The sequence below is a fragment of the Heterocephalus glaber genome, unplaced genomic scaffold (assembly GCF_053883595.1).
Source record: "Heterocephalus glaber isolate CG9 unplaced genomic scaffold, H.glaber_assembly_v1.0 deba00001463, whole genome shotgun sequence".
Taxonomy (NCBI): Eukaryota; Metazoa; Chordata; class Mammalia; order Rodentia; family Bathyergidae; genus Heterocephalus; species Heterocephalus glaber.
The window spans coordinates 3491599-3563687 of NW_028258310.1; the positions used below are offsets into that span (position 1 = coordinate 3491599).

Genomic DNA, 72089 nt, shown 5'->3' on the forward strand with positions numbered 1-72089 from the left:
TTCAATTAAAACTTATATTTTTAGACTTAAAGATGTTTGAGAACCAAAGCATTAACACTTGGCATTTCATGTCAGCAGAGCCATGGGTGTTATTATTCTCATTGAAATGCTGACAGACCCTTCTCTCCAGTGACACCAGCTAATTCAGGTTATAATTACCCTTGTTACATCACTGCTTTTTCTGCTATGGTCACAGCAAGAGAGCTCTTGCTTGGGAGACAGATTTGTGTTTATAGCCAAAGAGTCATTCCTTTTTATTTCAAACCAGGTTTGCAAAGAGCTGGGAGGAGGCAGGGAAGAAAAACTGTTATAATTAGAGTATCATGAGGAGAAACAATAAACACTTAAAGATGAGGAGGTGATGATCATCCAGTCTGAAACAGAAGATCAGGGTTTAAGCCAGGCATTTCTGACAAGGATATCAGTATGGGGTTCATTAACTGCCCTTGCTGCTTTCAGAATATTTTAAATGTGGCAATTTACATTAAAATGGATTTAGTGACACCATTTTCTCATTACTGTCAGTTTACATTTGGGTTCATAAACTATAATTGTAAATAAAATATGCTTTTCATTACAATGTCTATTTAGTGGAATATGGTGGGAAATTAGAGGCATAATCATGGTTTAAATTATTAATTCAGTGATATTTTTCAGGTGCCATATGTAGACACTTCACTGTGCATAACGAATCCGCATGCACTGGTTGAATCAGGTCTGGGTCTCTGTGCTTGGCCTCCCATCCTCTGTCCTCTCCTTGCTTTGTGTTTTGCTTCTTGACCTCTTCCTGGGGTACATGTGAGGAGGAGGTTTCTCATGTGGTAGGCTTGCTGTTATCTATGCTGTTATTTTCATCTCATTTCTCCACTGAGTTTCCCAGGGGCCCTGATAAATGGCTTCCCTTTTCCCTTTCCATGTTTTGAATGTGCTGAAAAATAAGGAGTCACAGAGATCAAAATATCAGCCTCATTATGGACAGAGATTAAGTTGGAAGATAAAATATGGTCCGTCCTGCAAATGGAGTACAATTTTGGAGATTCCTGATTTATCATGCTCACAGAAGAACAGACTCTCCCCTGCTCAGTAATGACCATACGTCCTGATCTCTGGAACATGTGGGTATTATTTAATCTGCTTAAGTCTTTGCAAATGTAATTGAGCCAAAGACATTGAAATAGGATATTTTCCTGGATTAGAAAAGTGGACCTTAAATACTTTCAGAAGCATTCTTAGACAGAGGAGGCAAATGGAAACTAGTCAGACAGAAGAGAAGACAATGTGAGGCAGAAATTTAAGTGATGAAGCCCCACAAGCCAAGGAATGACAGCTGCCACCAGAAGCTGGAAGGAGCAAGGAGCAGCTTCTCTTCTGGAACCCCCTGAGGGAGTATGACCCTGGTGACAATTTGATTTCATCTCATTAAAAGGACTTTGAATGTCAGGCCTCTAGGACTATGACAGTGTATGCTTCTGTTGTTTTAAGTTACTAAATTTGAGAGAATTTCTTTCAACAGCCTCCAGAAACTAATGTGCTCCCTAACCATCTCTATTTTTTTTTGTATTAAATTCTTTTATTGGTACATTGTAGGTATACAATACAATTACATTTCTCATTGGGAATTGTACCTTTACATAACACATCTTGGTTCTTATTTGTTCCCCATTCCTAGCCCTCCCTTCACGCCCTCTACCCTTCCCTATTTACAAAGACTTTATTTACATTTTTTCCATTTCTCATCATTTTTTCCTTTCCCTTCTTTCCTTTCCCCTGCCCCTCCCACTACCCCTACCCCTTTGGACCTTTTCTTCCTATTTTACATTATCGATTATTCATTGTAATCATTGGTACGTTTTAGGTATACAATATAATGACATTCATCATTGGAAATTTGCACCTTTACATATTCTCTCTTGGTGCTTATCTTTCCCCCTTGCCCAGCCCTCCCTTCAACCCCTCCATTCCTCCCTATTTACAAAGATTTTGTTCCTATTTTTCCATTTTCTCATATTAATCCCATTCCCTTCTATCCTTTCCCCTAGCCCTCCCACTTCCTTCCCCTTTGCCCCTTTTCTTCCTATTTCACATTACCTATTATACATTTTAGTCCTTATTTACACTTTCAGTTTCTCACACCAGAGAAACTATTCGTTATTTACACATTTGTGTCCTATTTATTTCACTTAAGAGTATTGCCTCAATGTGCATCCACTTAGCTATAAATGTCTCTACTTTCTCATTTTTTATGGCTGAGTAGTACTCCATTTTATAAAAAAAACACATTTTCTTTATCCATTCTCCAGTTGATGGGCATTTGGGCTGTTTCCAAGTTTTAGCTATTACAAACTATGCTGCTATGAACATGGGTGCACATATATCACTGTGGTATGATTCCTTTAACTAGGACTGGAAGTCCCATTTGACCCCGCTATTCCACTGCTGGGGATCTTCCCCAAAGAATTAAAAGAATCATAACCATCTCTATTTGACAGCCCCAGGAAGGGTGGAGGTGAAGGCTCTCAATAGGGAGACGAGCTTGGAGGAATGCTTAGCTCAGTTCTTATGTCCAGATGTGCTACTCAGGAAGGTCTCTCCATTTTTTGATGAGGCAGAATGATTAAAGGGCAGGGAGGAGCCAGGAATGTGTCTGGGTAAATCTCCCTTTACAAAGCTCTTTCTTTTCCTTTGTTGAAATTCTAATAGTTTCAACACTGAAATAATTTTGGCCAGTTAAATATCATGACCGTTGTTAAATCAGAACGAAGGTTGAGGTTGATATTAACTCTTACCTCAGAGCATGTTGAAGGCCAAAGTCAATATTATATGTTAGCACAAGGACAGTGGTCATCCATGAAGTTGAAATTTACTCACCCACAACCACCTTCCATGCTGCATGCTGACAATGAAGGAGTCCCATCTTTTGTTCCATTTAAAGGCAAAAGTTAATGTATATCAACATTGCTTATTTTTACCTGATAGATTTATACTGTTTGATATTATAAATATTGAAGTTTGTTGTGTTTAAAGAAGCATTTGCTTTTTACTGTAATTGCAGAAACTCAGGGGGCTGAGGCAGGAAGATTGCCAGGTGCAAGCTCAGCCCAAGGAACTAAATGGTGTGCTGACTCAAAATTAAAAAATGAAACAAAAACTCACTGGAGATGTAGTTCAATGAGAAGATTTTTGGTTCAATCCTCAGAACACAATAAATAAATTCCTCAATTTATTTGTGGGGTAATATGTGAAGACATTGTTTTTTATATAGATTAAAATATTTCTTTTTTCCAGTATTGGGGATCAAACTCAAGACCTTGAGCCTGTGAGGTAGGCATGATGCTGCTGAGCTAAATCCCTGGCCCTAGATTAAAATATTTTAACGACTTAAAAACAGACAAATCTGGGAAATATTTGTCAAATATCGAAAAACACATACAACAAACAAAGAATTCACCTACTGACCTTGCATGATTCACGTGGCATAAACACTTAAAAATTTAACTCAAATGGAAGAACGTTTTAGCTAAATGTGGGCATGTATTAGCAACAACTGACATGCAAGGTAGAGCTCAGATGTGACATCCAGACCTCAAAAGTAATGGAGAAGGATTATTTTTCTTCTTGCAAATGCAAGCTAAATTTTAGATAAATTGTTGGAATTAGTGGCTCTCACTGAAAGAGGGATAAGAAGAGGTGACTATGTTCTACTGAATCCTCTACTCCATTATATAAGCATTGGACTTCATGAAGATTGGAATATATTCTCCTTTCTATTTCTCTGAATTTGCATTTCATAGAATTCTGTGGGTGGATCTAAGGTTTCATTTTTTTGTTTTGTTTTTCATCAGATGAGTGCAATTATATTTTGGAGCTTGTAATCTAAGTAATGAATATTTGCTCTGTAACTATTCCATATTGACAGTTCTATCTTACATGAAAATATTTCAAGTTCTCTTGGCAGGGGAGGTGATTATGTCTTATAGTATTCCTCTGTGCCCTGGAAACTTAGCATAGTGCTGTTAAATGTTGAGTGGTAGGCATTTTAAGAATATTTGTTAATTATATGAGGAGTAAGAGAAAGTGAGAATGAGAATGGTTGGGGGGGCCGATGGGAATGTCATAAAGCAGGCATGACCAGTAGAATTGTAGGGATTAAGAAAAATTGTGTTATTTAATCATTGTTGAGACACACACGAACACATACAGACTTCTTATAAGGCCTTCTTTTCATTGTTTACTGTGATATCACATGCAAATTTGGAATGTGAACATTTTTACAAAAGAAATACATTAGTAGGACAATTGTTCATGATTTTTGAGTGGTGCTGAAGAGGAAATAATTTCTTTTAATCAACAGATTATGCCATGTGTTTCTAAAAGTTAAAAATTCAACAAGTAAAAAATACAGTATTTTCAATGTTTTACTCCCTTGAACAATTATCACTGCTCTTTTACAGACCTTTAAAGCCATATTCCTCTTTGAGTAGTTGAACTGCTTTTTCCTTTCAAATGTACATTTGACCTCTTTTCAATTGGCTGTTGGCAATTTATTCTTTTAAAGCTTCTTTACTTGTGAGTAAACCAAGCAGTTCTTGGAAATGAGTTTGGTGAATGGATAAAAGTTCTTAGGTATATGAAGATATATAAAGAAAAGCTATCTTTTTAAAAAGTTAAGAAACTGGCTGATAAGCACTCCCTTCCTTCCCAGAATTCAGTTCTTATAAATTTTGAATGTGCTGTATTTTTCTACAACTCTGTCCAGCGTTGTTTAACTTTCTACACAGAAGAAAAAAGTAGTTAAGAAATGAAAAGTCTTCTATAACTAAAAACATTTTTCACAAGGGATACTTTGGAAGTTACATATAATATTATAAAACATTGCAGAAAATTATAAAAGTCTTAATGAATGAATTGCTATGCCATGTTCATGAAAAGGAATAAATAATATATTCATAATTTTTTATTCCTGTTACACTGAAACATATGTAATTATAAATTTTCTTTAATAATTTTTATAATGAGAAAAATTTTTCTGAAATTTTATTTAAGTACAAAGATCCCTAAATAGTTAAGACATTTCTGAAAAAGATTGTGATGAAGGAACTTTGCCTATTGGATATAAAGACTTATTATGAAGTGATACCAGTAGTAATTACAACATTGTATCACTTGTTCATGAATAGACAAAAAGACCAGTGGAACTGAAAGCCCAGAAACAACCCAATTCACATAAGAGAATTTATTATTATAACAGCTGAAGCATTGCAAATCAGTGGGATGTAAAAGATCTTTTAAGCAAATGACTCTTGAATACGTGGCTGTCTAGCTGAAGGTGGGGGCAATAAAGGATTTTAAGCTCACACAGTTGGGGGACTTGTTTCTGTTTGCAATTATTCATAAGTAATTTTGAATGAGGGAAGCATCTACCTATTTATTTTATTAATAATATTTTTTAAGCCATGGAGCCCCTATTCATATTTCTTGTCATTCTCTCATTGGATCATTTCTCTTTAATTTGTTTTTTTTTTTTGGTACTGGGCTGGGGATCGAACTCAGGACCTTGCACTTGCAAGGTAGGAACTGGAACCACTGAGCTAAATCCCCGGCCCCTAATTCTCTTTTATTAATGCATGAAGCTTTTAGAAATTAAGGAAGTTCTATCACAACAATTATAATGTGTCTTTTTGCTTAACTTACAGTAATTGTCTTATTATATAGTTTTAAAAATTTTATTTAGTTAAACATCTTTTATAAATTCTTGGTTTTGTATACTGTTAGAAAAAAATTATCTTCTATGATAAGAAACAATTTTCCATTTTTTTAAATTTTCATGTGGTTCAACTGTTTTTTTGTCATCTGTCCATCTGAAATTTATTTAGTGTAAGAACTAAATGTACTTTTATTTTCTTTCTGAAATTCCCTCACAGTTCTCATGTATTTATTTTTCCAGGTTGATTTCCCATGTAGTACAATTTTGCTGAATATACTACCAAGTATTTCAAAAATATTTGCAATTTTGATTAATCTCTTATAAAAATCATGGAAGAGTTCAAAGAGAGGAATAATGAGAACCAGTTATGTTGATTACTAAAACTTGTACCTTCAAAAATGAATACCTAGGGCATGGGGATGTAGCTCAGGGGTAGAGAACTTGCCTAGCACACGTGAGGCCCTAGGCTTGGTCTCCAGCACTGCATAAATAAAAACAAACAAAAACCTACTTCTGCTAATAGAATGAATTTTATGTCTTTTGAATTTGGAACAATGCATTTCCATATTCTTACTAGATTTTGTGGATTGTGCAGTATGAACTTTCAACTGATTTCTCTGATCTAATGTATTTCTATTGTTCCTTGGAAAAATCAGGAAAGATGAATTGGGAAGAAAGGAAATAGGTGTGGATCATGTATTTTTATATTTGAGTCAGTCCTAAATGCTTTTCCACCTCTATTTTTCTAAGAAATCTCACAATATCATTGCAGAATATTAATTCAAAAATTTCTGCTTATTATTTATTAATTAATTAGTTCTTGTTCTTTGTTTTACTGGCCCTCAAATATACTCAAACAATATTTTTTTCTGGAAACTGAAGAATTATTGTCATAAACTAGTAGATGATCCTACAAAATGTTCTATTTTTATTCTTCCTGTTCCAGGGACTTCAATGTATTTTTGTTCTTTCAACATCTATAATTTTGTTTGTTAGAATTCAAAATTAGGTTTTCACTTCTTGGCAGTGCTGTAGTGTCTCTGAAGTCATACAACTTAGAAGTAAATGGTAGGATGAGGCCCTACAGAGCTCTTCCTTTCTTCCCTTTATGGCCATCTAGATAGTGCAAATCTCATTTCCTGCTCCCAGTTTCTCATCCTCTATTCATTCTCAACCCACTGCAATTTAGCCATCAACCAACACTCTACAAAAAATTTTCTCTTTTCTCATGTTGACCTATTGTGTTCTGTGTTAGGCTGTATTTTCTATATGAGCAGGAATTTTTGTACATCTTGTTCTCTGCTATATCCCAATGTCAAACAGAGAAGACCCTGTAGAAGTGTTTGCTGTAGAGAGATAACGTGTGCCCAAACCTTCTTTGAAATCCCACTTTTAGACCTCACTGATGAAGCTTCTGACTTTGTCATTCTTTTGCACGTTCTTTCTTTACCTGTCTCTTAGAGATCAGGTCTCCCTGGTGGGTGTGTTCTACTTTCCTCCTCCACACCTCCTCAGGCAGTTGCATCCATGCCCAGGGTGTGTGTGTATATATATATATATATATATTACTGACTGCTAAGCCCCTGTCTCCAGTCTTACACTGTTTCTCAAATTTAGGATAAGTGCTACTACATTAAGCAAGGTTGATAAGCCACCATAATCTGAATTACCCAGAATATTTGTTGTAAAATGTAGACTTCTTTTTCTTACTGGAAAAAGATATTTAGGGTTGAGTTCAGGAATTTGCATTCTCAAGAAAAGTCAAATTCTTTTTAAAAAATTTAAATGTGCTTTACACAGAATTGGCTAGAAGTAGATTTAAGATGATATTGTTAATAGCCAATTGACTGTCACTATAGGTGTTTTGAGGAGGAAATGATTGCTTCAGGAACAATTTTGTGGAGGACTTGTGACAGTCTGGGCCCAAAAGATGAGTAGGAACCCTAAGCCTTTCACAAATCTATCCACTTTCCTTTATCTCCAGCACTAACCTCTTAGTTCAAGCCATCATGACCTCCTAGGTGAAATAGAGAAACAGTTACAACAGTTAGGATGATCACCAAAAAAAAAGGAGAAAAGAAGACAAGGTAGAAGACAAGTTATGCTAATGTCTGAAATGTATTAAATATTGAAAATATGTAAGGTCCTTCTGTGTGCTTCATAATTATCACATGAGGAAGATAACAGCTTTCCAACAACGTTACTATTTCTCCTTGCAATCCTTCTTCCATATAGTAGCCTGTTTTGAAAATGTAAGTCAGGTGATAACTCTCTGTGCCGTGTAGATTAATCCTTGCCTGCTCATCCGGGCACTTAGATAAAATCCAAGATTTCTGTTGCAGCTCACATTTTTCTCTGGCTTCTCTTTCCATTCTACATCTTAGTGACATCACTGGGCCTTCATCCTTATATCCCTCATTTGGGGTTACTTTTGGAGCTCAATCTTTGTATTCTTTCTTTCCATGTGACTTGCTGATCTCTCTTTACTTGTTAAGGTCCTTGAATTGCACCTCCTCAGCATAGCCTTCCCTCATTTCCCAATCTAAAGTAATGCTCCAGGTTTATCACATCACCACACACACACACACACACACACACACACACACTGCATTCCTCACTGTCTGAAAGTATCTTCTTTACTCATTTATTTACTATTTTTTATTGGTCTTTCCTGATCCATAAGAATGATGACTTCTTGTACACTGCTGTCTCCTTTATTGCTTTACAGGGTACTTATCCATAGTAAACAAGTCATTGGATGCTTGTTGAATGCATGATTAGTGAGTGACGATTTACACACATGGGGAGTGTATATGATCATCGGCAATATTGACACAGGATGTACAGAGAGCTACTATGTGAAGGTACAAAGAAATTATTCCTTCCTCAAGAGTATACTAAACATAGGAAATAAGGACAATACAAAGTGTATACAGTTTCTTTTATTTTCTTTAAAAGTAAGCAACTAAAAAATTCTAAAAGCAAATGTAAGTATGTGTTTAAACTAGGTCTAAAATCTACCTATATAAGCCTTACTCATTACTGTATTCAAGAAATTGTGGACATTTCTAAATTAAAGGTATAACTTAATAGATACCTACTTCATGCCACAGGTGCACAAGTAAACTACTATTCTACTGAATCATACATTTGCATATGCATGTATATAACATGTTAAAAATTTTTGGGAGGGATTTGAGACAGGGTCTCATTATGTAATTCGGGCTGGCCTTGAACTCACTATGTAGCCTAGGCTGGCCTTGAGCTGGTTTGGTGGTGATTCTCTGCCTCAGACTTCCAAGTGCTGGGATTACAGGCATGCACCACTGTGCCCAGCAACATTTTAAAACTTTTTTTTTTTTGGTACCAGAGATCAAACTCGGGTCCTTGCGCTTACGCAGCAGGTGGCAAAATCACTGAGCTAAATCCCCGGCCCTACATTTTAAAACTTAACTGATAATATTTATGTAGCATAAATTTTAACGTAAATTTTTTATTAGAAAAATTATTTGTAACTACAATGCCCAGAAATAAACCCTTGTTGGAGACAAACTCTTAGTCAATGGCAGTTTCAAAATGATTTGTAAAATAAAGTATGCTTCACTTTCCTCATTCTCTTATGAATGGCCATAAAACCACATGTAAGAAGACAGGCATTACTAAGTGTGGTATGGATCAGCCAATGGAGTAGAAATTCTGCATGACTGCAAAAGTGCTTAAAAAACACTAGTCTACATCTCTGGAAGTGCCTGATTATGATTCCACAATGGGAGGAGAGACTGACACAGATTTTAGATTAGAAAGCTGTGGGTCTCATTTTAGTGCAAGTGAGACTAAAGAGTAAATTGTGTATACATGTCTGTCATCCTCAGTCAGTCAAACAGGCAACTGACACCTCTAGGGGTCATGAATCTAACAGGACTGCAGTTGATGGGCAAGCTGACAGTCCAGGGCCTGTCACCTAGATCACAGGTTGTGTGAAGCAAGCCATTTCTTGCTTGGGCAGATGGCACAGAGGCACCTTAACTCCTGGTTATTCCTGATGTGAGAGCTACAGCTGACTTCTTGAAAGCAGCAAAGACATCTCTCATGCTCTCGTTATTTCTCTTAGCACCTGCCTCTCCATTTCACCCAGTATCTGGGTGTGAATGGGGTCACATATGCTGAGGGCAAAAGGGATCTCATGGCTCATGCACACCAACTGCACACTTAACCCAGGCAGAGCAGCGGACCTTAGGTCAGTGGCACAGCTGTGTTTAGAACCCACATTCTGGACTCGTAATCCCATCGTTTGTTTACTAGTGTGTACTTCTATATCAAAAATTTATACACCTGCTTTATAATTAATCGGATTGAGAAGTCAAGTTTTGCCAACTAAAATAAACCCTGCAATCAAAATTTTAGTGTGAAACTTAATGGAGTTGATATTTAAAATGTTTTACCCATGGGGGAAATATAAATATATATATATATATATATATATACATATATATATATATATATATATATCATAGCATTTAATTGGCTTTACAGGTTTCTTTTATAAATGGTCTGTAGGAAAATAACTAAGAAAAATTTAAAAATCAATGTGATACAGTATTTAAAAAGTACATCTTTATCCCATTGGTGTTCACCCAGCATTCTAGTTTGGAATTACATGGAAAATTTTAACAGCATACATGCTTGATCCCTGTCACACACTATTGCATCAGAATCTTGAGGTTTGGATACCACACATGTTTTGAAACAGATCTCCACATGATTTCAATACACAATTTATATCAACAATGTGGAAAATCCTTTTTTTTACAAACACTGGACAGAAAAATAAAAATTATGACATCTATAGTTTAGACAAGTATCAAACCCTCCTTTTCTACCAGATGTTCCTCTACTCTACACCTCTATACATCCATATTGTATAAATAGACAGTGTTGTGTCCAGATGCTAGTACAAAAAGCAATTACATTTCGGTTAGAAGTTTGGATTGGAAATGATGAGAGTAGAGAAAAAAAAAATCCATGACAAATTCTGAAACCTTTTTTCAGCCAGGAATTTTCAGTAATTCCTTAGCCATCAATTCCTTTGCCAAACATATTTCTAAGGAGCCATGCTGGCTGGTCTTAGTCTTGTATCCTTGACCCCCATTTGGCACAGTGGATAATGAGGTCAAGATAATAAAGTAGGAGAGAAAAGAAAGCACAGAAAGGTCCAGGAAATTTACAAAGTGAGTAATTAATCTTTAAAGATGCCAGGGTGAGAAAATGAAAAAAAAATGACTGTCAAAAAATTGAAATGGCAGCTGAAAAGGTGGTGAATGATACCTTTCTACATTGTTGGTAAGGGAGATAGTTCAAAATTTCTTTTTTAAAAGTATAAGAATAGGATAACAACACAAGTTACTATTTCAAAATAGGTGAGACTATAAGGAAGCTGCTGGTAATTTTTAAACAGAGACCTCTATGTGCCTAACAAGAGGAACTGCTGTCATTTTAGTTTGAGGTCAGAGTCAGCCAACTACCACACAGTCTGACCTAATTTGGAAATTTAAACTAATTCTTGACACCATCTTTCCTCTGTTTTGTCCTCTGCCTCAAAGTTTTGTTTACATGGATTAAATTCTCTTGCTCAGGGCAACTGAACAAAAGGATAGGAAACACAACCACTCCATGACATGCTTGTTTTTATGCTGCAGATTGGTTTCCTGGTGGCTATCGACACCTTTTGTTCCAGCGTGGCTGTGACTGCAAGAGTAATCCAACAAGGCCTGGATGCCATTCCTGAGTGGAGTGTCTTCCTGTTGGAGAGAATGCAGTGGGAGTCTACTGTTCGGTATCTGGTTTCTCTTTTCACAGCCTCACCTTTCAGTGACATCACTCACAGGCCTGAGATAAGACTGCACTTCCCCAGCCGCCTGATAGTGAAGCAAAGGTTAACTTCTATCTCCAGGCTGTGTTGTCATCAAAGAGCTTGCTTTCACAGATGTGACAACACAAAGAATCGGATTTTCTCCAAGTGAGCATGAAAAGGCCAAAGCAACCTTTACAACAGGGAAACCAATGAGCAGCAGGATTCAAACAGTCTCCCTAACTGATAACCAGTTTGGCTGCTCCTAATAGCATCCTGTTCTTCAGCAAACAACACTGGCTTTGTGCTCAAATTCATCATTGTTTTTCCCCGCATTGGGACTCAAAATAAAACAGCAACAGGGGCCCATACTCACTGAATGGATGGACAGAATATAGATGGCCACTAAATATTTATAAATTGTCTTTCATAATGACTTGGATTTTATGGTGACTTGTATCTTTAGTGTCTTAACCTGTTTTCTGTTGCTAAAATAGAATGCCAATGAATGGGTCAGAATAAAAATTATTTCTCACAGTTGCAGAGGCTGTGAAGTTCAATAGTGAGGTGACAGCAGCTGCCGAGGACCTGCATGCTGCATGGTAGCACAGTGGAGGCTATCATATGGCAGGAAAGCCTGGTGAGGAAGTGACTTCACTCTCACTAGGAAATTGTAACATCCATTCTCAAAATAAGGCCATAATTCATTCACGAAGCAAAGCTTCTATGAGCTAATCATGTCTTAGAGGTCTCACCTTCCAACACAACTTCCTTATCTGAAATATAAAATGTTTCAAAATCCAAAACTTTTTGACAGGCCCCACTCAAACAGGAGTGCACTAAAAGTATCATATAAAATTATCTTCAGGGTATATGTATAAGGTGTATATGAAATATAAATGATTTTTTTGATATAGATTTTGGTTTTACCCCCAAGATATCTCATTATATGTATGCAAATATTCCAAAGACCACAGTCAAATATTTCTAGCCCCAAGCATTTTGGAAAAGGGACACTCAGCTTGTCACAGTAGCAATTAAATTCCAACATGAGTTTCATTTTTTTATTAGCACATGTTTACATTACATGATGTTCACACTCCTTGTACAGAGTTGGCACATGTAATCCTTTTTTGCTTCCCCTTTCTCTCCCTGCCTCACCCCTCCCAATGACAGTACTTGGAAAGGTAGCTTGGTAAAATCTTTAATCATTATGAGTGCTTTAAACATGTAAAGAACACTGGCTGGGAAACACTCATAGACTCCTGAAAATAATTGTCTGTGTGTCATTGTATTTTTATTAGTTTGCATGAAATTAATTACTGATTAGAGTAAATGTATAGAATCGAATTTTTCATTTGCTGAGAAGTTATTTTATCCCTCAAGCAAGGACAATGATTTCATAATGGGAAGTGGAGCTCTGCATGAAATCATTGTTTAACTAGAAGCAAGTTGTTTAAGTGGTTCAAAATAAATAATAAGGTATAGAGTGTTCCATGGCCAAATACTTCCGTTTCCTTGGTCCATTTCAGCTGATGTTTATTTTATGTGAAAAGAACATCACAGCTCTTCAGTACTCTCAAAATCCCTTTGAACTCTGAAAGAAACATCAAAATAGTCCAAAGGTGTCTGTCCTGTGTAACCATGATGAATAGGCTCTTACATAAAATAAACATACAAAAAAGCGGGAGGTTTTCTTGAATATAATAGTTTTGTAAAGGAAAAATGGAAAAAAGTACCTATGAAAGTAGGACTGTCAAATGCTTTTCTGGTGGAAGCGAGGAAGGGGGAATAGTTTTCTACCTTGAAAGAAAGCATTTACAGTTGGTACTGCTATATGCTTGTTATGTAGGCTGGTTTTTCCTCTTCTGTCTCCCATTTTCCTAACCATAGGTCCATGGCATTTTTGGTTTATTCCACAAAGTTATTCTTAGCCTGGGGCCCTTCCACATTCCTTGTCAAAAGCCTACCTGGAAGTCCCTTAGTATCTCTGCTTTAGAAAGGAGGGGAAAGAAAAATATTTCTTCTGGGACTTGTCTCTCTCTAATCTCTTATTTTTCCATTTTTTAAAAAAGGTTTCTACTCCATTTCCAGTTTGCTCATTTCTATAACTCCTTTGTTTCATCGTATCATGTCTGAGGAGGAAGGATAGTACAATTAAGACTGGGTTTTGGAGTTTCTAACCCTTCTCTACTGCTTTCTTGATGTGAACCCTTAGGGGGAGGGAGTCTACGCTCACACTCTATGCTCCAGTTCCAGCAGCTATGGAATGGGGATGATGTTAGGAATGGGCTACTTTGATAATAACAAAGATGGTTTAGAAAAAATTCCACACAATGCTGGAGAACAGAGGAGGAAACTGTAGGGCTGTTAACCTTTCCTTTTTGTCTTTCCTGAATTTTCCACTTCCACTTTGTTTCTTTATTATGTACTGTAATGTATATTGTTTGGAGGCTGATAGTTTTGGAGCCAAGTTATTGAAGGGGTGAGAGAGCTTTTCTTTGGACATTTATCTGGGTGTTTCCTTTCAAGATCTGAGTATGTGAATGGCAGTTTATGTTATAGGAACGTGCTCTCAGGTTATTCCAGTTTAGATTCATATTTTAAACTGCATGAGGGTAGAGTCAGCTTTCATTAAACAGTCACCTCTAGAAATCAGGCATGTGAGATTGGTTTTCATGTCTTTTGTTGAGATACTTTACATCTAGCTCATGTCCTACATTTGGGAATACTGTCATTGGCTATTTGGGCTCTAGGTTTCCAAATTAGCTGTTTACTCACATTATTCATGGGCAAAAATAGTGTAGTGATTCACCATTCCAGGCTCAAAATTGGAGGAGTTCTTGCCACTAAAGTTATATGTAAAATCCTTTATTACTTTTACTTTAGTCTTGGCTAAATAGTCATGCATTTAGAAGCATAATGCTCAATGAAGATTCTCCATTACAATTGCCTGGGTAGAGTGTAAAACACTCCAATATCATGAATCTTGCAAAGACCAATGAAATCAGAAATTCCTGGGATTGAACCCAGGAAAACGTGCTCTTAAAAGTCCACATAGTGACTCCGACATATCTTTCATGAGAACCACTGATTTAGAGGAGGGCTCCTCACTCAGCAAGGGGCTGAGTGGGCATCTTCATAATACAGTAACTCCGTGAGGTTTAATTATACACTCAGAATCAATTCAGGGATGTGGCAAGCATGCATCCTTTGTCTTAGTGCTCTCTTTTTGTTGCTCTATGCTTCTCAAACTACATTTGGAGTTATTCCAATAAACACACCTTGAGATGTTGTTAATAAGTAGTGATCTAGAACCAATTCATAGAAACCAAATAATGGAACTTGCAGAGGCCATTGTTGAGCCTTGAACTGGTGAGTAGTGCCTGAGTCAGAGGGGCTGGGCAGGGTTTCAGGAGCAAGATCCTAAAATACATAAAAGTTAGAACAAAAGGAAGAAGGCTCATTTTGGGGAGTGCACTAAAGTGTGCAGGGAGCAGCACCCAGCTCTGTCAGTGTCTCTTGTGTGTACTTGTCTCCTTACTGACAATTTCCATCCAAAAGACTGAATAATTTTTAAAAAATGCAAATTACTCCTCTGTTTAAAAATTCTAGTAGCTTCTCATTGCACATAGAATAAAATCCAAATTCCATTCCATGTGCAAGGGCTCCTGCTACCTCTTTGCACCCCAATTGTACACTTCCTGTGTTTTTCACCTCACTCCATTACCTTCAGGCCTTCTGTCCTTTACAAATGCAAGCTCACTTTTAACTCCTGGCATTCACTCTTTTTCTCTCTCTGGAGTAGTTTTTATCCAGACTAGAGGATCCAACCCTGAATTTCCTATCCAAAGCAGCTGCCTTCCATGACCCTCTATCATTAACTCTTGTCTTCTTGGAATCTTTGCATCATGGGTCTATCACTATCTTACATTATTCTTCACATATTGTTCCTTTCTGCAAAGAGAGCTCTGTAATTGATTTCTTCTGTTCTGTATACCATTGTGTCTTCAAACTATGCAGAACATTCAGGGCCCACTCTTAGCCCACTGTGTCCCTTTAAAAATAAGAAAAAGTGGCCATGTGGACAGACGCAGAATTACAGACATCACCCCATAGGCCCATGGTTCTAGGAGTCCTTTTGAGAGATTTAGGGTATTAGTTAAGGCTCTATAGAGGAACAGAATCAATAGGAAGTCTATGTATGATTTTGCATGGGCATTTATTAGGTAGGTTACATGATCAGAAGCACAATGACCATCTATGTCTTAGAAAGCCAGAGGATCCAGGAGCTGCTCAGCATGAGAAGATGGAAGCTACAGAACACAAGGGACCAAGGACACAGTGCCAGCCCAAGGTTGAAGGCCTGGAAGCTCACTGGAGGGTTTCTGGTGTTAGTCTGGATTGGAAGGCTGAAAAAATTGGAGACTGATTTCCAAAGCTGATGGGAGTAAAAAACAGACATGCCCAGGAAGACTAGAGGTCTTCAAAATGGAACACTTCTTTCCTCTTTCTCTTTTTATTCTATCCAGGCTACAAGTCTATTGGCTGGTGCCACCCACATCTCTGATGGGTCATTTTCCCTCTATCTGCTGACCTACATGTCAGTCATTCACAGATGCACACAGAACTGTGTTTCAGTGATCTGGTAGGCATTCCTTGATCCATTCAGGTAGACATATCATATTTAATAATCCCCCTTAGAAACCTAAGTTCTTCTAGATAAATAGAGGCCTGCATGGAGATGTACAGAAGACGTGAGCTAAATGTAATTCTTACTTTTTCTGAACAATGGTAGGAGGCGGCCAAAGTGGTTGAAATAAGGTAGATACTCGGTGAATGTTTGCTTAATAGATGAATTTAAAAGGTTGGTCGTGGTGATGTTCATTAGTGGAGCATATTCTTCCTGGTCCAGATGCTGCACAGGAGATTTAAGTAGCAGCAATCTGGGGGTGCACTGATACATGGAAAACAACCAGATGTCCCTGCAGAAACAACAACAGAGAGAGCCTTTGCTCCCAGCATTTGCCAATTTGTGGCGCAAATAGTCCATGTGAAATTATTTACAAGATGTCAATGCTTGCAAAACTTCTGAAACTACAGAAGTTGCTCCTGGGAGCTGGTACAAGGCAGCTCCAGCACATCAGCTCAAACCCTACTCTAGTATTGAATCATGGGGACCTCAGACTCTGGGTCAAAGCAAATGACCAATGCTACTCCTCCTCACAGCAGAGTCATAGGTGGTTATATACTACCTTTTGGCATCTCTTTGGGTGTGAGGTTAGGGATGGGCATATCATCCACGTAGAATAGTGAACATTTGAGTATATTTTAGAAAATAAGAGATAATAATTAAGGCTGGCACCAGTTAACTAATTTTTTGAGTATCATTTTTATCATTATAGAATTTTTACTAAATATTCTCCCTTTCAACCAAACAGATATATATTATATATATATTATGTGGAGATTAATATATGGGGAAGGGTAAATGGAAAATTCTATAGTTTCTATGTGCAAATAGTTTGTGGTATGCATATATGCATTATATTAATCTTTCTAGGCTAGTGAATTCTTCTAGTTGAATTAAATGGCTTGAGAAATTTTCCAATGCCAAGGACACTGTTTAAGTTAATAATAACACACTTTCTGTTATATTTTTTTTCTATCAGAGTTAATACACTAATTTTCCTCTTTGCTTCTCCACACAACTCGTTTTACATTTTTTATTTGATTCTGGATTGTAAGGAAAAGCTTAACACATGCCCCACAGCTCAGACAAAAAGGAAATCCAAACCAACAAATCAGAGGAGTATAAACCACTGTCATCAGGGGCACTGTTACAGTTTTGAGAGTTATAATTTCTGATGTTGAGCTATCACTTTTCTGGGCAAACACTAGTGTTGAAATATATTATTACTATCCCTCTCCCCACTCCAACCACCAGAAAAGATGTCCAACTTCCCAGAGAAATCCGTCTATATGTGGATAAGATGAGACCCTCTGCAGTAGCCTTTAGACAGGGACCCCAAGCTCTAATAGAGTCTGCCATCCTCACAGGAAACACTGAATCATGTTTATATATAACTTGCATATTAAAAAGCAACAGCCAATGTCAATGGTGCCGATATAAAAATATCTTAATAGCCAGTAACTGACTAATGAATACTACTGTAATAACAGTTTAATTTGAAGAATTCCGACAGCTGGTTGCTTTGATGAGAGTGGTTTCCAAGGAGTCCTAGTCCCATGCTGAGAGCATCTCCAGCCTGCTGATTTATAGCAGCAGTACAGAACTGTTTAATGTCACCACCTCTCAGCTAAAGTAATAATAAACAGGAATGTTATGGTTTATTTTTCTGTATGAATTGTTCAGGCACTGTATGGTAAGTACCAACTCAATAGGGGATAATAGCTGCCATTCCCCTAGGAGTTGTTACTGAGGTTCTCTCTCCCTCTCTCTCTCTCCTCTCTCACTCTCTCTCTCTCTCTTTCTCTGGCTCTTTTTAAAAAAATTTATCAGCAAGCTTCATGTATCAGAATGAATGTAGAAGCTCTTGATGTTTTAGTAGATTTATTTTATTGTTTTACATAGCCCTTGCTCATCCCATTTTGCCGAGCAAATGTAATTACTCTGGTTAAAATGTAGCTCCCCTATTATTTCTGAACTTCCCAAGATAGTTTAAGGCAGACATTCAGGGCATGAAATATATGGTTCTACAACTATCTTAATTATACTGCGTGACTCTGTTTGATATGGAATAGCAATGTCTGGGAAGTGAACTTAATCTCTACAGATTTAGGATGATTGCCAAAAAGATTCATTGATTTTTTTTTTCAGGAGTGCAATCTTTTATTGTATAAATGTCAGAAACTTCAAATTATTAGGAAATGTGTCAAGAAGCTCAAGGTATAATAATATTCTTTAGAGAGCTTGACTCTAAAGACAGTACAATGAAATGTTCAAAAAGCAAACATATCTGCTGTTCTTAGAGAATAAAGCTCTAGGATTCATTTTAATTTGTCATTTTGAACAGGATGAGGCCTTTTCTAGGTCCTTTGATGAGAAAGCCCTGGGGATGACATGTAGCTATTCCTTGGTCACCCCAACCCTTGGTCAGTTTCAGATTAGTCACAGTTCTAAGAAAGGTTACTGACTTGAGATTTGAGGCTTCAGAGCTCAATGATGAAAAATCACTGAGATTTGTCCTGGTAAAGAGGTCCTGAAGAGGGACTCATGAAAAAAGGGACAAATCATGAACTTTGTTATCTAGCTTGCTTAATGCTTCTAGTTGTCCTAAAATCAAGGTGCAATTCTTTGCATCAGGCAATATATTACTTAATTGCAAGTACTAGAAAGCCTACTCATTCTTGCTTAAAAATAAGGAGAATATAGTGGGTCATCTATTTGAGAAGTACAGAAATTGGGTGAGATCAATGGCCTATCATGAAGCTTGAGCTCCATTTATGATTTTTCTCATTGTGCTCTGCCCGTGTGCGGTATATTCCCCAGCTTAGCTCCTTGGGCCTCATATCCATTCCCTCATCCCCTCCTTTGTCTACCATTCTTAAGGAAAAGTTTCAGAATTAATTCAGATTTGACTGTCCCTCTTGTCAGCAGGTTCAGAGTCACAGGCTGGGTTAGCTTTGGTTGTGTGCTTCAGCCCTGGAGCTTCATGGGTCGCCGTAGGAGACTGGGGCTCTTGGGAGGAGAACAATAAACAACGGGGAGACAGCCACCATCAGAGTTTTCGGAGATGGACAAAACCAAAGTTGCCTTGAATGCCAGAAGGCACAGATTCTACTGCAAACATTTGGAGACTACTTTAGTGTTCAAGCTCAGCATAAAACACAATGACCAGTCTTCACTGTCCAAAAAGAAGAGTCTAAGTAAATATTCAGCTTACCATATAAAGCTTTATAATATGAGCTCATGTGAACTTACCAGATGGGAATTCCATTATTGCTCAGCAGTAAACTTGACATTCCAAATGAGCCTATCTCATCTCCCTGCCTTTGTTTCTCATGTGCTTTCGCATCCTTCCTTAGTACTTCTTCTCTGACCAATCACATCTGACTTAACCCTGAAGATTCATTTGGGGAAGACATATTCTCTTAATTAAGAGCATAGGCCTTGGAGCTAGCCTGTATATATCATTCTATATTCAGATAGAGTTCTTTCAATATTCAGTAGAATTCAGCTCTATTGCTATGAGGAATTGTGCAAGTTACTAAATCATATTCAGCTTCAATTTCCTGGCATTTAAAATGAAAGTACAGTCTGATGCTACTTAACTCAAGTGTTGTTGTGAGCATTAAATGATTTAACATATGTAAAACAAGTCCTTAGGTCGGTGCTTGGCACTTGACAAGAGGTGAAGAAATGCTAGTTAGGATTTTAATGATCCAGACAGTCATTTTCCAACTACCTTATATCTTTCTTTCCTTTAAACTACTATACTATTTTAGTCTGAACTTCTAGGTGTTGTTTTTTTTGCAGGGGGTACCGGGGATCAAACTTGGGACCTTGAGCTTGTGAGGCAGTCATGGGAAGCACTAAGCTAAATCCCCGCCTAGGTGTTGTTTTTATAGTCAGATAAATTTACGTAGGATATGTTGATTAGACTTCTCTAATTAATTCTCTTATACATCTTCTACAGGTGGAAGGAGAGCTCCAAATACATGACTCCATAAATGTTTTTACTTTTCAACTTTGAAAACATTTATAATTTTAGTTTCTTAGGTAAATATCCCTGTTTCACAGGAAGTTGAAAGAGGACTGTGACATGCTTGTTCAGAGTAGGTTCTTGGATAATATGTCTCAGGCTAAGAAATATGAGGCAAAAATCCACATCAGTAGATTCTAACTACTAACTATGACCACTACTACCACTCTGTATTCAGTTATGATAACCTAGCATTCCACATCACTGATAGTAATGAATAACTAGACACAAGTAATATATAGTAACATGTTTCTAGCAACAACTTCTCTGTATAACAAACTATCCTAAAACTCAGTTGCTTAATAGATCTGTAGGAACCATCCTACGAGCTCGGACCAGACCAAAGGGTGACAAAGATGAAAAGTAAAGAGACACAGACACAGGTTAAAGTCTGAGGGGCCAGGGGCCCTATGTCTCCCTTCAACATAGAGCCCCAAATGACTGGCATGCCTTGCCTTTAATCACCCAGACATAGGCACGAGCAATTAGAGTTCCACAGGAGTCATCTGTTTCCCACTCTCCATGGTACGTCTTTGGGTAAACAACTTAACCTCAGGCATTTCTACTTTTCCCTTCACCATGTTAGCAAGCTTGCTTGCCCTCTTTCTTCTTAGTGCTCACTGAGAAGGGCAATTAGGCCTCAGTCTTCCCATCTGGCCTCCCATAACAGAAGCACTGTTTGTCTCATGACTCTGCAGTGGCCCTGCTCAGTTACTCAGTTCTTTTGTTCCTGTGATTCACCCTGGAGCTGCAGACATCTGAGGGCCCCACCTGGACATCCAGAATACCTAAAATGGCTGGCAGTTAATTCTGGATGTAAACTGGAAGCTTAGCGAGGGCTGCCAACTAGAGCTGCTCTGTCTTTACAAGGGCTGTCCACAGGCACTAGATTCCTCATGATCTAGCAACTGGCTTTTATAAGGCAGAGAGTAGAAGTGGCTAATCTTAAGGCCTTGGGCTTGAAAGACTCCAAATATCACTTCATATTCTAAAGTTTCCACTCTATTGCTCATATCCAGTTATAAGACAGACAATATTCAAAAAGAAGGAATATTAATTTTACCTTTTTACCTGAGAAATTCTATATGCAGATGGGAGCAGATTAACTTAGAAGACTAAGTATAATAAAATTTTTATGTTACTTTATCTCAAGACAGTTTTCAACCAGGAGTTGGCAAACTACATCTTGTGGGTGAAAATAGTTTTACACACTCATTTGCTTAGATATTGGCTATAGTGGTATTTGTGCTATAATTACAGAGCTGAGTAGTTGGGATATAAACTATATGGCCAGAAAAACCTAAAATATTTACTATCTGACAAATTTTAGCAAGCTCTGATCTAGACTATTAACTAGCCTAGCAAACAGAAAATATACACTTAAAAATATGTGTACTTTTAAATTGTCATATTTTATAGTTGCAAACACTGCCCATTAACAAGAATTGTTCAGCAAATTAATATTTAAATGTGGTTTTCCCTATTTTAGATATTTGTATTAACTATTTGGCATTAGTTATTCAAATATGTCTATATTTTTATTAAAAGACTAGCACTTTTAATGTTGCATTTAATTATATTTGCCTGTGCTGAAAATCTTTTTGATTAATTTTTGCTAAATGCAGTACAAGTAATCAAAACCCATATTTCAAATTAAGCTTCATGGAAGTATAAGCCAAGATAAAAAGAGGGTAGGTGTTGATACACAAAGTATCATTTTGGAAATTTAGTATGGTTACACTGACTTTGAGAGGATATAGAATCAAATACTTGAAATTTTTTGTGAAACTTTTTATTTCCAATAGCCTTTTTTTTCTTAAATGATCAAACCTGTTGGAATCCTGCTGTGGTTTGAATTTCTGGTATTTTCCCCTAGAAAACAGCATAAGTTTAACTTATAAAGATATGTATTTCTATTTACTATATACCTACATGCATTACATTATTTTCAATTAGGCAGTAGTGAGAAAATAGGAAGATGTTCATTTACATAGATTATCCAGTTTATGTGGAGTGGTGCTTTCCATACTCCCCTGATGATAAGAATTACCAGAGGTGTTTACTATGTACATAGATTATCGAGTCACACAAAGGATTCCTACTCCATAGGGTTGGGCTGATACCTGAGAATTTGACTGCTTACCAAACACTTCATACCTTCTATGATTCCTGCCATCAAGGAAATTTGAGAAAAACTAATATAGGTTATTATTCATGAGATGTTTTTAAAAGCTTGTTGATTTAGAAAGTTTTAAAAATGTGTGATATGAAAAATGGGTGCTTTTTACACTAGTTAATAAGTCAACTCTTGTTAATAGAATATATTTTTAGACATAGTAAATGACTTGAGCATTTGTAAATATATTACACGATACACCCATGGCCTGAAAGAGTTAAAAGCCTCTCCAGGTACTTAATATACTAACAAAAGATTACTTGGATACTAGAGAAACTTATAGATTTTCCAAGGAACTGAAGAAAAAGAATTGGTAAAATAGTAATGTATATTTTGGTTATGTGGTAAAACACGGCAGTCTTAATTTAATTATGAGAAATTATCAATTTTTAAATGAAAATTTGGTAATAAAGTACATATGACTTCATTAATTAGATATTTAGCTGTAACTCATCAAAATAGCATCCATTTAGTGCATATAATTTCTGAGGCCTTTGCCCTATTGTCATTATTTATTATTCATCTTTACCTATCTATAAATAATTTATTTTCCTAGGGTCTAGGCATTAATTTTCTATGTATATGTGCCTATTAACTGAGTGAAAAACTTGAAAGTTCTCTTCATTTTAAATGATTACAGTGTTGCAATCTAGCTACCAGGTGAAGAAGCTGAACTTGCCTATAAGCAGAGAATCAAAGAACCCTGTTTAACCTTCTGGCCAACTGGCTAGATATGAGTCAGCTCACCTGTAGCACACCCCTTCCTACCAGACAGCTGACAATAGGTGCAAAAGTAAGCCCAGCCCAACTGTGTGGATATGAGAAAAGCTACCTTAGGTAGGCCTCACCAGTGGTTAATTAATCATGACCAAATAAATAGAAATTATAGCTCCCACAAAGTTTGGGGGTGTTTTGTTATGCTATATCTCCTACAGAGAAATTATAACTAGAAGTGTGTTATTGCCCAAATAAATGCCAGAAATATGTGCCACTAGCATTAGAACTGGGAGCCCAGTGTGGAGCCTACAACTGCAATTGGGGGAAAGGGAAGAGGCAGGAGGATTACAAGTTCAAGGCCAGCCTGGGCTACCTAGCAAGACTCTGGCTACACACACACACACACACACACACACACACACACACACACACAAACACAGTAGAGCAACTGTAGGTAGACAAAGTCCAGACAAGAGACAAAGACCCAGTGAGACTCATCCCATTGAGATAAGGAGTTTTTCCCTCTAACTACTCCTAGTGTATCAGTCAACTTTCTCATCACTAAAATACAATGCCCATCATCCAAAACTTACAAGAGAACAGGTTTAATTTCACACACATTTTAAGGGGATTCAGTCCATGGTTAGCTGGCTCCAAGGCAGAAACATCATGGCAGAAAGGCTTGGAGGAGCAAGGCTGCTTAGTTCATGGCAGCCGGGAAGCAGAACAGGGGAACCTTGCTAGAGGGGAAGGAGTGAGGGAGCAGATATAGTACCCAATATCATGACTTCCTGGTGCCCCAGACATACTCCACCAATCCCTGGGGAGCTCCCAAGCCAATCAAGTTGACATAATCAAGCTTAACCATCACACCCAGGCTGACATGGTGACTTGCTTTATCAACAGAGTGTGGCAAATTGACTTTGTGCAATTCTGAGTGTAGGCCTCAGAAAGAGTTCCAGTTTTTACTCTCTTATCTTCTTCAATCCAAGTATCATGTGAGAAGGCCCAAGCTAACTTGCTGTAGAAGCCAGGTAGAAGTGCAGAGACTCATTCTGAGGAACACTGGACAATCAACCCAACCAACTGCCAGATATGTGAGTGATGCCATCAGGAACCAGCCAGCACCAGCCACCTTGCTAAAGACTCAAATGCATACAGGAGGCTGGCCAAGGCCTTTTCAATCATAGCCAAATCATCCCAGCTGGACCCTATATAAAATTATTTGAATATAATTTTTCCTTTCTCTGTAGCCCTCTGTAAATGACACAAGGATCAAGACTCAGATTGTGTTCATTACAGATTTTTCATAGATACATTACCAAATAGAAATGGGCAGTATAAAGGATTTATGTCAAGTGTGAATAAAAATGAGTGGACACAACTCCTTATTACTTTCCTCGTTCCTCCCAGAAGCACACTCAAATCTGTCTTTGTCAGTAGAACCCAGGAGCAAATAAAGCGCTGACTCTTAGGAGCCCTGAGTCGTGGGTTCAGTGGGCTGGAGAAAGATGTAATGCACATAAAGAAGTAATTGATGTATCTGGTTCCATATTTTCATGTTATATTTCCTTCAGAGGCACTAAATCCAAACCAGTCTGATCACATTTTAGCAGCTTTCCACAAACAGTACTTGTTCAAAATAAATTAAGAAAATACTCTCGGGGGGTGGGGGCATGTTTTTGCACTTACAAAAACCTGCCAATTGAAATACATATTTCCATATGCAAAAGGTAACTACTGTTAATAAATATTAATAAGAAATTTGATTTTTTAAAAATGTACTTGTTTAAAAAATAACTTTTTGATAAAAGTTCTTAGTGAATCTTTTCTACTTCTTAAACATATAGTTTCTTCCTCCAAAAACATTTTTGAGAGGTGGCTTCATGGAGACTTAGAATTAGGAAGAGACTGAGAAACCATCCATTCCAAGGTAAAGAAGATAAGGCCCAAAATGTTTAAAATCTCTGCATAAGATCACATAGATATGAGCAAAAATCAAAAGTCGAAACTCAACTCTTCTGATTTTCAGGCCAGTACCCAGCCCTACACATGCCAATTAGACAGTCACCCATCTGCTGTAGAGAGCTAGCTGTCCACCCATAGCATCCTCCCTCTTTCTTGCCACATCTTCCTGTGTTACTACTACTCTTGTCACCTTTTTTTTTTTTAGTACTGGGGGTTAAACTTGGGACCTTGCGCTTGTGAGGCAGGTGGCAGCACCACTGAGCTAAATCCCCAGCCCTTGACACTCCTTTTTGATTCTCAGCAGTTTAGTATTTTCTCCAACTTGATGCAAACTTCGAATTGACTTGAGTCATATCAAGTTTGAAGTCATTGGTTCTGACCACAACTAGACATTTAGTTAACTTTGTTGTAAAATGTTCTTTCCCATTTGAATGGAACTGAGCCTGCCCTTGTCCTCATGGGAGGATGTGCTCAGAAGGCCCTTCATTTCCATCTGACCTTTCAGAGGAGATCACTGTGTTGCTCCCTAAGTATATTTCTAGCTCTCTCAACTCAGATGAACCCAGCCTTTGACATTGTAAAGTACTTCATGGGAGAAAATGGGACGGTTTAAGAACTCTCAAGCCTTCTGACTCCTCTCTGTTGGCCCATGGATTTTGATCATCACAAATTCTTTCAGATGAGTTTAAAAGAATTAACAATACCTGTGTACCTCTTATTTCCTCTGGGCCTTTTTCTTCTTGCTTTGGTGAAATACTTTAAAAGGAATAAGGAACATGTTTCACTAGAAAACAGTTTTTTTCAGTACAATAATTTGTGCTTTATGTCATATTACACTGGTGAGTGTAAATTTATCTTTGAACCATGTTTTATTAACTTTTTCCCCATAGAGTTACATCAAAAGACTCTATAAATAAATGATGTGTTCAGCCTGCTAGTTTCAACATGCATACCAATTATGTCTATTGGTTTCAAAACACGTAGTCAGTACTTTAAACAACCATGATAATATCACAAACTAAAATATTCAACATCTCCATCTCAGTATGCTGTCACCAGGCAGATAGCTATTAGAATTGGTAATCAGTTTCACTGCTGGTAAGTTGAGTGGTGCGGTGCATTTTATATCCATGCTTATGTCAAACTCAATTAACATTCTAACAGTATCTTTCAAAGACACTGACCTAATCTCAGAGAACAATTCATTTATTTATTTCATGTTAAAATCTCTTACATTTCATGCAGGATTCTTGAGGCAGACATTTATTACCACAATAATATTTTAAATTGGAGCTTCTGAAAAAATGTAAAGAAATATACTTATTTTAAAATTCCCACTGTGATGTATGTCATTACTATAGAAAAAGAAAGTATCTCTAAGCTATAAATCTTTAGCATTTAAAAATTATATGAAGATCCTGTCTCCTTAGAAATAACACATTTCGAAAGAGCCTGAAGTATGTGCTTCTTTCGTATACTCTTCAAAAAAAAGCTTGAAATTAAATTGTGACAGATATTTTAGGTTACATATGTAGGTACTTATCTACTTTTTTACTTATGTCAGAGTGTTATCTACAATTAGTAATAATTACCAATTAACAGAATAAGATTCATATATGCAATAAAAACAATGTTCTGCAAATGTGTGGATACAAATATGTGCATATTTTTATGCTCTTTCTCTGCTTAAGATTATTTTTTATTAGTCCATGTTTGCAGTACATAATGTGTACATTCATCTTAGGGAATCCTTTTTATTCCCCTTCTTCTCCTTCCTCACTTCCTCTGTGTATGTGTATGTATTATATCTTGCTTTTTCCACTAACAACATATTAACAAGAGATAATGAGCTACTCAACATTGCCAGAGTACTTACTCAGAATAGCAATAGAAGTTTAAAAATCAGTTTTTAGAACAATCATGAAATGTCGCCATACTGATGTGGCGTTTATATCAAGCATCAACTGTTAAAGGCTGTGGAAAGGCATTGTCAACAGGATGGCAGAACATCTGGAAAAAAATGGATGATGCTGTCAAATTATCCATCTGCTTTGTCTATACAGTGTAAACAGCTACATTCTCAGAAACACTGGGATGGTTGGCACAGTATAGGCAAAACATCCTAATATTTAAAATTCTTTCCCAGTTAACATCTGGATGGTAGAACATTTCTTTCTTTACATTTGTGTATCTGCAAGTTGCACAGATATGGCTTATTCAAGATTTCCATTGCATTTCTTTAAAAAAAATTGTCATGGAAATTTCACTTTATATTATCTTTTTAAAATCATATCTGCTAAACCATGAATTATGGGAAAACCAATCACTGAAAAATCAAAGGAATGAAAATCAAAATCTTTGGTATCTTAGAGTAAATTAGATTGACTATTTATAGAAAGAAAATGATAAGATAATACTAGAATACTTGCTTTAAACTTGTTTTGCTGGCTGAATCAGTATTTTGAATCTGGCAATAATAGCAAGAATTCTATTTTGGAAAATAAATGTTTTAATGTCTTTTAGATGTGTGGAGAAGGAATGCCTCAGAGAAGGTTGACGTCAAAGTTCCTTAAAATCAGACTCCATCTGCCTCAAGTTCTTGATAACTTATGATCATTCATTTTATCATCCTAGAAAGGCAACCTGGAAGAGCTGACCTTATAATGCAGGTGAGCATGATGAAATTCGTGACAGGAGGTCAAGCCTATGACAACCCAGAGCAGAAGGAAACTCTTTGGTATGATTCTCCTGAAATTCTTCTGTTTCTCTTTTCCTATGAAATACGGCTACATTAAAATAAGTTATTTTTTTAAAGATTCACTGCTAGACAAAAGAAATATTGATCTGCTTTCTTTTTCTGCCTTAAACAAATGGTAATTCTCTGTAGAAAAATTATATTTAAGCTTTAATACCAGGATAAAAAAAAATCTTTGTAATCCACTACCCTTGGCCAGGAGGAAAAAAAAAAAATCTCTTTTATTTCTTGTTCAGTTGTGACATTTCTGATGAAAGCATTTGTTTCAGTCAATTTATTTTTGTAGCAAGCTTGATTTTATGTAGCATCACATGGCTCAGTTCAATTGACTTCTTTCTTGGTGTGAGCAGGCTTATCTCCAGGACTAAACTAAAGTCCAACTTGGAACTGAAAACAGGTATCTTCAACTGTGTGTTTAAAACAGAGAAGATCCAGGATGCACTGCTCAAAATATTAGCATGAATCTAACATAAATACAAAGCTGTTCTACTGGCAGAATGTAGTGCAGCCCTGTGCCCAACCCACTCTAGCAAAAGATTTTATTAATGCAATTGCCTGGGGTACACTGGGCTACTATGTCCATATAAATAATAATTAAACTGTGGGATGTATAACATTTCAGAGCTTGCACCTGAAATGAGCTCAGAGCATTGATTAATATTTCTATTCCTATGTCTTGTTTTTTGTCATTGCGTATGGTAGCTACAGGCTATTTATCATTTTTCATTTTTATTTTATTTTTATCACCATCTCCATTAAAGGGGAATCAAGAAAACAATCAAGTTCCCTTTCAATAAAACAATGGGAAGGCCTGTCTCTTGAATGTATTTTTCAAATTGAAATCATCTAGATTTAGCTGTATTTTGATGGAAACTGATGAATTGTAGTCATGCTGACTCGTCTAGCATATAGCGTACTGGAGGTGAAATGTGAATGATGTACCATCTACAGCTACTTATTTAGATTTGTTTGTTTTGTTTTAAGCAGTGCTCACACTCAACCTCCCATGGACCCATGGGATTGCAGCCTCGCGCCAGCAGGATTGATGAGGACGAGGACCTCTCAGCACAGAGATCCCAGTCTGGACTCACCCTCTCTCAAGCTGTGTATGGTTCCTCAACTGCCCAGGACCCCTCTACCCTTTCTGTGCCCATTAATAATGACACTGTCCTGTCCTGCTCACCTTGTAAGAATGGAAAACAAATGAAAGGAAATTCACTGTGCAGTTAGCAGACTGCTTGGCTGTCAAGAACTCTTGATGAGCAAAGGGACTACAGCCTTTTCTTTCCTTCATGGTCCTTCCTCATAAATTTCCCTGGTTACCCATAATGTACTTACCATTGGAACTTTTTTCCAGTTTCTGGTACATGACGTGTAGCAATGACACAGAGCCAGCTTACCTGGTAAGGGGGGGCAGCATTCCATTTGAAGGGCAGGTTGTGGCCCCACATCCAAGTCCAGACTGAGTGCGAGTAGAAGTCAGGAGGGGCTGCACGAAAGCCTGCCCACCATTCTGAGCGATGAGAGGGATGGCCAAAATTGAGACTGGCTCATCTGCTTTGATGCTGTCTGGTGCTTGTTATGAACAAGCTAGAAGTTTCCAGCAGGAGCACTAGAGAAGAGTTAGAATGGCAGAAGCCAAGTAATTAACTCAGGCAAGAGCCTGAGACAGGATGTTAACAATAAGCAGGATAACCACGTAGTTAGGATCAAGGAATTCTGAGTAATACAGAAATCTAGTTCCAAAAAAATGAGAGCCTTAAAAGCAACAAAATGGAGCTGAGTGTGGTGGAAGATTCCTATAGTCCCAATACTCTGGAGCCTGAGACAGAGGGATCTGCAAGAGTTGGAGACAGTCTGGGCTGCATAGCAAATTCGAGGCCAGTCTGAACTACATAGCAAGACCCTGTCTTAAAAAAAGAAAAAAAGAAAAAAACAAGCAACAAAACAAAAAACCCACCCAAACAAGGAATAGACAGAAGAGAACTTGCTGAAGAGGTTTTGGGAGAGAGGCAAGTATCACTGGCAATTCATTAGCAGTTTCAGATGAAGGCAAGAATGAAATTTACTGCTTCCCTAGCTCCTATTACCTAGAAAGGCTCCAGCGGGACAATGAAAAACAGCGACCACAGCCAAAACAGAAAACCTACTGGCCATCCTGGCTTCAGCAGTTCTTTAACAGAAACAGTATTGAAAGTTCCCAGAATTTTGCGAAATGCCTGATGTGCTCTTGCCTCCATACTGTCATTCAGGCCTATTCAGACCAGCAGTGGAGCTTGTCTGCAAAGATAGTTGGCACAGGTTAGAGATGTTAGCAGGTAAACACACCCTAAGATCTTCATTCACCAGAGTTGAAAGCCTAGATGTGAACACAGAGAACACTGGTCTTACAGCTGGGTGGGCTTTTTTGTGGAATGTGTTTGTCAGTTTATATTAAAAGTTAGCAGAGCTTTTGTTTCTGCTCTTAATTTCATCAACCTATAGGCAAATATGTCTGTGACATTGCTATTAGGTAGAGTGTGTAAGTCAGAGTAAAGATTGAAGTTTCTTTTTTTTTTTTTTTTTGGTGCCAGGGATTGAACTCGGGACCTTGTGCTTGCGAGCTAAATCCCTGGCCCCAGAGATTGAAGTTTCTTCATTCACTTAGCAATGCTGATCTATCATGCCAATCAGGTCCACTAACACCATTTTTTCTTATGGAAAGGACAGATTATGTGAAGGAAGATTCCCATTTCACCATTAGACTATCAATTTCACAGACACATGATGATGTTGTTGATGATAATGCTACAGAAGAAACATTAAAAATCTTTTTTATATTTTAATTCTTTATCAAAGTTGTTTTATAGCCAAATATTTTCAGATAGACCAATTCCATCTCCCCAAGAATCCAAACATTTGCCTTAAATGGGAATTCTCAAGCAGTAAAGTGAACAGTAAAAGGCAGAATTGAACTAGAAATGAACATGACAAGGTGCAATATTCATTGTGTATATCAGATTTAATTTTGCATAAGAAATGAATTTCTTCAGTTTATTTTTTAATTAGCTTAAGCAAGTACATTCAGGAGCCAACAGCACAGACTTACGGGAACTGAATTACTGAAAGGATTCCGAGCCCAGCCTCTAAATCACATGGCTTGTGCTGATCTCATAATTAACAGAGCTGAAGCAATGCATAAACTGCTGCAGAAACACCTTTGCCAAAGAGGGGATGGGAAGCAAAGCAATCATTACAGCCAGGCAGTAGCATCTCAGGGACACAGAGCTTTGCTGAATGTGGAAGTCAGTTATATCAACCTGCTAAGCACTTAGTGTCCTGTCAGGCACATCTGTGTTTACTACCATCAGATACTCCCAGATGTTCACATTGCCTCTGTTTGATGGTCATTCTGGGACCTGTCTGATGTTGAGAAGCATGTTATTATAGAAGTAAATTCCTTACTTAAGATTGATCAAGGAAGGATGTAAACTCTGGGATGCTGGAGTTGGTTCATAAAATTGAAGACATAGCCATGTGCTGGCAATTACAGAAGGTGAATTTATTTGAGACTCTTGACCAGAAATTTAGGGGCCTGCTATTGCTTTGGGTTAAATTATGCTTTAAAATCATTCCTATGGTCAGGTTCTTGTAGGGTACTTCAAATAGCTATAAACTACTCCTATTCTGTGGGAACTGGAAACAGTGAGTGCATCAGTACTGTGCAGGAAAGAAAAAAGAGCCACTGAGATGCCAGGAGTATCCTTGGAATCAAACAACTGGTTCCTGAAGTCTATTGAGCCAAGTACTATGGATCTAAAAGAGAAAAGGGATCCTAAGTGTGCTTCTCCCAGTTCCTCTCTCAGCCCTTCCCAAACCTACTTTTGGTTCAGTGAGATCCCTGGGCTTGACCTACTGGAATCAGCCTATGAAAACATCTGGATAGAGTTGAAGTAAAGGAAAAGAATATTCATCTCTCCAGCCTGCCCACCTCTGTCCTGCCTCTGTGGAAGGTCACTGAGCCCTTTCCAGCATTTTCCTCTTCTGGCTATTTTTGAGCCTAAAACGATAATGTCCCCTCTGTTCCTATTTCAGAATGCCACACACTTGTGTTTTCCATTCCATCTGCCAACATCTTTCTAAATTGTTGGTAAACCTTCCCTGAGTTACCCTCATTTGCATGTGCCATCATGTTAGGGTCCTGACTGACAGAATATCCCTGCCTGAAATGAGCTCTTCAGTTCTCCAGTAGAGAAGAGTAACACTGAGCAAGCAATGAAATATGCCGTCTCAACCTGAGGTGCTGCAAGTGAGCAGCACACTGGAGCCACACGGATTGGGATTGAGATGTTTCTCAAAGGGATGAGGTCAGGAAGCCTATGGTAAGAGACTCCAAAGATAAAGAAAAGGGGTAAAAAATCAGAAAATTGGCATTCCTCTGAGGAATTGGACATGATATCATACAGACCTTCACCGTCTGTCTTTGGGGCTTAAGATCCCATCTCCACTCCTGCTCCCCACACTCAGCCTTTCCCTGCCAGCCTGACAAGAATACTTTGTCTGCCAAGTATGTGGGACACAGATGCAATCTGACATGACCTCAAGTGTTCTGGTCCATGCAAGCATTCTGCACTCATTTTACAGGTAAGTTCTGAAATATTCTACTGTAGGCTCTCCCACTACAGCTTAAAGCTTTTCATTGGCCATTTTGGTGTGCTCAGCATTAGTTAACAAGAATTGATTAAAGAAATGATGTCAACCAGCTTTCTGGTTACTAGGACCAAATACCCACATTCAAGACTTAAAGCAGGAGAGGGCGATGTGGCTCACAGTTTCAGGGATTTCACTCAAAGGATGGCTGGGTTCAAGGCAAGAACATCATGGAAGAAGGAAATGGTGAAGGAAAGCTGTCCTTTTGAGGAGTTCAGAAAGCAGAGCCTAGGAGAAAAACACCAGCAACAAATATACCCTCCAAAGGTCCGCTCCCAGTGACCTATCTCTAACGGGGCATCACCTCCTAACAGAATATTCAGCTGATTGTTCCCCATGATCCAACCCTGTCTCTTAATCCAGTTTAGTCCACAGTTAAGATTAATTGGCACAGAAACTTAAAATAAATGCAAAAATACTACACAAAGTTAGAGTGACCAATTGTTCTCCTACTTACTTATCTTTAGGTAATCTTTACAAATGAAATTAAATCTGTAGCCAACTACTTGAAATAAGATTTAGTTTCAATCATGAACCAAAATGAGACTTAAAGATGTATATGAAGAGTCAAGAATTTAATGACTGGTCTTGCTTTTTCAGTAGTTGTTCTAGTATGTAAGACTCATGTTGCCCCTGGAGAGACCCAGAAAAGACAAATGGTTTAGAATCCTCAGGAAGCTCCCACTGGGTTAAAAGAAAAACTTCTAGCTGCTCTATGCTGCCTTTATTATTGGCTATGGACCACCTTCCTGGAACTGCTCAAGGTCTCCACAGGTACAACAATTTCTTTTTTGGCAACTTTATTGTCAGACAACCTGCCTTCTGGGTATGTTGTTATCACTGTAGTCAACTGATGTTTTTGACATTGTTCTTGGCAGGCTTGGTTTTTTCCAGGGCACTGCTTGGGAAGAAAACATGAAAAACCTGGCACTGCTTTATGCACTTCATTATCTTTTGTATTATATTTCAAAAGAATAATAATGGAAAAATTATTCCTTAAAAATCAGGGCAAGACTGAAAAAAGACAGAGTGGTATCAATCTGCAAAACTTTTCCTGCCATACTTTGTCATAAAGAAATGTCTGGTAGCAAGTACGGTTTTAGCTGACAGTTTGCAATCATATGTCAACAATTTACCAAATTTAACTCATTAGAACTCAAATATGCAAAGAAAAAAAAAGTACCGTATTTTATCTTAAACTATGTAAACATTCAAACACATACATATGTCCTGTCCACTCATCCCCATCATCTCCCACCTAAGGTTAAGTGGGAAAAAAACACCAGTGGCAGATCCTGTGTACAGTGGAATTTATCTTGGTCATGCAAGCCACATGTACACAAGGTCTTTTGAGTAAGAGTGAATTTCTCTGAAATGCTTCCATACACTACTTTGCCTTGTGATGGTGTTAGACATAGGATTGGAATATGTGGCTTGGGACTTTCCAGGAGCAGAGAGAAGTTAGAGTCCTTGTGTCCAAACTTTCTGTCTCTTGTCCTTGTGCTGCTCATCTTGAAGATGTTCACAACTAAATTCTGTGGCTAGAGTAGCTTAAGATCTCCAGTGCAGTCCAGGGTCATTAGCACTCTCTGGTGTTCTGACTTCATTCAGGTGCCTGCTCTTCTTACAGACTTCTGTGAGGTGTGGCTGTGATTTCTGTGGGCCCCAGCTTGGTTATTCTCTCAGTTGCTCATGAAAGAGAGTCACTTTTATCCCACATCCGCAATCCCTCTAGCCTCTTCAGTCACACTCTGCTTCTACTCGTACTGTCTATACAGCTTAGGAGTCAGAAAGGTTAGGGAAAGCTGAATGTGAAAGACTCCCTGTGCCTGCGGTTAGTGTATTGGGTTGATGGGATTTCTCCTTGATTGAGGTAGGAAAGGCTCCCTGTAGAGTTTCACATGCAAATAAAGGCAAAAAAAGACCACCTGAAAAAGTCCTTTTGTCTTAGTTACTTTTTTTGTCACTGAGACAAAATACTTGACACCCACAACTTAAAGGAAGAAACTTTTATTTGGGGTCATGGTTTGATCTACAGGCAGCTGATTCCGAAGCAGAACAGCAAAGTAGAGAGGAGAATAGCAGAGGCAAAGCTGCTTATGTAATGCTGGCCATGAAGCACAGAGAGAAGGGAGCAGCCAAGGAGGAAAATACACCCCATCAGCCATGCTTCCAGTGATGCCTCCTCCAATCAAGTCCCTTCTCATTCCAATTCTAGTATATGTGCTGTGGAATTGAGCACATGGTCCCTCCTCATATCAGCAAGTTAGCTGTGGAAACCCCATGGCCCAGTCTGATTCCAAAACCTCCAACTTTGAGTCACGAGGGTCTTGAGGGTCATATAGATAAAAATCACAACATTTTTCAATGTATCTATTGTGCCTCATTTTCTCCAAGATGAGCACTAGAGAAGAAAACTCAAAAGACACAACTATGACTACATAACTGGCTTTTCTGCGCCTCTCTTATGTTGCTTCACACAAATCTCTCTCCTTCAAAAGAACAACTTTAAAACATTTATCTACATTTTTCTTCTCTATTCTCACTGAGCCTCCAAATGTCAGGAATATCTTCTCTCCATACTCTATGTAATAGTCAGGTAAAGCAATGCGGATTGCTATAATGACCACTCAAAAATCTTGGTTAAAAAATGCAGTACAAATTACTCTCCTTCACACCACAGTCCAGTGTGAACCAATGGATATGTTAGGGGTTGAGATACTGTGATTCCCAGAGTGATTTAGAGCTTCAGGACCCTTCTATCTCCTATCTCCACTATCTTCTAAGATATCTGAGTTCCCCCACTGGGAACTGTAGCTGAGAATGAAAAAGAAGAGTTCTTGGAGGAGTGTACATGGTTGGGGGACCGGGATCAAAAGTAACAGCTATCACTGTGTCCTTATTCCAAACTGCAAGGAAGCCTGGGAAATTCCATCCTCCTGGGGACTCAGGAGCAATACAGAACAGCAATATGCCTTAAAGAACTGTTTCTGCCACAATCTACTACTCAGTCTAATAACTGAGCCTACCAACATTCATAGTCAATATTGGAATGGTGGAAATTCTAAATATCCATGCTTAAACAATGAATTTCTATGGCAGAATATAAATATTTTCAATTTTATTTCTTGTTTTTCCTTTTTTTCTTGTTATTCCTTTTATTTCTTGTTTTGGTTTTGGTTTTCACAGTGCTGAGGAATGAACCCAAGCCCTTGTCCATATTTGAAAAGTATCAACTGAGCTACATGCCTCAGGCTCAGCCCCCTACTAATCTCCCTCAGGAATATAGATGTCTACTGTGCGCCAAATTGAAGATTTGATACACAAGCAAGAGGAAATTTTTTTAATAATTTAAAATTATTACCCCATTAAAATATATTTTAATTGTTTTAGTGAACTTTTCCCAATACAAATATGAACATGAAGATGTAATAGACCATAGACAAGGCAAATTGAGAAAAGATAAACACCATGATCTAGGGACTATTTAGCCAAAGGCTGGCTTTGCAAGCCTGGGACTTGTATGATGGCCTAGGGGCCTGCACTCAGAACCATGCTTGGTTATGCATTCTGCATCTTGAAATTCTTAACAATTACCAACATGGAGCATCACATTTCTATTTTGCACCAGGTCCCACAAGCTATGCAGCCAGTTCTGCCATATGCGATCTTGCCAAAGATAATGAGGTAGACAGAGAAGGAATGTGCCTTTGAACTCCACTCTGAGAAGCCCTTTTCATCTCTTAGCGATTCCTCAGAGGTCTCTGCATGGTGGAATTAAGTGGATGCTCTGCTACCCACTTTTATTCATCTGCAACATGGGCTTTATGCATATTCCGTTTAAGAATGAATTCTGCTAAAAATAAGTAGAAAGCCACTAGGATACAAAATACCTCACCATCTTAAACTATAACAAAAACCCAGCATTGGTCCAATGGAAAGACATCTAAAACTTGGTCTCAGAACACTTGAGTTTATTTCCTAATTAGTTTGTATCTATTACCTTTTAATTATTGGACTTAGAACAGGACATAACTTCTCTGAGCACTGATTTATTTATCTGCCATATTAAGATAATAATGAACTTGGTATGAATATTGTATGCAATAATGTATATGTGAAACTTTAAAACTAAGAAATTCCTTTGTAAATTAATAGAGTAGTCCATAAATGTATTTTAAATAAGTTTTTGCTTCCAAATATATTCTTTTAAAAATATAAAATGGACATGAAATTGAGATTAGATATATAGATGTGAAAAACAGTGCATATTTTATTCCACACTTCCTGGCTATTTGTTGGTGATATGCCTTTATGGTACATGTTATTAATAACACAGTGCTGTCAACTCAGTAAAAATATTAAATTAGCAAAGTATCAAATGTGGTTTTCCAAAAAGTATTAATTAAATGGCATTTAGTACTTAAAAATGCTTAGAAACATCATTTCTGTTTCCTGAGGATCCTGAGCCCTGCACCTCAGGATATCACCCCCAGATGTTTTGGATGCATCCTTGCTGCAGAGAAGAACTTCTTAGCAAGTGAACTCTTAATTAATTCCAGAGTCTCACAGTGCTGTATGGTCTCCCACCCTGCTAGTGAAAAAAGGACAAATCTTATTGGCTTCTCTTCCTTGTTGCTGATCCTTGAGCCATAACAACACAGCAAAGGGAAAGTCTTATACTGGGAAAAACAATCTCTTCTCTAGAGTAGCATACCATTGTTCCTTTTTCAATGGATCCCATCCCAGTTTTTGAAGTTCTTCCCATTTCAGAAGACTCTTCACAAACACAAAGCAATTTTACATTCCTTACTGTTATGGCTTGTATCTAGATGTCTCCTCAAAACCTCAAGCCTTCATAGGTAAGGCTTCTCAGAGGTGGCTGGATCTAGAGTATGTGATGCTGGGATTAAGGATGTATGATTACTAAATCAGTCCCCTGATTGGTTTGATACCACCCTAATCCTGGTAGCCTAGATACAATATAAAAGGGCCAGAAAGACACTGTTAATGTCCCTTGGTTTCGTGCCTTGCTACCTTCTGCCCATCATCAATGATTTTTTCCTCTTCGATGCCTGTCTGCCATGCCACCCTGCCTAGAAGCCAGCCAGTTATGAACTGAAACCTCTACAAACTCTGAGTTTAATAAACCTCTCCTCCCTTAACTTGTGGGTGTTGGATATTTTGTCCTAGCAATGAGAAAAGTAACTAAGACACTTACTTACAGTTTGTAAGGGAAGAAGAATGGCTAAAGTTACACAAAGGAGTTTGAATGGGAAAAGGAATATCTTCCAAAGAGACAAGAAAACCAGTTGGAAACTGATCCAAAGCCTTGAACCTCTTTTCTTGTCCCAGTGCCCTGTAGTCTGGTGGTTCAGTTGTCCTGGCCTTTGATGCACATGTCAAATTTCCTGTGGACTAGGGATAGAATGAATTACAGATAGGAGAGAGAAAACCTTCATTTTGTCATAAGAGTTATATTGTGTAGTCAACATATATAAATTTCTGACTTTTAAAATGTCGTGCTTCTGGGAGACCTGGGTTGTCATTTGCTATGGTGACTTAGTATTAAAGTATGCCCAGAAGGTCACTGGTAGGAAAGTTGAAGCAATGACAATAGTAATAATAATCTAACATTTTAAAGGTTACATTATACTTATTAGATTAAGAGTTGTTACATGAATTAAAGCTTCATGTCAAGCTGTAAATTTAAGAATTATTATCATTATTATTCTGAAAATCTCCTAATGAGAAAATAGAAGCTCAGAGAGGTTAATGGGCTTGTCCAAAGCTGCACAGTTCATGCATGATAAAAGTCATGACCTGTGCACAGGATTCCTGGAAATCAGAGTCCATGATTTTAGTCTTTTCTGTACTGCTGCTCTCAGAGTAGACAAGCAGTGCCAATACAGGAGCTATAAAAAGATAAAAAGGCTAGTACATTTGCAATCCCAACTTTAAATTTATTCTTATTCCTACAAAAGAGCAAATGGACTTTCAATTTTCAGGTGAATTTGATCTGTGACTAGAGCCAGAGAAAATTAATCACTCCTGCCCACTGGCCTCATGTTTGCTAATTTCTTACATCGTTTTGAAGCTGTTCAAAGCTATGCTAGTCAGAGAAAGCATTACTCCTGGTGGGGTGGGGGTGATTTTCCTAATTCTTCCTTCTTCAAAATGGCTAGTGCTGCTTTTATGATTTGAATTTATATGCTGTCCCTGCAAATCCACCAGAGGCCTTTTACCTCCAAGGTACTCCTTTCATAATAAAGTCTATTCATGCAATCACAAGAGTGTGTAGCTCGAGGATTAAGCATAAATTATACTTATTCACACTTTGTTCACATTGTCATTAGCATAGAAGAGTTCATCTTTTACAGAGTTAATAAGAAACTCTACTACATTTATCTTTTGGTGTCTTGGATTAAAATATAAAACGACAGCTTTAAACTATTATGACTCTCAGAGTGTAATAAACATGTTAAGATAAAAATACTAGTTCTTCATCACAGTCTCTAACTCATCAAATTTTCAAATGAAAATTCCCCAGGAAACTATAACCCTAAAAACAGGGACAATATCGATCTCTTTCGCCTCTGCCACCTACCTCAGCACGTGGCACCACAGTTGACAGATAATCACCACAGTTTTGGACCAATAAACACAGAGATACACCTCTGGCATTCTTCCTCCACAGCCCCTTTCTTATATTCTGAGACTGGCATTGTCCATTCATACAGAAGAAATTACCAGCAGTGATTGGCTTTACTTTACAAAATCTTACAAAACCAATTTGTAATTTGAAATCTCAGTTCAATCAAATCTTTCCATCAGCAAGTATCATGGATTAGCTGTTAGAAACAATATGCTGAGCCAAGTTACATGTGGTTCTGACCTGAGGATTGTTTATCATAGCTATGGGGCTTTGTTCTGTTTGTCCTCCCTTCGGTTCTGACATGCTTTGACCAACAATCACCTGCCTTTATAGATTGTCTGGATACTGGTTTAAAAATGGGAAGTTTTAGCAAATTTGGAATTGGAAGAATGATGCTAAAGAAAATAACTGGATTTTAATGTCAAGCTACTTTGTATCCATAATTTTTCTTCTTAAGCCTTTCATTTTTACTTTTTATAAACTCCACAGTTCATTTAGTTTCTTCCATTTCATTAACATGGCAGAGAAATACAAACATTCCTAAGGAACTTTTTCTAAGCAGATACTGACAGAGAAGAAAGGTCACAGATGAAACTTTTCTTGTTCCTCTTTAGCCCCTCTTATAGTCCTCTCTTTATTTCTTTTAGGCCTTGGGTCTATTTCTAAGGCTTTTACTTAAGCTTTTAGCTTTAAGTAATCTAATGTTTTTTTTATTTGAACTCCACATTACACATTGTTAATACCACCCAAATGTTTTCAGCATTCTTGTTACCATGGCTTTCGTACTGAGCTTGTGTGCATTAATAATGGTAGAATTTCATTTGAATAGCTTCACAATTTGGTGCACCTACAATAAAAACAAGCAAATTGACACCCTGCCAGGAGTAGCCAGAGGAGATTTTAGAAGAGATTTCATAATGACATTGTTGTCATATTGCATGCTTGTAAATAATTCATTAAGTCAACTACCCTTTTGTTTTAAGCAAACACAAGCAGATGCCTTTTAAATTGGATGCAGACAACAGTCTTCAGGAAGACATTATTGTAATATGACACTTAAAAAGAATAACGTATTTGTTTTATTGATTTTTGCAGAAGAGATACACAGTGATTACTTCTGTTACCCATTTTATCTTACTCATGGGCTTTGTCCTCTGCTCTTATGATTTGATACGTATGTGAACATGTGTGAAATTTCATTGTTGCCAGCAAGAGTGTGGGAAAGTAATGAGATCAATTCCCAATCAATCAAGTAAATCCAGGTAATATGTCTAGTCATAGCTTCCTGTACATCTGTGACACTAGCACCACAGTCAGAATCGTGGTGATTTCTTGATTTATAAACATCAATGCCACCAGATTTTTAAGGGAAATGGAATAATTTCAAAGCATAAGCATCTCTATCATATTTAAAATATTTATATGTTACTGTCTTTCAGATCGAACAGTGTACATGTAAGAGTCAAATAAAGTTTGAAGCCAAAATTCATTGTTTATATTTTCTAAAAAGTAAAATTGCCTGTTGCAAGACATTTTATTTCATAGATTCTTTCATTCATTTATTGATAATCTGGGAAATCTCTAATTTACTTCCTGAAATGGTCATTAGAAAATTTGTATCGAATAAACTGACATATGCTGACTATCGTAATGCTTCACAATCTTATTTGGACATTAGAATAACATGTTGGAGATTTCACAAAGTAAATGTGCCCTGCTCCCAAGGTTTAAATATAATTGATCCAAATGGAACACAGACAATATATTCTAACAATATATTCCTTCCCATATATTTCTTATGTGTAGCCAGGTTGAGAACTACTGCCATTGTCTATTGACTGGATGGTCTCACAGACTGAGAATAGTCATCATAACTAGAAAACTTGGAATGCATTTGAAGCTACTCATTGACACACAGTGGATCATAATTATTATCACAATAAAGTTACGTATAAAATTACATAATGGTAGAATTGGAAGAGAATTTGAAAATAATACTTCTCCATGGTATAGATGAATAGAAATCCCCCCAAAATGGAATGCTACTTAGTGTTAGTCCAAATTAATATACCTCAGAATTATTTTCCAGTGTTCATTCTATTTTGGATATAGATTGTCCAAAGTGAAATATTGGGTTCAATCCAAAGAGGTGTAGAGAAAGCAATCCATCCAGAGGCTTAGAAATAAGAACACAAATCTAGATGACAGATAACAGAGAGAAAAAATCTTGAGATTGGAAGACCGCAGGTCTTCTACAACAGTCAATGCTGAACAACATGGAAGCAAGAACTTAAGATAGAATCTTGACAAAAGAATTCAGAGTTTAGGTCAAAAGTTTGGGAACAGTCACAGAACTACAGAAATAACGATAGAGAAGTTGAAGCTGCTTCTTAGAATAGTGAATGGCACACTTCCTGTCTGAGGTCAGATGCTATTCAACTTGGGCAATCTTGGGCTATCAATGGCAGGATGATGTGTCTACCTAGAGTCAGAGATGAGGTAGGGGAAGCTGAGAGTGAGCACAGCTCAATAGGAACTTTGATTCCTAATAAACTCCTTTGGGGACACCCTAGTAAAGGGAAACCCTAACCAGATGTTCTGATTATCACAATTAGTGAATGGATTGGAATATTAGAGTAGGGTTTACTGGTTCTCCCATAGTGATGAAAATGAGTGCCAGATGACTCCCCTGACCTAGATAGCTAAGAAAACATTGCCCTGTCCCTGTTTTCTGTTCCCATCCATAAAAATAATTTTGGAAAAATCCCCAAATGTGAAAAGATTTAACACTGTCTCTTCCGATGCTATTAGGATACTCACTTCAATAAGAGTATTACCTTGTATTATTATAGAGATGAGATGCTCTTAGTTTTCTTGGTATTCTTAAACGAAAATACTATCTCTTTCAATTTGAAATACTTTATAGTGTATATATTGCTTTTTAAAAAATAAAAGTCATAAGAATAAAATATTCTGGGTGGATTGATAGGAATGAAATAAAGGATAACCAGACTTATTTATGTATTGTTTTATTCATTAAGTTTATTGGTATATTTTAGGTATGGAATACAATGACATTCATCATTGGGAATTTGGACCTTTACATGATATATCTTGGTTCTTATTTTTTCCCATTCCTCTGCCCTCCCTTCAACCCCTCCACCCCTCCCTATTTACAAAGACTTTGTTTCCATTTTTTCCCTTTCTCATATTTATTCTTTTCCCTTCTTTCCTTTCCCCTATCCCTTCCAATTCTGCTTCCCCTTTACAACTTTTCTTCAAATATAACATTTTATATTATACATTTTGACCCTTATTTACACATTCAGTTTCTCACACCAAAGAAACTATTTAGTATTTACACATTTCACTTAAGAGTGTGGGCTCAGTGTTATCCATTTAGCTATAAATGTCTCTAGTTTCTCATTCTTTATGGCTGAGTAGTACTCCATTTTATAAAAATACCACATCTTTATCCAGTCTCCAGTTGATGGGGAATTGGGCTGTATCCAAGTTTTACCTATTACAAACTATGTTGCTATGAACATGGGTACACATATATCGCTGTGGCATGATTCTTTTAATTCTTTTGGGAAGATACCCAGAAGGGGAATAGCTGGGTCAAACGGGACCTCTAATCCTAGTTTTTTGAGATATCTCCATATTGATTTCCACAGTGGTTGCATGAGGCTGCATTTCCACCAACAATGGAGAAGGGTTCCTTTCTCCCCACAACCCCACCAGCATTTGTTGTTGGTTGATTTCTTTTTTTTTATATACAAAATTGAACCACTTTAATTAAGGCTTTTAGTTTACATTTGGCCACCTCAAAGTAGTTGTAACATTAGGTTGGTCAATTTAAATACTGTGGCTCCCTGTTGGGTAGACACACAATCTTTACACCCAAACATTAATGCATACAAAGCAACAAGGCATTGTTAAATAAAACAGCAATAGTTACTGCAAATTAGGCCTTGTGACCAGTTACACATGATTAAAATTACTTCCCACATTCACATCCACAGTACTCGTCCACCATTTAACATCTCAATCAAAACGTTACACATGTGAAACAATCACTAACAGGCAAAAATACTAAACCTGTATATTTGGTATTGCAAATACACTTATGCATGAGCAAGCAAGGGATTCACAGTGAGAATCTACAGCTGCAGAAGCCTGAAAATGATTTACAAAAATTGTTAAATCATTAAAAAATTGTTTGAAAATATACATTTCTTGTTGTAGACCCCCACTGTACACACAACTATAAACATTGTTCCCTATGTAAACAAAAAAGGAAACATAATAAGGGAATTTGAAAAGTCTGGACATTTCCTTCCCAACAGATATTAAAGGCAACGTCTTTAATCTAAGACATTATACTGAAAGGACTATCATAGTTTAAAGACAAGATCACGGTCTCCACAAGTTTTTGAAAAATTAAAAAATTACATAGCTGTGTTAACAAAGCGCTTTTTTGTACAATACAATGACAATGACCTTGATTTTAAAAAAATTACAATAAGCTACAAGTATCAAAGAAGCAAAGTTATCTGGAACAGTCTATATAGGAGCTCTTTGGATTTTCTTTTATTATGCTAAAATAGTGGTGCTTCTAGGATTTACATTATTGTACTCTCCAATACAAAGTATGAGGTGTGTTAAAGTATACAGTACACCATTTTCATACATGTACAACATTGGTGGATGAAGAAATGTCTCTTAGCAGTAATACTGGATGTAGCCTCTGGTTTTACCAGCTGCATACTCTAGGGCTATTATATAAGTAAAAATCTCTCTTGTGATACTGGAAAGTGATTAGAGTGTGCAAACTGATATAGTAGCTTTCATCTGCCTCTTAAAGTGTACCACCACAGGAAAGTCCATTTAAGATGTTGGTAGGTTTAACAAAGTTGGAATGCTGGCACTGTTGAATTGGGCAACAGTTCTTCAGACCTGGCTCAGAGCTACAATGCATTTAGTATATTAAAGCAGCTGACATGATGACTTTTTGAGGGCCTTCCCAGGCACTGAAGTTTTTCTGTTAATTTGCTGCACTAGGTCATAAAAGATCTCATTAACATTTATTTTTGATTTTGCAGAAGATTCTAAGAATGCACAGTTGTTCCACTGTCTTGCTAGATTTTGACCTTGTTCCTTTCCTATGACTCTTTCATCTTCCAAGTCACATTTATTACCAACCAGAATCATTGGAACATCATCAGTGTCTTTAACTTGAAGAATCTGTTCTCTCAGATCTTGTAAATCATTAAATGTGGACTGTGCTGTGATGGAATAAACTAAAGCAAATAAATAAACTTGTCCATTTTTCATGTACAAATCTCTCACTGCTGTAAATTGTTCCGTTCCTGCAGTATCCAAAGTTTCAAGCATACACTGGTGTGCATCTACTTCAACTTGCTTTCTATAAGAATCTTCTATTGTAGGATCATACTTTTCAACAAAAATTCCTTGAACAAACTGTACAGTCAGAGCAGACTTTCCAAAGCCTCCTGAGCCAAGAATGACTAGCTTATACTGACGCATGATGCCAACTTGTCAAATTGAGTACCTCTCATGCTTTCACCGGCTCGCCGCAGCCAGCGTTATCCCGCGCTCCCCCCGGGTCATTGCTCCCGGCGCTGCCGCTGCGGCGTTCCTGCCGCTGCCGCTGCCCTTCGCTCTGGCTGATTTTTTGGTTGATTTCTTGATAGCAGCCATTCTTTCTGGAGTGAGGTGGAATCTCAGTGTTGTTTTCATCTGCATCTCTTGAATGATCAGTGATGTTGAACACTTTTTCGTATGTTTATTTGCTGCTCTTATTTCTTTGTCTGAGAAATGTTTTTTCATTGCAGATGCCCATTTTTGAATTGAGTCTTTAAATGTAGGTTTTCTGATTTTTTTAAAAGTTCTTTGCATATCAGATAGTAGTCCTTTTCTGAGGAGCAACTGGTAAAAATTTTTTCCCACATTGTCGGCTGTCTCTTAGCTCTGTTGATGGTTTTTCTTGCAGTGCAGAAGCTTTTTAATAAGATGAGATCCCAGTGGTTGATTCTTTGTGCTAGTTCACATGCTATTGAGGTTTTGTTCATAAAGTCATTTCAACATCACTGGTCATTCAAGAGATGCAAATGAAAACAAAATTGAGATTCCACTTCACTCCAGAAAGAATGGCTGCTATCATGAAATCAACCAATAACAAATGCTGGCGGGGCTGTGGGGAAAGAGGAACCTTGCTCCACTGCTGGTGGGAGTGTAGACTGGTGCAAGCACTGTGGAAATCAGTATGGAGATTCCTCAAAGAACTAGGACTGGAAGTCCCATTTGATCCTGCTATTCCAGTTCTGGGGATCTTCTCCAAAGAATTAAAATATTCATACCACAGTGATATATGTGCACCCATGTTCATAGCAGCACAGTTTGTAATAGCTAAAACTTGGAAACAGTCCAAATGCCCATCAACTGGAGACTGGATAAAGAAAATGTGGGTTTTTTTTAAATAAAATGGAGTACTACTCAGCCATAAAAAATGAGAAATTAGAGACATTTATAGCTAAGTGGATGCACATTGAGGCAATACTCTTAAGTGAAATAAATAGGACACACATGTATAAATACCAAATAGTTTCTCTACTGTGAGAAACTGAAAGTGTAAATAAGGACTAAAATGTATAATAGGTAATGTGAAATAGGAAGAAAAGGGGCAAAGGGGAAGGAAGTGGGAGGGCTAGGGGAAAGGATAGAAGGGAATGGGATTAATATGAGAAAATGGAAAAATAGGAACAAAATCTTTGTAAATAGGGAGGAATGGAGGGGTTGAAGGGAGGGCTGGGCAAGGGTGAAAAAGAAGAACCAAGAGAGACTATGTAAAGGTGCAAATTTCCAATGATGAATGTCATTATATTGTATACCTAAAATGTACCAATGATTAGAATGAATAATCGATAATGCAAATAGGAAGAAAAGGTCCAAAGGGGTAGGAGTAGTGGGAGAGGCAGGGGAAAGGAAAGAAGGGAAGGGAAAAATGATGAGAAATGGAAAAAATGGAAATAAAGTCTTTGTAAATAGGGAAGGATGGAGGGCATGAAGGGAGGGCTAGGAATGGGGAGAAAATAAGAACCAAGATGCATTATGTAAAGGTACAATTCCCAATGAGAAATGTAATTGTGTTGTACACCTACAATGTACCAATAAAAGAATTTAATATAGTGAAAAAAAGTTAAAAAAAAAAGATGAATTGTCTGAGTACATCTGGAGTTGTTTCTGCATCTTCTTATCTATTTCACTCGTCTGCAGGTCTGTTTCTTTTCCAGTACCATGCTGTTTTTATCATGGTGGCTTTGTAGTATTGTATCATGTTGGGGATTATACCTCTGTCATGTTTTTGTTGCCTAGCAGTGCTTTTGCTATTCTAGGTCTCTTCTTCCAAATGAATTTTTGGATTGTTTTCTCTAGTTCTGTGAAATATACTGTTGGGAATTCAATTGGAATTGCACTGAATCTATTTAGCAGTTTTGGGAGCATGGCCATTTTTACTATATTAGTTCTTCCTACCCAGAAACAAGGAATGTCTTTCTATTTTCTTATATCCTCTTCAGTCTCTTTTTTCAGAGTACTGTACTTTTCAAGGTAGAGGTCTTTTACTTCCTTCATTAGATTGATTCCTAGATATTTCATTTTTTTGGATGCTATTGTTAAAGGAATTTTTTCCCTAGTTTTTCTCTCAGTGAGTATGTCGTTTGTGTACAAGGCTATTGATTTTTGAGTGTTGACCTTGTATCCAGATACTCTGCTGAATCTGTCAATTAAGTCTAGGAGTCTTTTAGCAGAGTTTTTTGGGTCTTTTATGTAGAGCATCATATCATGAGCAAATAATGACAGTTTAAATGCTTCCTTTCCTTTTTTTGTTTCTTTTATTTCTTTCTCTTGTCTAACTGCTGAGGCTAATGTTTCCAGAACTATATTGAACAGGAGTGGTTGTAGTGGACATCTTTATCTTGTTCCTGATTTTAATGTGAAAGGCTTTAGCTTTTGACCATTTAGCATGACGTTGGCTGTTGGTTTTTTACAGGTAGCCTTTTCAAGTTTAGATAAAGACCATCTATTCCAATTTTCTGTAGGGTTTTTATCGTGAATGGCTGTTGGATTTTGTCAAATGCTTTTTCTGCATCTAGTAAAATGATCACATGGTTTTTGTCCTTGACTCTGTTAATACAGTGTATTACATTTATTGGTTTACATATAACCATCCTTGCATCCCTGGGGTGCATCCTACTTGGTCAGGGTATGTGATCTTGATGATCCTCTGTATTCTGTTTGCCAGTATTTTATTGAGGATTTTTGCATCTAAATTTATTAGGGAGATTGGCCTGTAGTTTTATTTTTGGTTAGGTCTTTTTCAGCATTTGGAATCAAAGTAATGCTTGCTTCCTGGAATGAATTTGAGAGTATTGCTTCCCTTTCAATTTCATTAAAGAGTTTGAGAAGTAGTGGCATTAGCTCTTCCCTAAATGTCTTGTAGAATTCAGCTGTGAAGCCATCAGGACTCGGGCTTTTCTTTGATGGTAAAATGTTAATTACATTTTCAATTTCACTGATTGAAATTGGGGTGTTTAGAATTTTTATATCTTCTTCATTCAACTTTGGTAATTTATATGTATCTAGGAATTTGACCATTTCTTCTGTGTTTTCCATCTTATTGGAGTACAGGTTCTTGAAGTAGGTATTGATGAGCCTCTGGATTTCTGTTGGATCTGTTGTGATTTCATCATTTTCACTCCTAATTGCATGGATTTGAGCCTTTTCTTTCCATTTTTTTGATAAGGTTGGCTAAGGGTTTGTCAATTTTATTTATTCTTTCTAAGAGCCAACTCTTTGATTCATTGATTTTTTTGTATCATTCTCTTAGTCTCCATTACATTGATTTCTGCTCTGATCTTTACAATTTCCTCTCTTGTATGAGATCTGGGCTTGTCTTGATCTTTTTTGTAGGAGATTGAGGTTCAGCATTAGGTTGTTTATTTGAGCTTGTTCTGTTTTCCTCTTATGGGCATTCACTGCTATGAATTTCCCTCATAGAACTGCTTTTGCTGTGTCCCATAAATTCCTGTATGTTGTATTGATATGATCATTTAATTGTAGAAACTGTCTAATTTCTTCTTTAATTTCCTCTGGGACCCATTGGTTGTTCAGGAGAGTGTCATTCAATTTTCATGTGTTTGTGAAGTTCTTGTGGTTTTTTATGCTGTTGATCTCCAATTTTATTGCACTATGGTCTGATAATATATAGGGGATAAGTGCAATGTCTTTGCATCTATTTAAACAAGTTCTATGAGCTAGTGTGTGATCTATTTTGGAGAATGACCCATGTGTAACTGAAAAGAATGTGTATTTTGATTTTGTGGGGTGGAATACTCTGTAGACATCTGTTAAGTCCATTTGTTCAAAAGTTTGGTTCAGTTCTAGCGTTTCATTGATTTTCTGTCTAAATGATCTGTCTACTTGAGACAGTGGGGTATTGAGGTCCCCCACTACAATTGTATTAGTGCTTATTTGGTTTTTCATGTCCATTAATATTTGTTTTATACAATTGGGTGCACTAATGTTTGGTGCATATATATTTATGATTGTCATCTCTTCCTCTTTGATTGCTTCCTTTACAAAGATGTAGTGATCTTCTTTATCTCTCTTAGTTAGTGTTGGTTTGAAATCTACCTTTTCTTCAAGTAAGATAGCTATCCCTGCTTTTTTCTGGGTTCCTGTCAGATGGAGAACTGTTTTCCATCCTTTTACTTTCAGTCTATGAATTTCTCTCTTAATTAAGTGTGTTTCTTGTATACAGAATATTTTTGGATTTTGTTTCCTAATCCATTCTGCTACTTTATTTCTTTTGATTGGTGAATTGAGGCCATTAACATTGATGTTTAGAACTGATATATATTGACTTATCCTTGTCATGATATTACCTGTTGTTGGCTCTTTTGTTTTTTATTTTTTCCCCACTTTTCCTTTAATTTCTTTCCTTGCCTGATGGCTTCACTCTGTTGGGCCCCAAGGAGTTGTGACCCTCATTTTGTTTTGTTTTGTTTTGTTTTGGTACCAGGGATCGAACTCAGGTCCTGTGCCTGCAAGGTAAGTGGCAGAAGTACTGAGCTAAATTCCTGGCCCTGTCATTGATTTTTTTTTTTCTAGGATATTGTTTAGAATTGTTTGGAGTGCTGGTTTGGAATTCATGAAGTTTCTCAGGTGTTCTTTGCTGTGGAAGTATCTTATTTCTCCATTGATTTTGAAAGATAGTTTGGCAAGATATAACAATCTAGGTTTGAAGTTTTTTTCTTTTAGGGCTTGAAATTCTTTACTCCAGGCTCTCCTTGACCTGAAGGTTTGTGTTGAAAAGTCTGCTGTGATTCTGATGGTCTTTCCTTTGTATGTGATGTTTCTTTTCTCTAACTGCTTGTAGTATTTTGTTCTTCTGTTGGGTTTCTGGGATCTTGTTTATTATATGTTTAGGACTAGATTTTTTTTATTATGGCTAGTTGGAGCCCTATATGCCTCACTTATCTGTATGTCGAGTTCTTTTCTTCTGCTTGGGAAGTTTTCTGCCATTACTTCTGTGAACAGTTTTTTAGGTCATTTGTACTTTCTTCTGTTTTTGTGTGGACACCTATCAGATTTATGTTATTCTTCTTTGTGCCATCTAGCAGTTGCTGGGTTGCTTTCTCATGATTCAGTATTGTTTTCAAGAAATCTCTCTTTTCCTGGTCACTAACTGCAATCCTGTCATCTATATCTGATTTTCTGTCTTTATATTAGCTTAGTCTGCTGCAAATACTTTCAATTGAGTTTTTTACCTCCTGGATATCTGTTTGAATCTGTTTCATGATTCAATTTCTTTCCTATGTTGGGCATTCATGGTTTCCATTTTTTTCCTATGCTGGGCATTCATGGCTTCCATCATGATCCTGAGCTCATCTATTCTTTCAATCTGTTTCTTTTCTGGAGTCTCTAATCATGTCTTTCATTCTGCTCACCATCTCTGTAGTTATCTGGGAAAATATTTTTGTTTTGCATTTTTCTAGGGCATCATTCATCTGTTAGGTTACTTCTTGTGCTATTAGTTCAGGGTGTCCAGGTGTTCAGATTTTTCCCCCTCGTTGCCCCCAGAGTTTGCCTTTGGTGAGCTGAAAGTCTGGGTTTGTGCCTTGTTTAGGTGTCTTCTCATTTGTGCTATTATTGGTTTAATTCCTGGGTTGACATTGCTTATTGATTGATTTGTTGATATATCAATATTGCTTATTGTGAGTATCTTTATTGCTTTTATTTAGAACCTTTACTAAATGATTGCTTCTAAGAAGTGTCTTCCAAGTATAGTTGGTCACTGGGTTTTGAGTCTGTAATGATCCTTAGGCAATCTCACTTTCAGTATACCAGAAAGGACAGCTGATTAAATCAATCACAACACCTAAGCCCAAGTGATACAATCAGCATCAACAATAGCATCAAACACAGCTTAGTAAATGGCAATTTGTGGTAGCTATTAATTTGTCACCTTTAACTATGTGAATGAACTAGGTCAAAATTGAGGACCCGCCCAAAATGTGTTTGTAGTAAATAAACCCTTCAGTATAGCAAATTTACCCTTCATGATAAGGATGTAGAACTTGGGAAGGAGGGATAGAGAGAGATAGAAGGAAAGGGAAAGGTTAGAAGTGAGGCTAGAGGACACAACAAGATCACTCAAACTTTGGGAAACTGTTGAAGACAAGAAGAAAAGACAGAGCGAAGGCAAAAAGACAAGAACAGAACAAACTAATAGCAAGAGGGAAGCTAGAAGTGGTATTCACCTTAATGACAATCAAGAGAAGGAAAAATAAAGAATAAAAATCTGAAATAGGCCAGGAACAAGAACACAAATGGAGAGAAGCTGAGCTCCCTGACCTTCTGCAGGATTAAACTCTGCAAGGTTCTACTGCAGGTTTCATCTGCCCATCCCCTGAAGTGAGACTGGGTTCCAATGGAAGGTGCTGATTCCACCAACTTACCAACTCTAATGGTCCATTGCACCTTTATTGACGAGATTTTCTTCACTTTCCCAGTGGGCTTCATTTTCATCAAGGAGCCTCAGAGAGGCTCTCTCTCTGTTGTTCACTTCTGCTCTATCTTCTGGAGCTCATAATCATGGTCTTTATGGACCAGGGCACCTCTGTAGTGCAGCTCCAGATACCAGCCTGGACAACTCAGCGGTCATGGGGACTGACTGTCCACATGATTCTGCCAGTTGCCTGGGCCATGGTGGGTGGTGCTGGGACAGAGGTTTATTTTTTAAATGAAATAAGTGTATGTTCTCTCTATGTATTTTTATTATTTAAGAATCTTCCCATATTTATGAAGACTCATTCTCTAATACGCATAGTGGTTTTGAATCACGTGTTCTTTTTTATAGGTTTCCAGAAAAGAAAACTTTATGTCATCATAATAACTTTTGACCTAAAGCTAGATGAGTTTAAAGGAAACTTTCTGTTCACTCCTACCTCACCACCTCCTGCAACTTACAATTATGCATAATTAGTTGTTTTTAATTCTTTACTTTTCTTTTCTTTTCTTCTTCTTTTTGTACTGGGCATTGAACTCAGGACCTTGAGCTTGCAAGGCAGGCAGAAGCACCACTGAGGTAAATCTCTGGGCCTATTTCTAGTTCTTTTGAAAAATGTATTCAATATAGTCAGCATCCTTGCACATTCTTTTTTAAAAATTGTTTATATATTAATTGGTACATTTTAGGTATACAATACATTTACATTTATCATTGGGTGTTTGTACCCATGATGTATCTTAGTTCTTATTTTTCCCCCATTACCTATGCACCCTTCACTCTCACCACCCTTCTCTATTTACATAGACTTTGTATCCATTTTTTTTCTTTCTCATAATTTTTCCTTTCCCTTCTTCCAAGGCTTCAAATATTCAGAAGGACATTTGAAATAATCTACTTATACCAAAAAAGTTTGTTTCAATGTATTTAGTTATTTAGAGAAGCATTTTAAAAATTCATAATTCATCTTATCTCTGAGCATTAGTAACAGTCTAGTCTTGATAGAGTTTGAAATTGTTTCACTTATGTGAGATCTATGAATACTGGATTTTTTTTTTTTTTAGAGCAGGAAGAACAAGCATGGAAATCTCTTTCTGAAAGATTTACAGTATTAATAACTCCAGCCTATTTTAAATCACAGTCAGTCTTTATGGAAGTACAAAGATTATACAGTAATTCTTTTTTTCTTCTAGAATTGCATGATATTTTACATATAAGTTATTTGAAGTAAACAGTGTATTCACACTTCAAGAATATGCCTAAGGTCATTACTTCCTTTTTAAAATTCTTTCCATCTGTGCTTAATTGCTCAAAGGAAAAAAAAGAATACTCCACAGAATTCATCAAGTCCAAATAGGACTTGAAATTGAAACTTATTTGTTAGTCTGAAGTACATAGTCTTCCAGATAAACCTATAATAAATTCTGTTTTGTGAGAAAAGACTAAAGACATCTCTAGATAAGATGTAGGCTCTTAAAACCTGTGTAGGATGCTTCACAGCAACGTTATTCATAACAGTAAAAATTTAAAAAAGCCCTACTATCCATAAATGAGAAACAAATATGCAAATTGTGGACCAAACAAAACAGAATATTCTTCTATGATAATAAAGACCAAGCAAGTGATACATTCAAAAATGTGCTGATTGACTGATATGTGAGTATAAAGTATGTGATTCCAGGGAATGTTCCAGGGAAAACTAATCTATAATGGGAGAAAAATTAAAAATAAATGTTGCTTCTAGGAAACCAGTGGTAAGTACTGGCTGGGAAAGACATACTAGAGTGATAGCAACATTTGATCTCTGTTGATGTGTTAGTTTTCCATTACTATAACATATAACTGATATAATGAACTTGGAAATCAATGAAGTTTATTTTGGCTTGCAAGTTTTGAGGTTTCAGCCCATGACTGGTTGGACCTGCTGCTTTTGAGTTGGCGGTGAGACAGTACCTCACCACAGGGAGCACTTAGTACAGCCCTGTCACTCAATTCACGGTCAGTACAAGAAGAGAAAAGAGGAAGGGGCTGGATCTGACTGCCCCTTCAAGGACGTCTCCTAGGACCTGAGGACCTGACTCTTGGCTCCATCTTTTAAAGTTCCCATCATCTTCCCATGTGTGAAGCTGAGGGCCCACCCTAACCAGCTAACCTTTGGGGGTTCTTGAAAACCCAAGATACACACTAGGAGTTCGGATAACACAGACATTGACATCTTTTAAAGCACAGAATGTACACGTAAGATACATTTAAGGTATATGTTTTTCATTGTATGCCAAGTTTGCATCATAAAAATAAGACTATAAATGAGCATTGAATGCTAGCTAATGATATGCATGATAAAATATTTAGGAGAAAATGTACTGATGTCTGCAATGTATTTTCAATTGGATCAGAAAAATATGATGACTTGATTAGTGTCTAGAGAGATGAGAAGACAGATGGAAAGAAGAAAAAGCGAGCACAGTAAAATGTTAATGATAGAGTTTAGGTGCTAGTATACAGATGTTCACTGTAATATGGCTTCAACAATGCTGAATCTTAAAAACTTTTCAGAATAAAATATTGGGAAAATGTGGGAGAGAAGGAGAACTTTGAAGAAAGATGTGTATAATGTATAAATGATTTTCTTAAGAAATTTTGACTTGCTGATGTGCTATTTCATGTACTTGAAATACAAGAAGACATCACAGAATTGCATTCAAGTGTCAGTGTTTGTGAGGAAAATTGAGTGTAGTGCCCTGTTATAAGTATTTAATACCTACCTGACCTAAAACACTAGAGTGTTCTTTCTATACAATACATATATTTTTTAGTTTTTTTGTTTGTTTGGTTTTTGTTGTTGTTGTTGCTGTTTGAGACAGGGTCTCACTAAGTAGTTCAGGCTCATCTTGATCTCGCTATACAGCCCATGCTGGCCTGGAACTCACAGAGATCCTCCTGCCTCAGCCTCCTAAGTGCTAGGCTTACAAGTAAGCACCGCTACACCTGGCTTATCCTCAGTTTTTTTTTTTTAATTTAAAGAGTATTATGATAATTGGTCATGTTACTTTTTTTAAATTTAGAAACCAAAAAGAAATAAAAACATTCTTGTTCCTGAAATCCTTTCATGGTTCTTGATAAGTTAATTGTTTTGTTAATAGCCAAAATATTTGGCCTTCTGCAGGAAAATATACTTTCTATTCACTCTGTCTCTCTCTGAGAAAACCATTCAGAAATCTTACAGATTTTCTCTGTCAAAATATACGGTCGTGGAACTTTTCAACAATAAGTAAAAATACTTATGTTAACTTGTCTGGAGCCTGGTTTGGCTCAACATGATTCCTTCAAACACTTCAATACTAAGTTACTCTTTGGTTTTCTGAAGCTGGTTGCCATCTGAAATATTCATAGTTTTTAGAAAATAAAGGTCAATATGTAAGTGAGCTTTAAGATGATTGATGGTAGTCAGAATTGTGCAAAGTTTACAAGAAGAATAACAGCTCTCTCAAGACACTGTACATTGTGAGTCAACATTAACACATTCTGTCTTTCTAAATGTTTCTTTTGATTTATGTTTATCTGTTGCTAAATACACAACCTTTCCATATTGTTTTATTCAATATGAAATTTTTAGGGTTGGGTGGTGTTTTCTGAGTTTTTTGTTTGTTTTTGTAGTACCGGAGATTGAACCGGGGGCCTTTTCTTTTCACTACATCCCAACTCTCTTCATTTAAAAAATTTTTTGAGTCATAGTCTTGCTAATTCACTGAAGTGGTCAGCCTGGACTCTAGTTTGCAATCTTCCTGTCTCAGTCTCCCAGATGGCCCAGATTACGCTAAGTTCAGTTTATGAAATCTCTGTGAAATGTTGTCTCTGATGTTAAAACCGTACCATAGTGGCAATTGAGCACTCCATGGTAAAGAATAGAGCTGGAATTTGTGTCCTCAGTTTGTGGTGGTTTTTATTCACAGAGTGTAAAAAACAAATTTGGTTTGGTGTGGCTTCTCAGAGAGTGATTGTAATGCATTGAGCTACATGTCTATTAACAACTAAGAAATTGGATGCAAATGTGCTGATAATAATAAAAATGTGTGCTGTTTCATTTTTTCTGTCCACTATAATACATCTGTTTTATCATTTTTCATTTAATGCATATCTTAAAGAGAACAACAATGAGTGAATTTAAGTTTGCTCTCTTTTTGTTCCCTTTCCCTCTCAATATTGTTATCTCAGAGAGATAGGGCTGACTGGACCATGAAACTATCTCATCAAGCAGGAGAAATAGCAACTAATTCATTATTTATGCATATGGAGCTTTTTGGTTCAGCTTTTGGGAGTTTTCTGAAAGCGATTGGGCTGCCAAAAATGGTTAGACTCAACACATGCTCTAGTTAGTTAATCTCTTTCACTGTTAAAAGTCATACTATTTTTTTAAAAAATGCCTTTTTTAGTATGCAGAGTGAGAGTTTCTATGCAAGTTAGCTGAAATAGTATTCAGACTATAAACAGCTTGTAATGTATCCAAGAAGAAAAAAAGTTATTTTTAACTGCCATTTTCATTAAAGCCATGAACCTTGAGTATATAAATGGGTTACATGTGCTCCTTTATCTTAGTCTGTCCTGTGTTCTTTTTTCAGTTTATAAATAGGAGTTTCCACATTTGCAAGAATCTACAAGATTATTCTCATATATCTCATACCAACTGTATGTGTATCCAGTCATTTTCAGGCGCTTTCTCACAAGTCTTCTGTTCAATTAGCCATCTTCAGTAAAGAACCTTTCTTTCTGCAGTATTTGATATATCAAGGACTTCTATTTGTCTAAGTATTTTGTTGTAGTCTGATTTTTTCTTTGTCCATAGTACATGGGTTTCTTGCTTATTTTATATTCCTATAAAAGTCTTCACTTTCTTAACAAAAAAGTTTAAAACAAGGAGACCTAAAGCCACAAAGTCCTGACTGAAATCCATGTGTCCTGACTTTCAATCTCACATCCCTTGCAGGGCTCTCTATAATTTTAATCTATTATTTCTCAACTGTTGGCTTTAATACATAGGTAAAGTGATTACTAATTTTCTGCAGATGAAAAGTTGAGCTATGTACACTGTAACATTAAAGAATTTACTTGGAATTTATTTTTCTCATGAATCCCAAAATATAATTCAGAAGCTGAACTTTTTTAAAGTGCATGATTGCAGTACACAATGCTTACATTCTTTATGTGGAGTTGGTAGGTGTAGGCAGCACACCTTAATTTCTGTTTTCATCCCCTTTCCCTCCCTTCCATCCCTTCTCTTTATCCTCTTCCCATTTGAGAAAGATCTATCTCTCTACTTCCTGTTACCTTTTATTTTGCTCTTTATTTATAATGATTTTCTCATACAAGAGAAATCATGTGATATTTAAGCTTGTGTCTGAAAAAGTAAAAGGCACTATATAATTCTTTCTCCCCCATCTCTCTTCCCCTTTTTCTTTCCTCCCTACTTTGTATCTATCTGCCTCTCTACTCCCACTTCCACTTTCCTGCTTCCCTATCTCCTCTCCTCTCTTCTCAAGAACACCCAAAATTGATCTTAGGATCAGTGCAACAGATTTGGTCTATTTTAATTTATACCTGGTTGGAATCAATCACTAGACTTGGCCCTGGTGTTTGTTGTTCTTCACTTGTCTGGAACCCTATGGAGCGGCTCATTCTGACAGCAATAGAATCATGTGGTCTTCATGAGAGGCGTGAGGAGGTGGAATGACTGAGTCTGTGCACACATTCAGTTCTGCCTTGCACTCATCTGCTGCTTTCGATAAGACCTCATCAGACAATCTGAGGGGGCTGAGGCAGAGCTTTTAAGCCTGATTGCATAGCTAACTGACCAACCTTTACTAGCTCTATGGACATAATGTATATTATGCACAAAGCAATATCTATTAAACAATCTGGAAGTATTTCTCTCTTTTTTATATCCAGCATCCTTATATCAGGTGATATAAAAACACATACTTTAGGAACTTGATTGTTATAATAAAAAAGAGAAAATATAAAATTTATTGTGGGCTTCTTATGTCCCATGAGTGGTTCTAGGGTGTACCTGGATTATCTAATTTAATTTCCCCAACAATTTCATGAACTATTACAACCCCATTATTCAGATGAGAGTGTCAAAGCTCATTGTATGGAACTATACTGAAACAGACCCAGGGTTCAAATCAGACTATTTGACTGCAGAGCTCAGGCCTTCCCTGAATATCAGGCCTGATCTTATTGCATGTCTGTGTTTAGACCAAACTTTTCTGCTGAATATGACTACCAGAATCTTGTGAACAAGTAACTAGACATGGAGGTGGCTACGCAACTGGATTTCTGGCATCATCCAAGAAAGAGCTTACTCTCACTCATACAGTGTTTTTAATTTACAGTCCTCACCACCTTGTTTACGATCCTCCTACCTCAGCCTTCCAGAATGCTGAGATTACAGAGGTGTACCATTGTGACATTGATAATCACTTCAAATTTTTATTATTATTAGTGCATGTATGCAGTACATAATGATTACATTCATTGTGGAGAGTTGGTACATGTACTTAATTCATCTTATTTCTTTGTACATCCCCTTCCTTTATTGCCAGGAGGGTTACCATGAGAAATCTTATCTTGAGCTCAGCTGGGTCAGGAAGAGAACAGGTACTTTTCAAGGTGGCCTCTGCTCTGACCATTTCATCTCTGTAATCGGGCTTCAGCATTTAAAGCCTTTAGGTCAAGAGTACTTAGCATAACCAACCCCATGCTCCTCATGTCCTGTAGTGTCATTTATCCCAGTTTATGCTAAAATTCCTGTTAATAAGAATTTGTTTAAATGGGGACTTGAAATTTCAGAGTGGCCGCTTCTGGCAAAAATAGGACTACAAAATGAAAGGAAATGCTAGGCATTTCTACTCCCTACCTGAGTTTTATTTGCTCCTGCTGATACTGCATTCCTGCATAATGAACTCACACGCCTTCATCTCACAGCAGGTGTTTGCCTGGCTCCATCATTTTTAAACCCATTCATAATTTTTGTTATTACTTTCTTGTCATTACAGAGGTTAGTGTAAAACAAACATCCCACAGGTCTGCGGCTGTAGCATAGATAAACAAGTAATGTTCAACCTTTATTGAATAGTGGATATTAAAGGGTACAATGAAAAATTCTCATCTTTTCATCTTCTGGATGGAAATGACATCAGCGTGTATAGAAAAAGAAGCTATCTTTTCCTGCCTTTCCTATTTGACTTTTATCACCTCTTCTTCATGTTTGGCCATTGATCTCCTTAAAAGCGCACTTTGCCTGGTTCCCAGTGGGGCTAATACAAACGAATGTTGTCTCAGCCTAACTTCAAAGTGCAGGCTATTATAATTTTTCACATTCTCCTTTTTAACTAAAAGAGCAAATTTCAGAAAATTTCATAAGATGCATGGTTATGTGTTGTTGTGATTTGTGATTTGTACATCACAGGAGAAGCATAAAATATATTTTACAAAGGGTAATTCTACTCAACTAAAATATTAAGCATGCAAAAAACACAATCCTTTAAGGTAGGGATATAGGCTCACAATACATTTATATTTAATGATTGAACAAATTAAAGGTGAAAATATTTCAGTTATCTAAAGGATTTTAGAAGTCTCCTTACAAACTGGAGGAGAGTGAGTAATGTAACATCCAGTCAAAGTTAAGGCAGTGTTCATTTTTTCTCATTTGTGTTTCTGCTTTTTATTGACCTTTTTTTTACTTCCTTCTTTGATTTTGAAACTCTTTAAAAATTATAGTATTTTATATAATTTACAATTCTTTACTTTTGCCTGCATTGTATGATACAGAGAGAAATTAACTAGTAAGTGAATCAGGAAGTTCAAGTAAAATGGAAATCTCAGTTTTACTGATATTTCTTTTTTGTGTTTATATTCTTCTTGTCTAAGAATGCAGGTGTTCCATAATAATGGACAGAGCTTCTTAAGCAGGTAGGTGGATCAAGGCTAGACCGATGTGAATAGAAACAAACACCAGAGAACTAATTTCTGTAGACAGGGCATTTCCTGGTTGTATTAAACTGTTAATTTGTAAAAGTCCAATCAAAGTACTACTCATAATAACTACTGTATATATCAAATGTTTACTCTGTGACAGATACAATAAGTACTCATACCCATATTTCATTTTCATTTAAAACATAAAAGAACATTCTGAGCTTTATTTTCAAACTGAGAGCCTAGATCCATTTATTAAAATAGTTTAGTGGATTATGATTGGCATTTAAAGAAAAGTAAATAGCATTATACTATAAAAATAACAAATGAAGCTTATTAAAATGTTTGTTTCAGAATATGTGTGAATGTCCATATGACTATTGACAAAGTACAATGTATTTTGCATTGATACATACAGTTAAAAAAAATCCTTTAAACCCTGCCCTGCAAGGTAATATGTTAATTATATTAATTTTTAGAAAAACATAAAAATAAAATAAAAAGCTCCAGCTTTATATTGCTGACTTCTAAGTTCCCAAATGAATTAGTTTCCAAATAGAATTTTCAGTGGAGACTAAGATAATGTTATTGTTGCCTGCTGCTTCCTGTCTCTCTCCTGGTTTACATTTTCTTAGCATCAAAGCAGCCCTAACATAGAGTGATTAAGTCTCCTCAGATCCGGCCATCTGCACCATTGAGTAAGTGAGATGCTTCAAATAAGTGAATGATGAATTCTGTTCCAGACTGTCCCATAAAATTATAATAAAAATAATAATGAAGTGCTCTATAATAAAAAGAAAGTCGTTACAAATACTGTGCTATTGATTTCAAAGGGCAGTAATTTCAGAGGAGCTCTTTCATCTGTGTTATAAATCTCAGCAACCAGTGGAGAAAATGTCAGGATTTAAAAAGCAAACAAATAGAAAAAAAATCACCTCACTGCTCATCTTTCATGCTGTTTTGAGTAAAACTAAGGTAGCACAAATATTTAAACAGATGGCTCAATGATATGCTTTTTTTCTTTACTAATCATAGTTATTAAAGCACTCACTTTATTTTTATTGTGTTTTAAATGGGCAGAGAAAATCTGGGTCTGATAATGACCTTTGTACATCATGCCGCAAATTGATTTTGGTGACCTTTCACTCTCTGATAATTAGGCTGGCTTCACACACATTCATCTCCCTCTCTCTGCTTGCAGTGCCTGGCTCAGTCTCCTCTCCCGCTTGCTCCTCAGAAACCAATTCTTCCCCTCTCCCAGCTTTGTCTCCTCATGGCTCAGTTGGGATTCTCTCTTCTCTCTGAAAAGCCACAAGTTCTTGAATAAAGAATGAATAGAGGCATTTAGAAGCTGACTGATATTTGGAATGATCAAATATCTGAATTGTCATGTAATTATGACCATCACAATGATGTCATTGCCATAGTCATTTGGCGATTGTGTACATTGTGTTGAAGACTTATTACCACACTGAATTATAAGGTGGTAATTTTATAAGGATGTTTCTTTGTGGCTAATGTGAACAGATGGTTGAAGTGGAAAAGAAATAAATTATGCCTCATTTTACCTTACATTTTCCTTATTATTATGCTTGGAAATTAAGAACATCAGACTAACATACTTATATATACTTTTTAAAAATCATACTCTTTAAAAATCCATTTTATCACCTATCTGCAAACTCCACATTTTATGCTTTCTTTAGATAATTTTCAAGTTTTTAAAATCCTGGTTAAAATATTCTTCATTATTTGACCATTTTAAAATGTACAATTCCATAGTATTAAGTACATTCGCAATATTGTAGAGCTATTGGCGCTATTTCCAGAACTTTTTCATAGTCACAAGTATTTAAATGTCTTTTCAAACAAGAACATTTTTAGTTCATTAGGGAACTTTTCTTTTGTCCCTAGGTGAGATTTATTAAGACATATTCATTTTTTTGGTACTCGGGATCGAACTCGGGGCCTAGCGCTTGCAAGGCAGACAGTGGAACCACTGAGATAAATCCCCAGCCCAAGACATATTCTTAATATAGTTCTTTATCTATGACCCCTTAAGCCTAAAGTTAATTATCAATGTTCTTCTCAGGGTTACCAGATTCCAGCAAAGTTTATTGAGGAATAATACAGGAAAGTTTACAGGTGATAATAGCTGACATTTATGGAGTGTTTATTTTAAGTGAAGCACTAAGCTAATTACAGTACATGTTGAGGAGAAAATAGTAGATAATAAAAGGCTACTTAAAACATTCCTTAATCCCCACACCCCCTGAAAAATTTCCTTAAGGCAAAGTTGGTATTCTTATTAAGTTGACTTTTAGTACAAATATATACCAGTTGAATTTTTCATGTGAATGTGCACTAAGCTACAATAAAGATCATGAATGAACTGGACCCAGTCTTATGAGCATGCAGGTCCTTTAGCTATTCTTAAGGGGAAGAGATGTAACTCCCAAACCTGCTAGGTATTCGAAGTGTGAGTTCGTATTTTCTAAAATCAAAGAATGAATTCTAGGAACAATGGAGATTAAGAGTAGGAAAAATTTATTGAGAGAAAGATGGCTCCTGCCTAAGTGAGACAGAAGGGGGACCAGAAAATGGGTTGCCTGCTCATCCCACTTTTCAAAGGTGTTTTATATGACAAAGCCATGTGGTGAGGTGGGTACAAAGTGGAACAAAACTATAAGACCCAGTGGAAAATTACAAGGTGGGCATAAGGTGGGACAAAATCAAGACCAACCAATAAGATTACAAGTGCAGTCACCGAGATAATAGTGATTAAATGGGGATCAAATGGGAAAACAAGTCACACACAAAGAATTTCCCATTTAGAATATCAATCACTGCTATTTATCTCTGGGAAAGTAGTACCTCCTTTATTTTTTATAATGCTAACTGGTGAATGTGCCTCAAATGTTCTCCATGTTGGCTTCTCGCTGCATTGGCTCCTGGAGGGCTGGCGCCTTGAGGGTGACCCTATCTAACTGCCCACAAGATATTTAATTAATTTACCTATCTACAATACTACTCTTTCTTATTGCCAGAGAAACACAACTCATAACTATGATTTTAAGATGGAGGAAGCTAATGCAGGAATGTGGGCAGACAAGTGATGGGAAAGCTGAAAAGCCAGTAGCAGACTTTGAGGCAACTCCAGGCTTAGCAACAATAGTGAACAACTACTATGCTGGGGTTGGAGTGTCCATGCAGTGTTACTGGAGCCCAGGAGTGGGTGTTACTTTGTGGAAGCATAAATGGAATGAGACATAGCCATGGTTAGAGACATTCTCCAATGGAGAGAGTGAAGGAGAAACAATCCTAATTTCTCTCTTCTCTCTCCCTACAATTCTTTCTAGTGGCCAAACCCAACCAGAAGCCATCTGATAGATGATAGAGTGGGACAGGGACACCACCAGTTCCAACATGCCCACCTGCCATCTTAGAGAAATGTGGGTTTAATTTTACATAGGTCACAAAGGACATGTTCAGCAGGTTATGAGTAGTCTCCCAAGTATTATAGGCATAAGTTAGGTAGAAATTAATATACAGTCAGAGAGGGACTGAATTCTCAAAGAAGTCAACAGAAAGAATAAGTGGCTAGAGGTGCATCTGAAGAAGGCCAGGCCTCAGGATAAAGATGCAAGGACCAGGCCTACCTGCCTCCTAAGGGATAAGCAGGCCTACCTGCTTCCCTAAACAGTAACCAAACTAGTGCTATAATTAGCACCACCTGGTCCCGGAAGTCCAGATAGGCATCAGTCACCCAGGTGGGTGGGTGACCAGAACATTGGACCTACCCCTTCCCCAAAATGCCTTTGTTCTTTCCATGTACCCTTGCTGTGTGACTCACTTCCCTATTGGACCAATATTAGCCAAGCAGCTATATTTGATGGCAGTTGTATAACACTGTACTCATGTTGTGACAAAAATTACTTCTGACAAAGGGCCTCAGGGGCAGCAAAGTCACTTCATGTCCATTCATTCCAGTCAAATTCTACCCCTCCTAGGAAACTACCATCCCAGTTTGTAACACCATGGATTTGTTTTGCCTATTACGAAATCTCACATAAAAAGAATCTTATGTGTTATTCTTTCACATCTGGTGTTTTTCCACTCATCATGTTACTGAAGTTCTTTCATGTTGTTATGTGATATCATTTTATTACTTCTGATAGTTTTCTGATGTGTAGGTATATTAAAATGTGTTTATCTATTTTCCTGTTGATATCACTGTTTTATTATTTTATTATTATGATTAAAGCTATTATAAATTTCCAAGAATAAGCTTTATTGTTGGCCTGCTTTAACTTCTATCAGGTGAATGTATTGAAATGAATTAACTAATTGTATGCTAAATGCATATTAACTGTAAAAAAAGCTGAAAAGAATTCTGAAGTAATTATATCATTTTATAATTTCATCACCAATATTTGAGAGTGAGTTTCAGTAGATTTTTACATAGTCTGAATGTGAATCTTTTGGCATTTATAGAAATAACAAATATTTCTTCCAGTCTAAGATGTGCATTTCTTACAGCTGTGCTATAAGGTTTAGTTTTGATGAAATAAAAGTTTTTCATTCCTCATTTTTTAGTGATTAATACTCATTATGTTCTCTCTAAGAAATCACTGCCTGACACAATGTTATAAGAATATTCTCTTTTCCTCCAGAGTTTTAGGTTTTAGCTTTCACATCTTAGTTCTATAATCCATCTTAATCTAATTTTGTGTGTCATTTGAGTTGGGATTGAGGGGGTCATTTACTTGTATACATACATATCCATTTTTAGACCCTGTATTCTATTTAATGGAACTATTTCTCTGTAGCTTCCTTGACAGCATACTATAGTATTTTTAAAGATTTGAAATAAAATAGTGTATATTCTCCAACTCTGCTTTGTTTTTTTTTCAATGATATTGAATTTTCCTATGAATTCTAGAGTCAAAATTTCAATTCCCTTTTTTTTTTGGTACCAGGGATCGAACTCTGGAAAGAAGCCTTAGTTTCCAATATCTAACCATATCTTTCCAGCCATGTGAACGAAGCTTCTTGAAAAAGTAGATCTTCCACTCTTCAAAATACTACTGACATGGTGGAATAGATGTAACTCCCAGAACTGCTAGATATCCAAAACTTGAGTGCATGTTGTCTAAAATCAAAGAATAAATTCTAGCTACAATGGAAATTGAGTAGGAAAAAATTTATTGAGAGAAAGATAGCTTCTGTCTAAGAGAGACAGAAGGGGGCCCAGAAAGTGGGTGGCCTGCCTATCTTGCTTTTCAAAGGCATTTTATTGAGCAAATCCATGAGGTGAGTTGGGTTCAAGGTGAGACAAAACTGTAAGACCCAATGGAAAATTACAAGGTGGGAATGAGGTGGGACAAAACCATGATCAATCAATATGGTTACAAGTGCAATCACTGAGGTAATATTGATTAAATAGGGATCAAATGGAAAAACAAGTTATCTACAAGTAATTTCTGGAAAGGAAATGGGCTAGGGAGATTGATGTCTATTTAGAATATCAATCATTGCTATTTATCTCTAGGGGAAGTAGTACCTCTTTTTTTTTTTAATGCTAACCAGTGAATGTGCCTCAATTTTTTTTCTATGCTGAAGGTCCAGCTTCCTCTAACTGCCTTATAATAATTTCTAACTTAACTACCTGCAATACTACCACATGGACTGCATCTAAACTCTTAATTCCTTGAGAGACCCCAAGCCTGAATCTCCCAACCCATTGTTTCAAATTCCTGGTCCAGAAAAACTGTATGAGATAAGAAATGTTTGTTAAAGTTTTGATGCACTGAATTTCTGGTAATTTCCTGTGTAGCAATAGAACATATAATGCAACTTAAAAATGTTTTACAATTGGTTCTTGCAATTATTTATAAATAAAATTTACTTTTAAATATTAATCACTTATCTACTGATCTTGTTAAGTTCATTCCTTAGTGTTAGTTTGTTTTGTAGTTGCAAGGATTTTTTTTTTTTTAGCGTAGACAATCATGCCATCTATGAATAAAGACACTTTTGCTTCTCTCTTCCCAAACTGTATGGCTTCTATTTATTTTTCAGCCTTCCTACAATAGATAGAACTTGAAGTACAATTTCCATTGGTGAATGTATAGCAAATCTCTTCACCTTCATCCTGGATGTGAAAGAATGTTCAGTCTTTTGCTATTAATTATGATGTGCGCTACAGTTTTTCATAGATGGGAAAATTATCATCTAGCTATAGTTTGCTGACATTTTCTATCAGAAATGGGTGATCACATCATTGCTTTTTAAAGAAATTATGAAAACAGCAATAAAATATACTTAGTTATATTTATCCACATTGCCACCATTTCCAAGGGGTTGCACCCTTTGCTTTCATCTGGTATCATTTTCCTTCATTCTGAAGGGCAATCTATGGCTATTAGCAGGTTTACTGGCAGTAGAGTCTTCCAGATTTTGTTTCTCTGAAAATTGTTATTTTATGCCAGTTTTTAAGGACTTTTTCAGAGTACATTATTTAATTTATTTATATTTCCCCTCATGAGAATGTGAGCTGTATGAAGTTAGAAGCCTTGTTTATCTCTGTATTCATTTTACCTGAACTCTGTCACATAGAATTGGCCAATTTGTAGTTAGCAGAAGGGGGGTGGGACAAGAAAGGAAGAAAAGAAAGAAAAATAAGAAAGATGGAAGGAGGAAAGTCGGGAAGAATGAAGAAAGGACAGAAGAAGGGAAGCTAGAAGAAAGGAAAAAAGAAGAAAGAAAACTAATTGGCACTGCTACTCTTGGCCTCCATGAAAATGTTTGTGTTTGACAGTGTTTCTTGAAACATTGGTTGCAATTCATCTGGTATTTGAGTGCCACAGATTAGCCTGTTTAAAATGCAATTAAAAATATGTGGCAAAAGGAGGTAAAGGAAAATGTCAATTATATACAAGTCTCCAAAAATTTATAATGCATGTTAAAGTTCAATATAACAATTTATGTCAAGGGAACTTTGACAAAGTGTCAAGATCACACAAGCACAGAGGAAAACTCAGTCTATTCAATAAGTGATGGTGAGAAAATCAAATATCAAAATGCAGAAGAATGAAATTGGGCTTCTTTATCCTGCAGACAAAAATAACTAAAAATGTATTACAGACATAAATGCGAGATCTGAGCCTGCAAAAGTACTAGAAAAAACACAGTAGAGACACTTCTTGACATTGATCTTGGCAAAGGTTTTTTTTTGGATGTGACCTCCCCATCCCCAAACGCAAACAGATAAAAAAAAAAACAAAAAACCCACCACAAACAGATAAAGCAAAAGTGGATAACAAGACATGATGGCACATGTCTGTTATCCTAGCATCCCAGGAAGCTGAGGCAGGAATATTGCAGTCTGAGGCCAGTATAGGCTATGTAGTAGGTTCAAGGCCATTCTGGACTATGTAGTCAGACCCTGTCTCAAAAATAAAAAATGCAGAGAAAAAATGTGATTTGATTAAATGAAAAAAGCTTCTACACACTGTAGGAAATAATTTATAGAATCAAGGGAAAACCTACGGAATGGGGAAAACATTTGTAACCATGTATTTAATAAGACATTGATATTCAAATTATATAAAGAAGCAAAACAAATTAATAGTAAAAAACAAGCAAAATAAACACAACAGAACACTTGACCAAAAAATATGCAAAAGACCTCAGTGGACATTTCTCAAAAAAAAAAGATATAAAAATGGCTAATGAGTAATGAAAAAATATTCAACACCATTAATCATCAGAGAAATGCAAATTAAAATACCTTGTGTTTGTAAAAATGCCTTTTATTGAAAAACAAAATTTAAATGTTGGTAATGATGAATAGAGAGAAGAACCATTGTGCAGTTTTGGCAGGAATGTAAATTAGTGTAGCTATTATGCAAAACAGTATGAGGTTCCTCAAATAAATTACAAATAGAATTACCCTATGATCCAGCAGTACCCCTTCTGGGTATGTATTCAAAGGAAACAAAGTCAATAGTCTGTCAAAGAGATATCCATATTCCCATGGTCCATGTCCCACTGTAGTATTATTCATAATAGCCAAGATATTAAATCAACCTACATGTCTATCAACAGATAAATGAATAATGAAAATATGATATGTACAAACAATGAAATGGTAGTCAGCATTTGAGAGAGAATAGATGAACCTTGAGGACATGATAGTGAATGAAATAAGTAAGATAAGAAAGACAAATACTAATGATCTCATTTATTCATGGAATTTTTAAAAACTTGAACTCTTAGAAACAGAATAGAATGTTGGTTGTGTGTGTATCTTCCGTATCTCATGTTCCATATGATATACATTCATTGAAACCTTATAAGTGTAAAGGCAATAATAATTTTTACCACAAATAAAGAAATACTACTAGTATGTACAATCAGTCTTTAAAATGAAACATACAGAGTATTGGCACTTTTTCAGAATTCTCATACTGCGCACATGAAAATGTGCACATGGCCTACAATAGTAGATAGAGGCTTAATGTCAGCAGCAAGTGAATTAATCGATGGCCAAGATACAGATAATTTGCAAAGGCATTTTTCATGGAAACGTTTTAAAAACATGTATAATTCTAAGCACTTACCTTATATTAGCAGTGATTTTTCTGCCTGCAAAAGGAAAGTGACTTTGAAGTAATATCATTTTTAATACTTATAATGCTGATGATGGATCAACAAAGAATGTTCTTCTAGGAAAGATCAGATTAAGCACTTGTGCTTAGGGATTTTCTAGAAAAAAAATGCAGTTGGAGTCAAACTCTGAAATTATAGAACAATAACTTTTATTTCATAGAAAAATATTTCAGGGGAATGTGCTAAGATTTAGGTCATTTTAAATGTGCCCAGAAAAAGACTATGAAATAAACTGTGTAGTTTAATTCTCTGAAGAAAGAAGTCACTCAGTTGAGCTAACAGAGCTGTTTTGTACCTTATTTTGATGTGTAAATAATGTTGATCATCCTATCAGCATCTTTGTTGAGTCATAAGATGGTTTTAAAAGAAAATGCATGGTATGTGTCAAGTTATGAGAGGTAATTGATGTCAGGATGTAGGTTTTGGAGACAAACAGGTTTAAACATAGGAATATTTTACACCATTATTTTCTATGACATAATGGGTTTAAGTTTATTGTCCATTTTACTCCCCAAAGTGACCTAATTTATACGGGATAGGACACAGTGATTTATAGAGTTGTTTTCAGTTTTAAAATTATTATTTTATATAATTATATGTTATTATATGTTAAGTCAGTGTACATATGTATTTGTACTCAGTACAGAAATATTTTTTCTTTATTTTTTCATTCTATTTGTTTGAGAGTCAAGAAAATTGAAGCTTTTTTTTTTTGGTACCGGGGATTGAACTCGAGTCCTTGCACTTGCGCAACAGGTGGCAAAACCACTGAGCTAAATCCCCTGCCCAAAACTGAATCTTTTTAAAATGTTAACTAGTTTTTTGTTTCTTTTTTTGCAAACTACCTTTTTGTTCTTCTTCTTGCCTATTTCATGATACTTGAATTTTTTTTTAGTATTTTTATTGGTACATTTATAGTACCTAATGATTACTTCCATTGTGGGAAGTTGGTACACATACATAAGACATCTTAATTCTCTTTTACATCCTCTTCCCCTGCTTTACCCTTTCTTCATTTCATTCTGATTCAAAAGTTAATTTGTAAGGTTTTTTCCTAAAATTAGATAGTTTTTAAAAAAATTATGGGTTTCTTAAATGTGTTTACTGTTGTTCATAATGTTTTAGGCTTTGCAGAAAGGGATTATTTGTTTAACAGTTGTCTAAACTATCAAATTTATGGTTTCTAAATGTTGTATTACTAAGAAGGATCCTTTTTATTCCTGGGTTATAAATAAATTCAGTCATATTTCATCTAGTACTTTTATGGCATCATTGTTTACTTTAAATCTTTGATCCATCTGGAGTTTATTGTTATGTAAGTAGTGTTTTGGAGACGTAGTATTACTTTTTTCAAATGACTATCTGATCATCACAGATTTATTAAGAAATTGTCTTTATACCACTGGTTTGAAATGTTCTCTTTATGATAATGGCCATATGTATTTGGGTCTATTTCTAAACTTTCTCTTCCATTGATTGTTTCCTGCATATTCCTGGGCCATTATTAAAATGGCATAAGTTGGTACCCGCTTTATTATCTGGTAGAATTTATCACTCTTCTTCTTGAGAATATTTCTAGCAAGTTTTATGTTTTTTCAGCCTAATAGGGTAGGGTGGTTTCATTTTTTAGTTTTTTTATTTTTTAGAACAGGATTATAATTTATTGAAGGCTTTTATTGCATCTTTTAATAGATTCTGAAAATTTTTCATGTTATAATGTCTTGCATATTCCTTATAAAGTTTGTTTCTATAATTTTTCTGTTTGGGACTACAATTGAGATAGTCTCTTTCATTATATTCTTAACTTGTTACTGTTTATGCATGAGAATTTGTACTTTTAACCATATGCATATCATAATGTCTTTTTGTAGCACATTTCTAGCTCATTCTACTTTTCCACATGTGTAATCACATTATGTACTAGTAATTATTAACCTTTAAATTTAGGTATACATAATTTTTTTCAGATTAGAGAATTGTCAACAGTACTGCTTATCTGGGTTCAATTAAAACCTTGCCAAATTAGTGAAATGTTCTATTCCTGTCTTTCATTTGTAGAATGTTGAGAATTACTTACTCCATAATGATAATGTAAAGATCAAGTTAGTAATGTGTGTAAAGCATTTAGCAAAATCCCTGGAACATAATAAGCATTCAGAAATATTAATCATTGTTTTGTTTTTTCTCAGAGTTAATTGCATAGACTTTTGTTATCACCATTAAATAATACTAATTGCAGTTTTAAATGACTCTCAATGTTGATTTGTAGAAAGGCCTAATGGTACATATGTATTCTAAAGACTATGCTAGACATACAGGGCCACACACCATGCAATTTTATAATTTTTAAACAAAGACAATAAATGATTGGGAAACTAAGTAGCACTAAGTTTATGATTTTATGAAACAGTAGGGATTCATGATTTTAAAACAGAATGGAAGAGTAGGAAGAATTGTTTTATGTTGGATTCTTAACTGGCTTAATGATTCATTTGTTCCATCAATTTGTAAAATTTATAAGACATTATGCACTGTATTGCACAAAGTAGGCATTCAATAAATATCTTTTGTACATGACACAAACAAATTAACCAAACTATGAAGAAATTAATGAACCCAAAGAGTACTTTTTTTAGTTTCTATGTTTTCATATTGTGTAATGAAAATATTATCCTATTCCATCCTGAGAAGTTGAGAGACAGATCATACTTCCTCCCTTTCTAGTTCATGTAACACTCTTGAATAAGATAAATATTTAATCAAAAGCTACACATACAAAATCCCGAATAGATGTCTGCGATGTTAAATACTCTATCAGCAAGGAACATTTTCCCCTTACTGAACATATGTTAAATATTACTCCAATCAGCTAGTTTTTCCTTTCAGTCAGTGGAATTGGTATGCAGAGACTTTATTTATATATGCTAGTCAGTGATTTATTTCACTGTTTTTCTTATAGGACAAGTCACTGCAAGAATTTTTCTTTCGAGCAAGATGGTATTAACCTTTTCTCATTGCAGTCATTCTCCTAGCAGTATCAATAATGCTTCATCATTTCTGTCAGTCGCTTTCTTATATTTGATAAACAAATAAATACAGCCCCACATATCAACACACTGAAATGACTAGTTCGAGGATTAGCCTTTTGATAATCATGTACAGCAGATTATGAAGCCTCTGCAACACTGGCCTTATTCCAGTTGATGCTGATACTGGGATTTGAGTTAATTGCTGATGCATCTCAAACAACAGAGCAGGTGCTAGGAGAAAGAACATTCCCTGTATTTTCTTTGTTATTTATGGTCAGAGATCTTCTACACTAAACCCTTGAGCTGGCTTTTTAGAGCCCACTGTATAACAATTTCATTCACTTTCATGTCAACAAGCTTTGGCTTGATAAATTAAAACAGAAAAATGCTGGCTAAAGCACCACAGCTTGACATGATTCATTTTGCTCCACGTTTCTGGCAGCTGCCCAAGAATGACCTGCTATCTTCCTAGTGTCCTTATCATTTTCCCATCTAGAAAAGGCTGCACCTTACTGTACACTGGGGAGTTAAAGGCCTGTGCAGGCTGTATTCAAAGGCCATTAACAATCATAACTCTAAAAATCATCACCCTTTTCCCAGCAAGGTTAACAGCAGTCTACACATAGAGAGGAAGGTCAATATTTTACTTTTATTTAAATAAATGCAAAGCTAACTACATGATTTCTTTAATTACATAGGGCTTTATGATAACCTGAACCATTATATATTTTGGCTTTTTGATCTTTCTTAAAGTTAGTCAAATGTAATTTTGAAAAGTTCATCCTAAATTTAGAAACTTCTTGTTTTATTTGTCAATTGACATTAAAATAATTTATTCATTTGTTCTCTTTGTACAGTTGGATTCATTTCAAGTGGTCTTAGGTAACATGGTTATTTTATTTAAACAGTTAATTATAAAGATGAAAAGGTCATTAAACAAAACCATAGTCTTTGAAAAAGAGGTTAAGTGAAGCATAAGCAGTATAGCCTCTAATATTTAATTTTTCTAAAGTTTAAAACTTTCTAAGTAGATTTTTAAACTAAGACTATATGTAAATTAAGTTTAAAAATCCTA

General features: G+C 36.4%; 1 protein-coding gene across 1 annotated transcript; it reads right to left on the bottom strand.

The window, feature by feature from the left end:
• Positions 1–43867: 43867 nt before the first annotated feature.
• Positions 43868–44817, bottom strand: LOC101714409 (ras-related protein Rap-1b). Its single transcript, XM_004854464.4, has one exon. It carries the CDS (start codon positions 44786–44788, stop codon positions 44228–44230), a length of 561 nt encoding a protein of 186 aa, XP_004854521.2. The 5' UTR covers positions 44789–44817; the 3' UTR covers positions 43868–44227.
• Positions 44818–72089: the final 27272 nt, after the last annotated feature.

Excerpts from the sequence above, each read along its gene's own strand:
- LOC101714409 (XM_004854464.4), bottom strand. The coding sequence starts at position 44,788 with ATGCGTCAGTATAAGCTAGTCATTCTTGGCTCAGGAGGCTTTGGAAAG.